At 31.6% G+C, this 69,634-nt stretch overlaps 28 protein-coding genes across 28 annotated transcripts in view; 17 read left to right on the top strand and 11 right to left on the bottom strand.

The window, feature by feature from the left end:
* Positions 1–3,318, top strand: part of tgrB1 (IPT/TIG domain-containing protein) — a gene marked incomplete at both ends in the record, with an annotated part of 4,003 nt that extends 685 nt beyond the window's left edge. The window contains 4 exons of the mRNA XM_020580780.1: positions 32–274; positions 336–1,907; positions 1,977–2,148; positions 3,240–3,318. Of these exons, the coding sequence (XP_020428365.1) occupies positions 32–274; positions 336–1,907; positions 1,977–2,148; positions 3,240–3,318 (2,066 nt within the window). The remainder of the gene's footprint in view (positions 1–31; positions 275–335; positions 1,908–1,976; positions 2,149–3,239) is intronic.
* A 95-nt stretch (positions 3,319–3,413) lies between these two features.
* Positions 3,414–4,913, top strand: psmC3 (26S proteasome ATPase 3 subunit; the record flags this gene model as incomplete). Its single annotated transcript, XM_020580779.1, has 3 exons — positions 3,414–3,767; positions 3,874–3,983; positions 4,094–4,913. The coding sequence occupies 3 exons, from the start codon at positions 3,414–3,416 to the stop codon at positions 4,911–4,913; spliced, it is 1,284 nt and encodes a 427-aa protein (XP_020428364.1).
* A 359-nt stretch (positions 4,914–5,272) lies between these two features.
* On the bottom strand, positions 5,273–7,687 carry PPL_09991 (putative protein serine/threonine kinase; the record flags this gene model as incomplete). Its single annotated transcript, XM_020580778.1, has 5 exons — positions 5,273–5,734; positions 5,800–6,007; positions 6,072–7,126; positions 7,201–7,367; positions 7,660–7,687. The coding sequence occupies 5 exons, from the start codon at positions 7,685–7,687 to the stop codon at positions 5,273–5,275; spliced, it is 1,920 nt and encodes a 639-aa protein (XP_020428363.1).
* An 812-nt stretch (positions 7,688–8,499) lies between these two features.
* On the bottom strand, positions 8,500–9,956 carry gcdh (glutaryl-CoA dehydrogenase; the record flags this gene model as incomplete). The annotated part of the gene is made up of 4 exons (XM_020580777.1): positions 8,500–8,534; positions 8,621–8,845; positions 8,934–9,794; positions 9,911–9,956. The coding sequence occupies 4 exons, from the start codon at positions 9,954–9,956 to the stop codon at positions 8,500–8,502; spliced, it is 1,167 nt and encodes a 388-aa protein (XP_020428362.1).
* Positions 9,957–12,110: 2,154 nt separating this feature from the next.
* Positions 12,111–13,065, bottom strand: yipf5 (Yip1 domain-containing protein; the record flags this gene model as incomplete). Its single annotated transcript, XM_020580776.1, has 4 exons — positions 12,111–12,273; positions 12,361–12,542; positions 12,653–12,798; positions 12,906–13,065. 4 exons carry the CDS (start codon positions 13,063–13,065, stop codon positions 12,111–12,113), a joined length of 651 nt encoding a protein of 216 aa, XP_020428361.1.
* Positions 13,066–14,691: 1,626 nt separating this feature from the next.
* Positions 14,692–15,022, top strand: PPL_09988 (uncharacterized protein; the record flags this gene model as incomplete). The annotated part of the gene is made up of 2 exons (XM_020580775.1): positions 14,692–14,822; positions 14,911–15,022. 2 exons carry the CDS (start codon positions 14,692–14,694, stop codon positions 15,020–15,022), a joined length of 243 nt encoding a protein of 80 aa, XP_020428360.1.
* A 689-nt stretch (positions 15,023–15,711) lies between these two features.
* On the top strand, positions 15,712–16,052 carry PPL_09987 (uncharacterized protein; the record flags this gene model as incomplete). Its single annotated transcript, XM_020580774.1, has 2 exons — positions 15,712–15,793; positions 15,814–16,052. The coding sequence occupies 2 exons, from the start codon at positions 15,712–15,714 to the stop codon at positions 16,050–16,052; spliced, it is 321 nt and encodes a 106-aa protein (XP_020428359.1).
* A 136-nt stretch (positions 16,053–16,188) lies between these two features.
* Positions 16,189–16,716, top strand: PPL_09986 (uncharacterized protein; the record flags this gene model as incomplete). Its single annotated transcript, XM_020580773.1, has 1 exon — positions 16,189–16,716. The coding sequence occupies one exon, from the start codon at positions 16,189–16,191 to the stop codon at positions 16,714–16,716; it is 528 nt and encodes a 175-aa protein (XP_020428358.1).
* A 110-nt stretch (positions 16,717–16,826) lies between these two features.
* Positions 16,827–17,207, top strand: PPL_09985 (uncharacterized protein; the record flags this gene model as incomplete). The annotated part of the gene is made up of 2 exons (XM_020580772.1): positions 16,827–16,919; positions 16,974–17,207. The coding sequence occupies 2 exons, from the start codon at positions 16,827–16,829 to the stop codon at positions 17,205–17,207; spliced, it is 327 nt and encodes a 108-aa protein (XP_020428357.1).
* A 288-nt stretch (positions 17,208–17,495) lies between these two features.
* msh4 (DNA mismatch repair protein) lies at positions 17,496–21,154 on the bottom strand (the record flags this gene model as incomplete). The annotated part of the gene is made up of 12 exons (XM_020580771.1): positions 17,496–17,893; positions 17,966–18,205; positions 18,245–18,268; positions 18,290–18,386; positions 18,457–18,513; positions 18,592–18,710; positions 18,787–19,158; positions 19,252–19,327; positions 19,378–19,563; positions 19,626–19,951; positions 20,025–20,334; positions 20,453–21,154. 12 exons carry the CDS (start codon positions 21,152–21,154, stop codon positions 17,496–17,498), a joined length of 2,907 nt encoding a protein of 968 aa, XP_020428356.1.
* Positions 21,155–22,252: 1,098 nt separating this feature from the next.
* Positions 22,253–23,159, top strand: PPL_09983 (uncharacterized protein; the record flags this gene model as incomplete). Its single annotated transcript, XM_020580770.1, has 2 exons — positions 22,253–22,422; positions 22,508–23,159. 2 exons carry the CDS (start codon positions 22,253–22,255, stop codon positions 23,157–23,159), a joined length of 822 nt encoding a protein of 273 aa, XP_020428355.1.
* An 83-nt stretch (positions 23,160–23,242) lies between these two features.
* PPL_09982 (uncharacterized protein) lies at positions 23,243–23,723 on the top strand (the record flags this gene model as incomplete). The annotated part of the gene is made up of 2 exons (XM_020580769.1): positions 23,243–23,253; positions 23,339–23,723. 2 exons carry the CDS (start codon positions 23,243–23,245, stop codon positions 23,721–23,723), a joined length of 396 nt encoding a protein of 131 aa, XP_020428354.1.
* A 423-nt stretch (positions 23,724–24,146) lies between these two features.
* PPL_09981 (Ras GTPase activation domain-containing protein) lies at positions 24,147–27,565 on the bottom strand (the record flags this gene model as incomplete). Its single annotated transcript, XM_020580768.1, has 5 exons — positions 24,147–24,202; positions 24,280–24,568; positions 24,642–24,877; positions 25,160–25,277; positions 25,361–27,565. The coding sequence occupies 5 exons, from the start codon at positions 27,563–27,565 to the stop codon at positions 24,147–24,149; spliced, it is 2,904 nt and encodes a 967-aa protein (XP_020428353.1).
* Positions 27,566–30,084: 2,519 nt separating this feature from the next.
* On the top strand, positions 30,085–30,535 carry PPL_09980 (uncharacterized protein; the record flags this gene model as incomplete). The annotated part of the gene is made up of 2 exons (XM_020580767.1): positions 30,085–30,157; positions 30,477–30,535. The coding sequence occupies 2 exons, from the start codon at positions 30,085–30,087 to the stop codon at positions 30,533–30,535; spliced, it is 132 nt and encodes a 43-aa protein (XP_020428352.1).
* A 556-nt stretch (positions 30,536–31,091) lies between these two features.
* Positions 31,092–32,855, bottom strand: purF (amidophosphoribosyltransferase; the record flags this gene model as incomplete). The annotated part of the gene is made up of 2 exons (XM_020580766.1): positions 31,092–31,512; positions 31,594–32,855. 2 exons carry the CDS (start codon positions 32,853–32,855, stop codon positions 31,092–31,094), a joined length of 1,683 nt encoding a protein of 560 aa, XP_020428351.1.
* A 1,221-nt stretch (positions 32,856–34,076) lies between these two features.
* Positions 34,077–35,763, bottom strand: PPL_09978 (uncharacterized protein; the record flags this gene model as incomplete). The annotated part of the gene is made up of 2 exons (XM_020580765.1): positions 34,077–34,177; positions 35,748–35,763. The coding sequence occupies 2 exons, from the start codon at positions 35,761–35,763 to the stop codon at positions 34,077–34,079; spliced, it is 117 nt and encodes a 38-aa protein (XP_020428350.1).
* Positions 35,764–37,324: 1,561 nt separating this feature from the next.
* On the top strand, positions 37,325–40,181 carry argB (acetylglutamate kinase; the record flags this gene model as incomplete). The annotated part of the gene is made up of 2 exons (XM_020580764.1): positions 37,325–38,053; positions 38,136–40,181. 2 exons carry the CDS (start codon positions 37,325–37,327, stop codon positions 40,179–40,181), a joined length of 2,775 nt encoding a protein of 924 aa, XP_020428349.1.
* Positions 40,182–41,030: 849 nt separating this feature from the next.
* Positions 41,031–42,092, bottom strand: PPL_09976 (uncharacterized protein; the record flags this gene model as incomplete). The annotated part of the gene is made up of 3 exons (XM_020580763.1): positions 41,031–41,715; positions 41,800–41,900; positions 41,976–42,092. The coding sequence occupies 3 exons, from the start codon at positions 42,090–42,092 to the stop codon at positions 41,031–41,033; spliced, it is 903 nt and encodes a 300-aa protein (XP_020428348.1).
* Positions 42,093–42,422: 330 nt separating this feature from the next.
* On the top strand, positions 42,423–43,310 carry PPL_09975 (uncharacterized protein; the record flags this gene model as incomplete). Its single annotated transcript, XM_020580762.1, has 5 exons — positions 42,423–42,428; positions 42,526–42,560; positions 42,652–42,707; positions 42,831–42,907; positions 43,104–43,310. 5 exons carry the CDS (start codon positions 42,423–42,425, stop codon positions 43,308–43,310), a joined length of 381 nt encoding a protein of 126 aa, XP_020428347.1.
* Positions 43,311–44,278: 968 nt separating this feature from the next.
* Positions 44,279–46,366, bottom strand: PPL_09974 (uncharacterized protein; the record flags this gene model as incomplete). The annotated part of the gene is made up of 2 exons (XM_020580761.1): positions 44,279–44,367; positions 46,333–46,366. 2 exons carry the CDS (start codon positions 46,364–46,366, stop codon positions 44,279–44,281), a joined length of 123 nt encoding a protein of 40 aa, XP_020428346.1.
* A 2,003-nt stretch (positions 46,367–48,369) lies between these two features.
* Positions 48,370–49,750, top strand: PPL_09973 (RWP-RK domain-containing protein; the record flags this gene model as incomplete). The annotated part of the gene is made up of 2 exons (XM_020580760.1): positions 48,370–48,519; positions 48,596–49,750. The coding sequence occupies 2 exons, from the start codon at positions 48,370–48,372 to the stop codon at positions 49,748–49,750; spliced, it is 1,305 nt and encodes a 434-aa protein (XP_020428345.1).
* Positions 49,751–51,878: 2,128 nt separating this feature from the next.
* PPL_09972 (PAQR family membrane homeostasis protein) lies at positions 51,879–53,068 on the top strand (the record flags this gene model as incomplete). Its single annotated transcript, XM_020580759.1, has 3 exons — positions 51,879–52,085; positions 52,343–52,460; positions 52,737–53,068. 3 exons carry the CDS (start codon positions 51,879–51,881, stop codon positions 53,066–53,068), a joined length of 657 nt encoding a protein of 218 aa, XP_020428344.1.
* A 107-nt stretch (positions 53,069–53,175) lies between these two features.
* Positions 53,176–54,865, bottom strand: PPL_09971 (histone acetyltransferase type B catalytic subunit; the record flags this gene model as incomplete). Its single annotated transcript, XM_020580758.1, has 5 exons — positions 53,176–53,650; positions 53,729–53,828; positions 53,900–53,994; positions 54,042–54,376; positions 54,470–54,865. The coding sequence occupies 5 exons, from the start codon at positions 54,863–54,865 to the stop codon at positions 53,176–53,178; spliced, it is 1,401 nt and encodes a 466-aa protein (XP_020428343.1).
* Positions 54,866–55,682: 817 nt separating this feature from the next.
* On the top strand, positions 55,683–57,175 carry PPL_09970 (acetyl-CoA C-acyltransferase; the record flags this gene model as incomplete). The annotated part of the gene is made up of 2 exons (XM_020580757.1): positions 55,683–55,770; positions 56,004–57,175. The coding sequence occupies 2 exons, from the start codon at positions 55,683–55,685 to the stop codon at positions 57,173–57,175; spliced, it is 1,260 nt and encodes a 419-aa protein (XP_020428342.1).
* Positions 57,176–57,365: 190 nt separating this feature from the next.
* Positions 57,366–58,263, bottom strand: med30 (putative mediator complex subunit 30; the record flags this gene model as incomplete). The annotated part of the gene is made up of 2 exons (XM_020580756.1): positions 57,366–57,467; positions 57,553–58,263. The coding sequence occupies 2 exons, from the start codon at positions 58,261–58,263 to the stop codon at positions 57,366–57,368; spliced, it is 813 nt and encodes a 270-aa protein (XP_020428341.1).
* Positions 58,264–58,515: 252 nt separating this feature from the next.
* Positions 58,516–59,217, top strand: PPL_09968 (nuclear transport factor 2 family protein; the record flags this gene model as incomplete). Its single annotated transcript, XM_020580755.1, has 2 exons — positions 58,516–58,815; positions 59,140–59,217. The coding sequence occupies 2 exons, from the start codon at positions 58,516–58,518 to the stop codon at positions 59,215–59,217; spliced, it is 378 nt and encodes a 125-aa protein (XP_020428340.1).
* Positions 59,218–60,094: 877 nt separating this feature from the next.
* Positions 60,095–61,926, top strand: PPL_09967 (uncharacterized protein; the record flags this gene model as incomplete). Its single annotated transcript, XM_020580754.1, has 4 exons — positions 60,095–60,254; positions 60,338–60,396; positions 60,999–61,060; positions 61,884–61,926. 4 exons carry the CDS (start codon positions 60,095–60,097, stop codon positions 61,924–61,926), a joined length of 324 nt encoding a protein of 107 aa, XP_020428339.1.
* Positions 61,927–63,025: 1,099 nt separating this feature from the next.
* gefR (Ras guanine nucleotide exchange factor) lies at positions 63,026–68,260 on the top strand (the record flags this gene model as incomplete). The annotated part of the gene is made up of 4 exons (XM_020580753.1): positions 63,026–63,332; positions 63,662–67,608; positions 67,694–67,908; positions 67,975–68,260. The coding sequence occupies 4 exons, from the start codon at positions 63,026–63,028 to the stop codon at positions 68,258–68,260; spliced, it is 4,755 nt and encodes a 1,584-aa protein (XP_020428338.1).
* Between the last annotated feature and the right edge of the window lie 1,374 nt (positions 68,261–69,634).

The following is a 69,634-nucleotide window of genomic DNA, read 5'->3' as shown; positions in this document are numbered from 1 at the left end:
ATATCTTTTTATTAACCTATAAATTTTTTAGAACCTACTCTTAGCAATGTTACAGTTTCACCAGGTAGTTTTATATTAACAGGAACTGGATTCTGTCCAGTCTATACATACTTGAAAGCCTATGTAGATGGTATTGATACAGCTGTTCTCCCAGATAGATTCACTCAAACCTATGCTCAATTAAGTTTTAATCCAAACATTACTAGTGGTACTCATACAGTAGCAATCAATGCATTGGGTAACATGATTGCTGTTAACAAAACAATTACAATCAGTAAGTTATTAAACAACCAAAAAAAAGTATAACTATATATCTAATAAATATCTCAATATAGCGCCTGTTCTTAGATCAGTTACTTCGGTAAATACACAAGGTGGATTGGTTACTCTTAGTGGTGTATTCTTTTGTTTGACTGCAAACGATGGAACTAAACTACCAGTAAAAGTTATGGTGGCAGATGTAGAATGTACAGGTGCTGTCAATGCAGATAGCGATCCAAACAAGATCGTTTGTAAGTTGCCAGCTGGAGGTGGTTCAAACAAGCCCGTAAAAGTAACAATTTCAGGTCAAACCACACAAGAATCTATCAACTTTGAATATGGTGTTCCAAGTCTGAATAGATACACCATCGCCAGTGGAGTAGCTCAGTTGTTTGGTTACAGTTTCGGTGATACCAGCATCACCACTGTCACCTTCGGTATGACCACTATCAAACCAACGAAAGTTGAAGTTACAGCCGATGGAACGGAAGCAATCACCTTTGATATTCCCAAGAACATTCGTAACGCTTTCCTCTTTGTAACTGTTAACAATTTGAATTCCAATCGTGTTTGGTTCAACTTGGTGCCTGTGCTAAGTAATATTAGTAGTGCTCACACCCAAGGATCAACTATAACCATCAGCGGTGACTACCTCTTCCTCACCGATTTTAACACCACCAAACTCTCCTCGACTATCACCATTGGAAAGTCGGATTGTAAGAACGCCAAGGAGTTGGTAGCATCCAGCTCGCTCTCCTGCGACATGCCACCAGGAATCGGACAGTCTACCGGCGTAGTTACCATCAACAACCAGACATCCAACTCGGTCAGCTTCAAATACTTCTCGCCAAGCATCAGCCAAATCTACCAATCAAACAACATCGGCCACATCATCGGTACCGACTTTGCACCGACGGAACTTGTCAACTCGACAGCCATCTATCTTGCCAACTACACCGTCTCTGACATAACAAACATCACCGTCGCCAACTACTCTCACATCACCTTTAAGATACCCGATAGCATCTCGCTCGGTATGAACAATCTAAACATCTCTGTCGGTAGTCTTTCAAGTCAACCAAATACCAGCATCACAATTACACCAACCGTTAGCAAAGTAACAAACATCGGTGTCGGCGGTGGCGAGATTCACTTCAACGGTCACTTCCTCAACTTTTTCAACCATACCACTGCAGACATCTCCGTTCTACCCTACAACATCACCGTTGGTCCTTATGCATGCGGTAACATCACCTCGCTCAACAGCACCTTGTTTAGCTGTCAGATGCCAAGTGGTGTCGGTGCGCATCATCTAGTGACCATCACCATCAACAACTATACAACCTCTGCCAACGATACACCAACCTACTTCAACTACACCAGTCCAACTATTAGCAGTGTTTCGGTGGTCACCGAGCAAGGTGGAATGGTAACGATCTTTGGAACCAACTTGAACACTCCAATGACCGTAATGTTCTATAACTCTGTCGAATGTCAATCACCATCGGTCATACCCAAGACCAACTACACTCAAGTACAATGTTTACTTCCAAAATGGACCGATGACTCAGATCCACCCGAATCACCACAGCCATTCGTCATTACAGTTGGTAATCAAAAAGCTGATACCCTATATCAATATAATCGTAAGTTATATCAACCTAATATATATATAAATAATAGAAACTAACCTTTGTCGATAAATCATTTAATAGTCGATGCATATCATGCAGCTAAAGATGAAAAAGCAAGAAAAGCTAGATTAAAATGGTTGATTCCAGCTATTGTTGTACCAGTGGTTGTAGGTAGTGCAGCTATTATTGGTATCACTTTAATTTTGGTAAAGAAACACAGAGAAAACAAAGCATTGAAAAAGATGTTTAGAAAGTAAAGAGTGTTATATAAATTATTAGAGAATGTAAATATTGAAACGAGTAAAAAAAAAAACAATATTATTTTAAAAGAGAGTAGATATAAAAAAGTAATAAAACATTTATAAAAAATGATTAAGATAAATAGTTGTTTTTTTTTTTTGTAAATAAAGTATTTTATTAATGTATATATATGTTAAATCAATTGTAATCATATTTTTGGATAGAGCAAGGTAGCAGCAGAGGAGATCAGATATTTTTAACCATTTGATAAACCTATTTAATTGAAATAAAGGATTAGTATTAAGTTTTTTGAGATAAGAATATATAATTTAAAATAATGAAAGATATATAAATAAAAGGTCAGAAACGAGGAATGTTGTAATCAAAATTTCCCATGCAAATTATTATTACAAAATCGATTATCAAAAACTTGTTTGTCATCAGCAAAAAAAATAATATATAGATAGATAATAGTTTTTAAACTTAACACTTACATTAAGAATGTTTGTTGAATGAAAATTAAAAGTCAGTTTTTCGTCTTTTTAAAGATGCTATCTTTTAAAATTTTACGTCAAAAATGAAATTTTTTTTTAAAAAACAATCAAACTTTTTTTTTTTATTACATAGCTATGTAAATCACTCATATAATAAAATTAATTTACATTATATTTTTATATTTGACTATTAATAAAGTTTCGATTTATATACACATAAAGATCAATATAGTGATCAAATATCAAATTAGGTAGATTAAGAAGAAAATGAATATTTAAATTATTAAACCAACTTGTGCTCTCTTAGAGCTATTTAATACAAATAGATCGTGATGTCTTACAATATTGTAGATAATTATATAATTGTTAAGTTTTAAACTTAAACCTTAAACTTACCTTTTTTTTTTTTTTTCACAAAAAAAATAAAAACAAAATAAATATTTTTAAAATTTATTTAATTTAATTTGGGCTTAATGATGTTCAAAAGAGTTTGATTGATCACAATTTTTTAATATTTGTAAAATTTTTTAATATTTGTTTTTTTTATTAATTTTATTTTTAATATTTATTATATATTTGTTTTTTTATATATTCATTATTTTTTGTATAGATTTAGATTAGTTAGTAAAGATTGGTTGTTAAAAGAGATTGATCAATCAAGATTATTATTATTGGTAGAGAAGAAATAAGTTTTTTTTTTTAAAATTTGTTTTATAATATAATATAATATATATATTTGTATAGATAGGAAATAAAAATAATATAATATAGAGTTTAGAAAAGTATGTCAAAGAGATCAAATGCCAATGCAGCGGCTGCAGTTGCAAGTAAAGAGGAGACAATGCAAGCAGAGAAAGAAGCAGTGATACCAGAGGAGATCTTTCAGCTGAGTGCAGAGGATATTATGAAGCGTGCCAAGCTCTTGGAGAATGAAACCAAGTTGCTCAGAGGTGAACACATCACCAAGCATCTCGAAATAGACTCTCTACAAAAGAAGATTAAAGAGAACAACGAGAAACTGCAGGTCAACAGTCAACTTCCACATCTCGTAGGAAACGTTGTCGAAATCATGGAGATGACACTGGATAACGAAACAAAACCAACCAAATGTGTTGTTGTAAAAGCTTCAACTAGACAAGTAAGTAAAAATTATTATAATCGATTAACAAACCCTTTATTTAACTTGTTATTAATTCATATTTATCTCCTTCTTTTTCTTTTCTTTCTTTATCTTTTTTTTTTAGACTATTTTCTTGGCATTCCCAGGTATTGTTGATGTAGATAAATTGAGACCAGGTGACCTTGTCGGTGTAAATAAGGATAGTTATATTATTTTAGATACATTGCCACCAGAGTATGTCATTATATTTAATCATTAGTTAATCAACTTTATTAACATATATAATCTTTCTTTTTTTATTTTCTTTTTTTTTTTTAACTTTTTTTTTTAATAAACAAAAAAAGATATGATTCACGTGTAAAAGCTATGGAGATTGATGAGAAACCAACTGAAGAGTACAGTGATATTGGTGGTCTCGATAAACAGATTCAAGAGTTGGTGGAGGCAGTCGTTTTGCCTATGACACATAAAGAGAGATTCGAATCGATCGGTATCAAACCACCCAAGGGAGTGCTGATGTACGGTCCACCAGGAACCGGAAAGACTTTGTTGGCCAGAGCTTGTGCCGCTCAAACCAATTCCACCTACTTGAAGTTGGCCGGTCCACAGCTCGTTCAGATGTTCATTGGTGACGGTGCCAAGCTGGTTCGTGACGCGTTTGCTCTCGCCAAAGAGAAGGGTCCCACCATTATCTTTATCGACGAGTTGGACGCCATCGGAACCAAGCGTTTCGACAGTGAGTTGTCGGGTGATCGTGAGGTGCAGCGTACTATGTTGGAGTTGTTGAATCAGCTCGATGGTTTCAGCTCCGATGCCAATATCAAGGTGATTGCCGCCACCAATCGTATCGATATTCTGGATCCAGCGTTGTTGCGTTCCGGTCGTCTAGATCGTAAGATTGAATTCCCATTGCCAAACGAAGAGGCTCGTTCTCACATCCTTCGTATTCACTCGCGTAAGATGAACGTAAGTCCCGACGTTAATTTCGAAGAGTTGGCACGTTCCACCGACGATTTCAACGGTGCTCAACTCAAGGCCGTTTGTGTAGAGGCCGGTATGATCGCACTGAGACGTGGTGGTACCGAGTTGGCTCATAACGATTTCACAGAAGGTATTCAAGAAGTTCAAGCCAAGAAGAAGAAGAGTTTAGAATACTATGCTTAAAAAAAAAAAAAAAAAAAAAAAAATACAAAACAAAATAGTAACATAGAAAAAAATGATAAATAAATAAAACCAACCAATTACAACTAATAATAACCAAAATAAAGATAAATAACTAAAATATTCAAAACACATATTATTAACACCTATTGAATTGTTATTTTATGAAATTATACCAACGTATAATCTGATACAATTGAACTACTAATAATATCAAGAGTTCGATGAAATATTTTTTCTTTGGAGAACCCAAAACCGGTTTTATAAACTGTTGGCACAATAAGAACTAAATGATTGCCATATATTCTTTAAATAATTAATTTATAATATAATACAGGTAAATTTTTATTATTATTATTAATTTAGTCCAGATGTTTTGGTTTTGGATTTCTTGTTAATATCCAGACGGCTTCGATGTTCTTTGGTATACCACATTGATCTCTTACTTCTCTGGTGACTTCAAAGCCAAGACGTTGGAGGAATGGGAAATTGTCTCTGCTAAATACCATTGTTTTACATTTGTACTGAGAATGGTCAGCCCACTCCAACACTCCACTCGTTAGATAGGATCCAATTCCACCGTTTCTATGGTCATCGTCAGTACCTGCGTATGCCAAAAACCAATGCTTCTCGTCGTTCTCCTTCACCATTATGTCGTTTATAGCGTGGATCATGTCAGATCCCTTCTTTGCCTTGCTGATACCGACTTTCGTCATAAATGTCAGCCCTCCAATAAAAATATCACCAAATTTAATTTCCTTTTTCTTGTCTGGATTATACCATAGACATACTGATTTTAATTTATTATCTGTACCAAAGTAACCCTAAGAAATAATATTATATTGTTAATAATTAAATAGTAATTAGATGAGAATTATGAAAAACATACCCAAATGGATGCATTATTCTTTGCCATAACTTTAACAGAGAAATAAAATAGATCCTTTAGATGTTTGTGTGAACTTTCTTGATCGGCTGGGAAAAGCTTGACATATCTTGGATCGTTTTTGAATGCTCTCGCTAAAATAGTTGCTGCCTCTTTAAAATCTGTTTTACTTAGTTGTCTTTTAATACCTTTGAAATTCTCTAGTTGTAATCTGGTAAATGTTTAAAATGATTAATATTGATTCAAAAAGTAAAAAGATTGATCGTAATAGTTACTTTGATTTCGATTGAATACTATGTTCATCATCAACTTCCAAAATCTTATCTAAAATGGTCTCAATCGAAGGTCTGTGCGATGGATTCTTGTCCAACATTCTCAAAACCAGTGGACCAAAATAAGAATATCGTTGTGGGAAATCAGCGAGGAATGACAACTTATCAAAGTTGTCGGCAATTATTTCCTCGGCAAAGTATCGCTTGTTCTTTACCAGCAGCTTTAGTGTGATCAATTCGTAAAAGATACAACCCAGTGAAAAGATGTCTGCCGATCGATTGTATGGCTGATTCTCTAGAACTTCTGGTGCACAATACATATAGGTTCCAACTCTACCTTTTCCAGTGCCATTCTTTGTTGCCAGTCCGAAATCACCAATCTTTAGCCGGTCGTCACCGGTAATAAATACATTCTCACACTTGAGATCTCTGTGAATCAAACGTTCTTTGTGGAGTGCCTGCACACCGAGTGCAATCTGTGTTAGCCATTCGAGGAGAACACTCTTTTGGATGAACACCTGTGATCTGTTGATATGCGAGTTGGGTGACGACAGTGAATCCATCGATACATCAGAGAATGTCGTAGATATATTGCTTTCGGTGTGCAGATTACCACTGCTATTCTCTGTGGGAAGACTCACCGAGCTACGACTGGGACGATGTCTCAGTTGGAAGTGTGAGATATCTCTCTCTATGATCTTCTTGATCAACTCCTTTGCAGAACGAATCAAACATACACTTCCAGTCTCGACGACAATCGCTGGACTGGTATCGCCAGGTGAGCGCGGAGGTGTTCCATGTGTAGTCGAAACATGGCCAGCATCACCAGACAACGAACTGACACTGCTAGTATCAGAGACATTCGAGGTAGTAGTGGAGTGTGTTGGAGAGTGATCGGTTGTAGTCACCAGTTCATGAAGAAAGTCCAAAAGGTCACCCTTTGGACAGTACTCCAACATAATACAAAGATAGATCTGTTTATCGCCTGGAATCGATCTGAGAAATACCTCTTCGAATTTAACTATATTTTCGTCTTTAATACTAGCCAAAGTATATGCCTAAACCAAACCATTATTAATATTGAAATTGTTGTTGTGTAATTACAGAATTATTTGAATTGTTTGATGTCTACCTCTTTTAAACCAGCATTGGCTTCGGCCAACGATTCGAATATTCTTTGTTTACAAATGTATTGAACGCCATCTTTTTCCATCAAAATAGCTTTTCCCTCGCCACCACTTCTAATTTCCTTGATAAAAGTATAACTATCGTAAGGATCTGAAGTATCCATTCTTTCTGCTAATATCTAACAAACTAAATTATATATATGTAAATAATAAAATTGATATAAATATATAAATTTGATTGATAAATAAAATATTTTAAATAAGTAGATCGAATAACGCGCGTGTGTGATATTAATAAATTTTTTAATTAAATATTTATAAATTTTATTAATGAGCACACATCACCTATTTGTGTCATGTTCCTTAAAAATAAAATTAAAATTAAAATAAAATAATATATAAAATTTTTTTGACCAAAAATTAGTTTTGCTAATGGAACGAAGAGAAACCCCCATATTCCACACAATCTTTTTTGCAAGTACATGTTGTCATATTGATGAGAATAAGGTTACATGATCTCAAAAACAATTGTTTTTATTTGTTATGATGGGTGTGTGGACCATCATGACTTCAATTCTAATGGTATTAAAACCTCGTATTCATATTCCACCTGGTTTCTCACTTTTAATAGATTTTCATTAGAAATTTTTTATTAAATCAATCATTTTACAGGTAACTTAAACAAAGTAATAAGAAGTTTATTTTTTTTTGTAAATATTATGACATGTATGACAATTCAATAAGATATCTTTGTAAAGAAATTTTTTTTTTTTTTCGGACCAAAATCACTTTGGTAAAATGATTAAATTATAGTCCAATATCTCCAATTGAGATTCTATCTGCAACACAAATAATTTAGGTTCTTTTCAAATCATCTGGAAAAACATTACAGTTTTTGGTTCAAGCCGCCAATGAGTCTACAACCTATACCATAGATGACGATTACAAAATTGTGATTGTCGATAAGGATTCCTGGCTAGTTGAAGCAGGTGATATTTTTAATCTAACAATCAGAGGATACGATTCCCCAGACACAAAATCTGTTAGATTTGAAAGTTAAGTTATTTTTAAACAAAAAAATAACAGATCCACATTTAATAAAGAAATATTCATTGGTGTAAATAACAAATCATTCATTCAGTTGTCAATCTAAACAATATAAATATCCAAACTTCATATGCTTTTCTATTCTTTTTTAATGTTTCTACATTGAATATAAATATTATTTTCTAACAATTAGTTAATAAATAAATTTGATGTGTCTATATTACTCTATTTATTTGTTTGTTCTAAATTATATTATTTTAGAAAGATGGAATACCAGTGATGGCTCTACCCACTAAAAATAATAAATAATAATAAAATTGTATTAGTAAAAAGAAAGTTATGATTGATATGGAAAAAGTATATAATTATAAAACTTACAAATTAAAGCATGAATATCGTGAGTACCTTCATAGGTATTTACGGTTTCAAGATTGGCAGCATGACGGATGACATGATATTCATCGGCAATACCGTTTCCACCCAACATGTCTCTTGCTTGACGTGCAATATCCAATGATTTTCCACATGAATTTCTCTTGATCAATGAGATACGTTCGGAGTGGCCAATTCCAGCGTCAATGAGTGTACCGACTTGGTGGCAAGCTTGCAAACCAATCGAGATTCAGTAGCCATGTCGGCCAACTCTTTTGGAACAATTGGTTGGCAGCCAATGGCTTTCCGAATTGCTTACGATCCAAACCGTATTGACGTGCGGTGGCATAGCAGTATTCAGCTGCACCCAATGCACCCCAACCAATTCCATAACGTGCCTTGTTGAGACATGAGAATGGTCCACGCAGACCCTTGACCTCTGGGAACATGGCAGACTCTGGCACCTCGACGTCCTCCATAACGATCATACCGGTGATCGATGCACGCAACGAAAGTTTACCCTCGAGCTTTGGTGCGGACAATCCCTTCATTCCCTTCTCCAAGACGAAGCCACGAATGTCACCGTTGTCAACTTTTGCCCAGACAACAAAGACGTCGGCGATTGGCGAATTGGTAATCCAAGTCTTGGTACCATTCAAAATGTATTTACCTTGACCGGCTACCTTACGAGCACGAGTTTGCATTCCGGCTGGATCGGAACCGGCGTTTGGCTCGGTCAAACCGAAGCAACCGACCAACTCACCCTTGGACAAACCCTCCAAGTACTTTGACTTTTGAGCGTCGGTACCGAATGTGTAGATTGGATGCATAACCAACGACGATTGCACAGACATCGCAGAACGGTATCCGGAATCGACCTTTTCGACTTCGTTGGCCATCAAACCGTAACCGACGTGAGAGACACCACCAAACTCTGGAATGGTCGAACCCAACATTCCCATACTTCCAAACTCGTTCATGATGGCACGATCAAAGTGCTCCTCTCTATAGGCCATTTGGACACGTGGCATCAACTTGTCCTGACAGAACTTGTTTACTTCATTACGAATCTGTTTGTCTTGATCGGAGAGACAGTGTTCGATGTTCAATGGATCCTCCCAATTGAATTTATCATTTGAATAGACTGCATATGTTCTAACTGTCAATCCAATTGTATTTGCTAGATTATAAACAATATAAATAATTAATCAACATTGTTTTTTTTATGTTAGTTTTTTTAGTTTTTTAAAATATCTATCTATCATCACCACAATATATATTTTGATAGTTAATTACATTTTAATAATGAAGATGAAGTTTTAAAAACACTTTTTAACATCATTCTTTAATCTTTTATATATATATATTAACTATTATAATACTAAAACTAAAAAATAAACTAAAAATATATAAATGACGAATAAAAATTTTAAAAAGGGTGTGGAAATTTAAATTGAATGAACACAGTTATGTTTTATTAAGGTTGGGATTTGGTCAAAAAACTTTGATTAAAATATGATAAAATTTTTGTGCATAAAAAAATCTGCATAAAAAAAAACACATATTTTTTTGTTTGTTGTAATATTATAGATAATTTTATTTTAAAATATTATTTATTTAAAAAATATTATTTAAAAAAGTTGAAATATCTAGAGATGAAAATTGAATTGAAATATATTTAAGAATAAATTTGACTGTTTTTTATTTTTAGTTTTTATTTTATTGATGTAAGGAGATCAGTTCAAAAGAATTTAAGATAAACTGTAAATTCAACACTCAAACCAAAATCCCATGACTTCTGTGCTCCCTTCGACACATTCCAAAGGTTTAACAATGGAATGCAATTTGACTTGGGAAAATATAGAAAGCACTTTTTACCAAATTGTATGAGTATTGATTATCAATTATATCATTTGTTTATATAGATTTCATAATTATGGTTATCGTTCGTTTTTTTTTTTTACAAAAATCACTGCTTTTTATCTTTGGGACGCACAATTTGCACTCGATAGTCAAAATTTTGATACACAAAAAAAAAAAAAATGAAAAACAAAAAAACTAAATACATAATGGTAAATTTTATTGATAACACTAATTAGTAATAGTATTTAAAATTGCACGATAAGAGACAGATTATTATAGTTGTAACACCTGCTATATATATATATATATATATACGACAACTATCAATAAATATTTAAGTGGTTAATCTTACAAATAACGATCATCTTATATTTTATGACAATACCATATATTTTTGTTTGTTAAAATCTTTAAAATTTTCATTAATATTTTGACTGATTAATTCAATTTCAGTCAGGTTATTGGGTACTTTGTGGGTTAAAGTTGATGGTTTGTTTATAAAAATCTGATAAATTTATAAATTAATATTTTAGGTTGTGTGTTGAAAAACTTATTCATCAAAGTTATTTTCTTCATGATCAACAAAAATTAAAATTTTAATTTTTTTAAACCAAAATAATTCTCAAAAGGTTTAATATTTAAAGGTCACAATTGATGAATGATTAATCATTGAAAATCTTATTTATATTAGATAATTCTTATTACATATTTATATATTTATATTTATATTTATATTTATTTTAATTTATTTATATTTATATATTTATTTTAATTTTTTATAAATATTTATATTTTAGTATTTTTATTTATATATTTTTACAATATTACTATAAAAGTAAAAAAAGTATTAAAACTATTAAAAATTTCCTGTATAAAACAAAAGACTGTAAAAATGATATATTAGAAAAATATAAATTGTACTACTATGCAAATAAAGAAACTAAAATAGCCTGGACTGAAAAAAAAAATAAATACGGATACGTAGTTAAAAAAAGGTTTAAAAAAGCTTGATCTGGAGAAAACAATAGAAAAAAAATATTGTAAAATATAAAAATCTAAAAATCAAATATAAGAAATTCTTAAAAAAAAAAAGAATTTTTTCCAAGACTTGGTAATAAAACTTCCATGTCTTTGGCGAAGATGGCAACCAAAGCATATTGTGGTTCTCCGTCTTTCCCAAATATATGGAAGTTGCATTTTAATTCAAACAAATTTATGCTTTTCATTTTAACCATTCTTGACAGTTTATAATATTAATATATTAATTTTTTTTTCCTTAATTCTTATTTTAGTAAAGCATTGGTCAATGTTCGATATATACCAGGTCTTGTCCAAATCAATAAAAAATAAATATTATAAGTTTATAAATGTAATGGTTTTAAAATAATTATCACTCTCATATGTATCGATTTGAATACACATTAAGGTTTTCATTTTGAATCAATCTTTCATTAAAGTTATTATCATGTCTTCTATATATCTATTACTATGATAGGTAGGGTGGGGTAGATAAACAAACGAATGAATGAACAATGTGATTATTTATTATAGTGTGACAACTAGTAGTCAACTACATTACATTTTTGTATTGTTTTTTTAAAAATTTATTTAATTGTTCTACAGATTTCTACATTTAGAAAGCGGTGATCAATGCAAAACCAGTGTATAACAATCCTACTGGGTAGGCAACCAATATTCTTTGATCGATCATAGTCAGCGTTTTCACAAACATTTTAGACGCTGAATAGGTACTCCAAAATATTGCTACAAAAATCAAGATATATCCAAATAGTCCACTGTTTAATTAAAATAGATTGATTGATTAGTTAGTTCTTGTTGTTTAATCACTATTGGTAATCATATAAATGAACGATGATACATACTTTATATTAATTAAAAGTGAAACGAATGAAAGAAATACAATTGGTAATAAACAATAACCGAGTACACTGATGACACGATACATATCTATTCCATTCTCACTCATTAGATTCAGTACGACGTACATCGAAAGACAACCAATGAGACCAAGTCCATAAATATATCCAAATTGTACTTTACCACTCTATAATAGTTACATTTATATTATTATGTTATTGTTATTATCTACTCTTTGTGTTTATATCTATCTGTGTAATCTACAAAGTGTAGATCAATCAATATAGCAATTCTTACCATCAACGATGAAAAACCTAATACTAGATCAAAAAAGATAGGACCTCCTAAATCGGTATCATCCATAATATGTGAATCGATCTTTTTAAATGGGTTCAGCACTGAGAGTGTCTTCTTTTTGATGTGATCGAAATTGATACCCAATTCTACAACGATTACAATTTGATTGATAGTTTGATTGTTATTGTTAGTAAATCATTATCATTCATGTGCATACTATGTCGTATCACAACATGTAATATCATTAACATACCTTCTAATAATGGCAATTCATCATCAAAAGAATCTACACTTGGTGTTCCTCTGTTCATACTTCCACTGATTTGACCACCGTATGGCTGTGACATATCATTGTTCGATGCACTACCATCATAATATGTATTAGGAAAGAATTCCATTCCTTGACTAGTCATTTTTATATTTGTTATATTATTATATATAATTATAATAATCTTATTTTTAAATTTTTAAAGATTCTTAAACTACACCTAAAAAAAAACTCTGGTGACTCAAATTTAATTGAACAAAGAATAATTAAAAAAAAAAAAAAAAAAAAGTGTGGTTAGCTGTTCATAAAAAAAATTTAAAAAAAATGACTCACACCTTGATTTCATTTTGTAAACAAAGATAATAAAACAAACAAATAAATAAATGGTGTAATATAATGCTATTTTTTTAATGATCGTTGATAAGTTCATTAAACAAAGACTCATAAGTAGTAGATAAAATATTATTATTTCTTTTTTTTTATCTTAATCTAAAATATTTTTAATAATTAACTCAATGATTGTTTTATCTCCAAAAATGATTAAATATAATACAATCTTTCAAAAGTTAAATGTTTTGTTTATTCGATTTTGATCAAAAAATTCATAGAATTAATTAAAAAAAAAAAAATTCAAAAAAAAAAAACAAAAATTTTTTTTTAATTTTGAATTCATGACAACGAATGATTACTCTTTGCATAAAAAAGTACAAATTTGGTAAAATGAATCGAGTCTTATTGACAAGAAAACAACGATATTTTTACCAATCAGTGTAACCACAACAAAGACAAGATTCGCATGTGTAATGAAATTGTTTTTGATAAAAGTAAGAAAACATGATTTTCGATTTGGTAATATCGTTGTTTTTTGTGTGGTTTGACAATAAAAGAGACCCACAAATCAGTTGTTAACAATTCAATCACTTTAAACACTCTCAACCTCGATGTAGATTCACAGTTTTGTGGTTGTGTTGTCCAATCCTCAAACCAACAACAACCAACGAGAATTTCTGTTTTTAGAACTACTCATCGAAAATAGTATTGTAACAAAAAACAACAAACATGAATACTGATAACTTTCGTAACCCCCAATCACCACAAAAATACATCGAGAGACAGGACAAGAGAAGAGGTCTCCACATTTTTTTTAAAAGAAAAACCAAAAAACAAAAAACAAACAACAAGAAAAACCACACTATTTTTATAAAATCAAAGAAAATCAATAACAACAATTGTTTTTTTTCAGAGGTTTGGTTTTGGTTTGAATTCAGAACACATCGAAAATGAATATGGCTTGCTATATCAATCAATGATATGGAATCATGAAAAAACGATAGTTTCAGTGATGTGGTTATCTAAATGTGGTGAGTGGGTCAAGGTACAACCAGAGAGAACTGATCATTTTTAGATGTCAATGTTTGCAGTACCAGAGGTTATACCTCTATTAAAAATTTAATTTAAGAAAAATCGAGACTTTTATTTCCTTTCACTATTGTTCACCACTTGGTTAACAGCTTTCGAAATTTTGTTATCGAAAAGATCTTCCAATGGACTAGATTGCTTCAATCAACAAACCACAAATTATGTGGATTGTCCTATTTTAGTAATAAATAACAATAAAATTCTTTTAAAATAGTTTAGTTCATGAAGAAAGAAAAGTATAAATACTAAATCAGTGGCTGATATAAATCATTCAAAAATCAACTAAATAAATATAATAATATAAAATTACAATAGTTTTATAAAACAACAACAATTCTAACAAATATATAAAATGTCTTTCATGAAGAAACTTTACAACTCCTTGCCAGCCGAGTCTCTCATTCTCATTGGAAATTTCGCAGCTGTATCTGTAGTTGGTGTTGCAGTATTTGCTAAAGGTTTAGATACTATGAAGAAAGAAAAGTAAGTTTTTAGAAAATCAACATAATATTTAATATTTAATTATTTTTTATAATTAATTCTAATCAATTTTTTATTAAAAAAATAATAGGAATTTCGAAGAGGTTGGAGAAAATCATGTTTTCTTGGCAAAATCTAAATCATTCGATCCATTCACCAAAGCTACTCTTCGAGAGAAACCAGCTTACCAACAACTATCATAAAAATATAGAGAAGCAAATAATAATATTTAAACATAAAAAAATCAATCCTTGTATAATATAAACTCAATTTTAAAATAAATAAATATATCATTTTTTATTAAACCATAGCTTTAATGTTTATCTACAACTTTGCTAAAATAAGAGTTTTTAAAATTGTTTTGAATTCGTAATTGTTGGGGTGTATATTTAATTATAATAAACTAAAAAAGATACTTTATCTAATTTTCAAATATAAGATATTCTATTAGGAGTATAAAGAACAAATTGAATAAGTCCAATATGATTCTCTACTAAAATTATATTATAAAAACATAATTATGTTTATCTTTTGAAAATTAAATGTAAAATTAAAATATAAAATTATTATTTATATGTTGACAAGTTCACCACAGTTTACAATTTTCATTGTTTTATTTAAAAACACTAAGATTCGTAATTACACATAAACCAAGATATATAAATTAATTAAAGATAGATTATGTATTTAACATTCGAAATAAGTAAATTTACTGTATTATTAAATCATGTTATTGTTGAATGAATAATATATGATATTTGAGTTTAGTTTAATTTATTCATACAATTAATTAATTATCTATGAATATACAGATATAATAAAAATAATAATATATTAATATAATTAAGAAATAATAAATAAAATAATAGATAAATAGAAAAAAAAAATTAAAATGTCGAGTGATAAACTAGTAAATGGTTTTACATGGGTACAACCATCATACCAGAAAGCAGAGAGCAATGCAGATAATAATAGTAATAATGATGATTTCAAGCCAATCGGATTGTCATCGATCATTGTTGGTCCATTCTTTTTGGTGTTGCTGCTGGCCTGTTTCTTGGTTACGAGAAGATTGAAAAACTTGAACCTGGAAAACAGGGTGGTCAATATATTCACATTCGTTGTAGGTCTCAAATTCATACCGTTCCTTCTCTACTTTATCTACTACCTTGTCAATCTACATCAGGAAACCACCAAGAATCTTCCAATATTTGTGGTTGCCGGCTACTTTGATTTGGTGTCACGTGCCGCCATGATTCTACTGCTGTTGTGTCTCTCACAGGGTTTTCTGATATCAAGACACTATCCACACGCCGGACTGACCGGTAATCCGCTGGCACCGGTCGTTATATTCGCTGGCCTGGTTGTTATGAGTTTGGCGTTCTACTTGGTGCCCAGTTTCACCTATTTCAACATCGAGACGACACCATTCCAGTTTACAACGATCACCGGTATCTTCTTGGTGGTGATGTTTGTCATCGCTCTGGCATGGTTCATCTTCCAATTGAATGCATCGATATTAGCCAATAGAGACGACGCCAACAAAGTCAAGTTCTTCTATGTTTTCGGTGCACTGTTCACCGCTTGGCAATTGGTATTCCCAATCATCGTATTCATCGTTAGTTTCATGAGCGAGTCTAAACGTCAACCGATCTGCTCTATAACAACAATGGTTTCCGACATTCTCTTCTATTCCATCTTCCTAATTCTATTCCGTCCATCCATCAGCAATCCAAATGTTCACAGAGTTATCTACGAACAAAAACAACAAGAAAACAATAACAATAACAACAATAACAATAACAACAACAACAACAACAACAACAACAATAACAATAGCAAATCTAATTCAACTTCAATCGAAGTTAAAGAGTCTAAAGATGTCCAAGATGTCTAAAAGTTCATATATCAATCTTTTTTTTATAAAATTATTTAAAAAATAAAAAAAACAATTTAATTATTTATTTATCATTCTTTATAATTATCTCTTATTCAACAAACAAATGAATGAATAATAAAAAGATAGATTGGAGAGATCTCTCAAATGAAGAAAAAGAGAGAATTAAATTACAAAGTAAAAAACATTTAAAAAAGATACAAGTAAGTATTATACTCTCTGCAGTGTTTGCAAATAAAAAATAGATAGCTAATTAGCTATTATTATTAACACCTATATTCATTCGAAAACATATAAAGAAAGAAGTATGTGATAAACTTGTTTGTAATACATGCCCAGATGAAAAGTTTACATCAATTTCAATGTATAGGCTACATTTAGAGTCAAAGAGACATTTGAGAAGATTTAAACGGTCAGCGGTTGCCGATACTTGGGATTGTAAGATATGCAATCTACCATTACCAAATGAATCAGAATGGGTAATAAAATAAATAATAACAACAGGATTTAATATTTAATGTTATATTTATATTAATTAAATTAAATTTATTAAATTTATAGAATAAACATGCTATAGGTAAAAGACATTACAAGTCATTAAAAAAGTATAATCAAAAACATTATCCTACAACAAGACCCTATCTAGAGTCTGATATTCAACAATTGAAGCAATCGGAATTCAAAGAGGAAATGGAAGAAGATGGAGAAGATTTATATTTACCTTTGGTTGGATGATATGGATATAACTGTGATAATAAATGGTAGTGGTTAATTGATGATCATTTTAAAAGTTGACTATTTAAATCGATTGAATATTGTTCTCTGAGATCCGCTATGTAGTCAGTGATTTGTTGATCGTTATAGTTGGAGTGTTCGAGATTCAATAGTTTCTGTACCAGTTGAAATGCTGTTCTTGCTGGGTGCACCGTTTGTTGTTGATCTTTCGATGTTGCATCTTGGTCTTTCTGTTGGAGATCCAACTGATCGCTTACCGATCGAGCAATCTGAATGACCTGTTCATCGATACCAGCAATCATAGCAATGTCGATTCCATATCGATGTACAGTAGATACACTCTCACTCAAACTGTAACCATATTTCAACTGATCATCCTCTCTAGTTACACTGAGATGATAGTTACGAATCATTGGATATATAAAAGACATACCCAACAACTCTATAGATATATAAATAGATATAAGTACTGTTAATCAAACATTTACAAGCCAAACGAACAAACTAAACAAACCTTGATAATGTGTTACAAACAATGTCATACAACCTATATTAGCAATCTTCTCACTGATTGCCCATGCAATGGATGAACCTTCGATGTTTGATGTTCCTCTGCCAAGTTCATCGACAATAACCAACGATCGATCGGTTGCACATTCTAAAACATAGGAGATCTCTGTCATCTCTGTCATAAAAGTGCTAGCATTTGATTGTAAATTATCGGATGTTCCTATTCTAGTGAATATTTTATCAACTATTTTAAATATTAATCAGTATCTTTTTTGAAGATTACATGGTAGAATGCTGTTATTAGTAACTAATAATAAAATATATATACTTATTGGACAAGACATAAATTTAGCAGGAACATAACTACCAATATGTGCTAAAATAGATAATAAAGCAACTTGTTCAATATATGTTGTCTTTCCACTCTTTATTATTATTAGTTAGTATTATTATAATTATTAAACACCTAATAAAACTATACTATACTATACTTACCATGTTTGGTCCATGTAAAATATGAAAGTTGGCTGTTTGAGTAAGCATTGTATCATTCTTAATATTATTATATTATATTAGTATGTTAGATGAGCATTATAAAATTAACAATAATCATCAGTCATCGCTACTTACTGGTACGAAATAATTATGATTGTCATTATCTAAACGATTTTTACTTGATTTGTATAAGTAGAATGGATGATAACCTTGTTTAATTGCCAATGGTCCTTTCTCATAGAATTGTGGACATACTAAATATAATAATAATAATGATTGATTGTTTTGATTATTAAATTAAACTTATAGATATATTATAAGTTGACTTACCTGTATCATTTAAAGTTACATAGGAACCAAGTGAAAATAAAAGATCAAGCAATGAGATGGATTCAGAGACGTTGAAGAGTGAGGATATTCTCTCACGATAGAAATCAATGAGATTGGAAACAGAGATCGATGTAAGCAATACGATCTCATCGAATACCTCATTGACTCTTCTCGATAGAGATACCAGATCGTCAGTTACGAATTCACACTTATTCTTTTTGAATGTCGCTCTTATGAATATCGATGGTAACTGCATCAAAGATCTATTCTTACAATAGATAGACAAATGAAAACCCTTTCCAGTATTATGGTGTAACTTGATTCCTGGCATTTTATATTGATCTTGATAATGTGTAACTAATTTGTTTATATCTAATAATATTATTAAATGTAATGTAACAATTACAAATTTATTAAATGTTAGTTCGTACAATTGTAACAATTACAAATTTATAACTATATTACCATTTAATATCTCATTATATGTTTTCTTACAAACATCTAATAACCCATTGATACCATCTTTAATAGAGTAAACAATCTATAGATAAACATTAATATTTGTTTGTTAGTAATGTTAATAAAACATACATTGTTTGCTAAGGATGATTTGTTTGAAGGTAATCTCTCATTAAAGTATTTAACTGTTTCATCACTGATTGTCTTTATCTCGAGATTGGAGATGTTTTCATAGATTGCTTTAAGTAGTGGTGTCTTCATATTGGATAATGAATCATGTAGCTTTGGTAACAAATCAATGATATTCTTAAATTCAATCTATATATTTAATAGCAAATTAGTATAATTATATATATAGATATTTCAAGATAATAACTTACGATTGACTTTATGAATTTCTGTATCTTTGTAATACTCATTGAATTGAAATCGGTCTTCAATGTAAAGTTTACTAACATCTGATCGAGATCTTTAAACTTTGAGAGAATTGGACCGATTGTAAAGAATGATCTCTCATTGCTCAGTATCTCTTTGATTGACTCTTGTCTCATTCTAATGGTTGCCATATCGTTGGGTGGTTGTACTAGATTCCTAATCAACAATCTTGCACCCTGTGGTGTCTTTGTATGATTCAACGATGAGAACAACGTAGATTCTCTACTTCCATTCAACGAATTACGTACTAATTCCAAATTCTTTATTGATTCTACAACAAAGTTAGTTGATTAACATTGATAAACTAAACAAACTATACTATTAATTTAACTTAGCATACATACCAGCATCAATTTGCATTATTCTCTCAGAACTTGAATAGAATATCGATAAACAGCTATTAGAGAAAGTAATATCGTTTACACCTTCAAGATATTTGATGAGAGCAGAGAACGATGCTTGTGCCAAGTATTTAGAGGTAACGTTCCTCTCGAGAAGTAACAGTTTGTCTGGCGTTGAGTATTGTTTGATCAGAGAAATACCGTTGTTCTCATTGAATATCTTTCTAGGTATGGTTGTTATCTCAACGTTTGGAAATTTATTCATTATCATCTTTAATAACTCTGAATCATCGTTTAATGGTGGTGTAATAATCTATTTGATATATATATATATATATATATATATATATACAAAGAAATGATAGTTATAAATATATATTTATCAATATAAAACAGTTTGGTAGTTGGTCACTAAACAAACTATGACTTACTAATGATACTTGAAGTATAAATAGTTTGGTATATAAATGAACGTAGGTTTGAGAATCACAGAATTGACCGATTTCAAATTGACCACTGTTGGTATGATACGATGCGAATCCGATCTCCTTCGACTTGTTCTCTGTCAATGCGAAGTAGGTGTAGTCTTTGGCTGTCTGCTTCATTGGTGTTTTAGATTTACTAGTAGCAGAGGCAGATACAGCCACCGGTGGTATCACACTGGATGATGTCAATTCATTCTTGCTAGCACTCATCTTTGGAATACATGTATTGGGTGTCTTGAATTTACTACCACTATTTCTATTGCTGTTGCTGTTATTCAATAGTTTAGGTGTTTCAAGTTGATCATTTGTAGAGCTTGCAATAGTTGTTGTAGGTGTTATTGTATTTGGGTTATTTAAAGTTGGTGTTTTAAATAATGATGATTTAATATTAAGTTTATTTCCACTATTGTCATTGTTATTTAATGTTGAGTTTGCTGCTGCTTTATTTGTAGTAGTAGTCGTAGTCGTAGTTGTAGTTATTGTAGCAGGTGTATTTGATAATCTATTACCTTTAAATTTATAGTTACTAATATTATTTATTATATGTTTATCAAATTTATTATTTTCATTTTGAAAATCAAACTCAAGATCATCTAAATCATCAAACGTTATATCACTCCTATATTTATCTTTATAATTCATATTCATATTATTGTTGATTCTTGTAAAAATGTTCTTTGTTATAAAAAGATTAAAAAATTGAAAAGTGAACTTAAAAAAAGAATCAAGAACGATAATTGTGTTTAGAATATTGCACGGGGAATATTGGAGCTAAAAATTAAAGTAAAAACAAATTAATGTTCTGGACCAAGTATTTAAAAAAAATAGATATTCCCCGTGCAATATTCTAAACACAATTATCGTTCAATCAAAATGAATAATTTAGTGATCAAAGTTATTAAAATTCCCTAAAATAAAATAATCTTTTTTTAAATAAAAATTAAATGAATAACCATTAAAATATTATTATGATTCTTGAAGTTCAAATGATTTATTTATAGAAAAAAGAAATATGAAATTATTTTTTTATAAAATATAAATTAAAGATTTTTCTTAATTTATTTAAAATAAACAAATAAAATCAATCTATCAATATTATATATGAGAATTCAAACATTTTTCAAGTGTTTTGATTCATCTTTTTATCAACACACAACATGGAAAATGAGTAGTGTCATTAAACTCATATAGTGTGGACTATTTATATTATTTAAAACAATTTCTTTTTATGATATCTATTAAAAAGGAGTGATTAGAGAATTAAATAAAAATAAAGACAAATTATTAAAAAACGAAAGAATAAAAATGATATCTTTGGTATGACAACAGAGAGAGTGTGTGAGTTTGGTGAAATAAATGTCTGGTTAATTAAACAAGTGTGTGTGGATTAATGAAAAAGCAGTGAATAATCACTATCATTTTTACACACAATGTTGATTTCCAGAGAAACCCCACACACGAACAGATAATATTTTTTTGATATTTGGTATCTAAAGATAAAAAAATTATTAAATTATCAAAATGCTTATAGATATCATATCCTAAATCAATATTAAAATAAATATAATTTAATAAAATATTAATTTTCCTTACTATAAATAACATTGGAATTTAGAACTGAAATCAAATCAAATCATTTCATAATTTAATTTAATCAATTAAAATTATCTATCTTTTTGTTTATTTTTAGAATTTTAATAAATTATTTTTAGATAGATTTTAAATCAACTATATATATAAATAAAAATGTTTAAATATATTTTCTTAACATTGGCAGTACTTGCCATTACCACTCACTTGGTCGAAGCAAATGCTGGTTTTATCACTCCACTACCAAGAATTAAATGTACCGAGAAGGATCATGCAGGTTGTAATATTAAAACTCCATGTGTAACAAGATCTACACCAATGGTTAAGTATGTATAATATAATAATTTGGAATCCATTTAATTTTCTTTCTTCCAAATGCTAATATTTCTGAAATAATTTTTTTTTTTTTAGTGCCGTTTATTTCAAAGAAGCAATTAGTATTGCTATCTACCAAAAGGATTCTCATGCCACTTCCAACTCAACCAATACCTATACTATCCAATTTTTCCCAGATGGTTCCGATACCGGTTACCAATTGACTACTTTCAACCAGAACAAGAATATGACTGATAAGACCAGCTACAAGTTGACCATCGATCCACTCAGCACCTTTGAAGACATGAGAAACGAAGAGATCGTTCCATTCAAGGATGGTATCTCATTGGGTTATCTCCAAATGACATTCGATACTCGTGTCAATGGTGTCAACGTTTCCTACTATTCATGCGCCGACGTTATGATCTCCAAAGAGAAGATCGCTCCATCCAAGGGTTCAATCTACACTGTCAACGGTGTCATCACTGTTGCCGACCCAGAGAATGGTGATCCAATCGGTAACTCCAACATCGATGCCCGTAATCAAACCATCGATCTCCAAGACTTGGTAAATGTTGAAGATCAAGCCAAGAAAGGAAACTCTGCTGAAGTCAATGCTGACCAACAAAGTGAAGCTTCAAATCACAAAGATAAGAACTCTGCCATTGGAACCTACTCCACCTCCAATGTTTTCATCATTGTTACCACTATTACTTCACTCTTTTTATTCTCCAGAGTTTGGAACTAAACACATTTATTTTTTCTCAATTTGAAACAATAAAAATTATTTTCGCTTTGTTGTATCTTAAAATTATTGATTTCGTCTAGACGATGACTTGTGAGTGATTAAAGTTAAATTAAATAAATATATTTTATTATTTTATAATTATTATTATGTGTGTATGTGTTTTGATATTCTATTAGTAGGTACTTTTTTTGGTTGAATGTATCATCTTTTTCATATCAACGTGGTGATTGTCTTGGTGAGTATCTACCAGCATTATTTTGTTCTTCGATGATTGAAATTAATCTACCTATTCTCTCGATTTTGGCTAATACTGGTGCTATCTGTTCGCTGTCCTGTGATCTCTTGATTTGTTCGCCAATCTCTGCGAGTTTCGAGCTAATCAAAGATGCATCGCGCTTCATAATGATCGACTTGTTGGAGTTTGCTGCATTAAAAGTTGGTGAGTTGTTGTCGGAAAGCAACTCTTTGATAATCATTGAGAGATTCTGCTCCTCGAGTGGAGTGGCGCTACCAGGTGCCGCCAACAATGCCGAGGTCTTGGCGGTGGTGGTAGCAGTGAAATAGACGACGGTATGTAGCAACGCTTCTTTGACTGCGTCGAACGATTCCTCGAGCTTGGCGTCTAGCATCTGAGTGGTGAGTTGCTCCGCGACATCGTTGAGAAGCTCACTGATATCGTTGGCCTGTGAGAACGATGCGATATCCATGAAATCCAAAAACTTGTTCATCTCCTTCTCCACTGAGAGTGTGAGTGCATACAACTCCTGGAAAGTTGGAGCGTAGCTCAGTAGGAGTGTCGGTGTCAAACAATACAATTGGTGATTGCTAAACAGCTGGGTTTGCGGTTTGATCGACATCGACGGCTTCTCCTGCTGCGCCGAGCCAACACTGAAACTACTGGATTTCTGCCATTCTTGGAACGACAGTTGCTTGGTGGTGAGTTTCATCACCGAGAGAATCTCGCTGATCAAATGGATGTCAAGCGTCTCAGAGATTCGCTTCACCACTTGATTCAAAACGGTGACGATCTGCTTGATCGATGCCTGTGAATTGGTGCGGAGAGTGTTGATCAGAGAGAGTGCAGTACTGTCTTTCTTGTTGACCGGTGCCAGACGATTACCATGAGTGAGAGACCGAGACTTTCTCCTCAGGACTTTCTCACGTTCACTCATCTTCTTCTCACTGGCTTCCTTCTCTTCGACATCGTCGAAATCAATGAATTTCGTCTTGTAGGTGATTGGATTCCAACTCTCACCTCTGTAGACACACAAATACGATGGTTTCTCAAGAATATCGATCAACTCTGTTCGTTTTGCAGATGTCAAAAATTGGAACAGCCATTTCAACATTTCACCTCTATTCTTTCCGAAATCAGTTCCAAACTGTGAAAATAATTTTGGTAAACTTATCTAATAATAATAATAATAAGAAAAGTTAATAACTATTCTCATGATTTAAAAAACTAACTAACAAGTTACTTACTTCTTTCTTCTTTGTACAAATATCGATTTTAGAACTACAAAATTCTTCACCAGATTTATGAAGATCTTCGTTGATGGTATCGGGTGAGAATATTCTGAGACAAGGCAGTGTGATGTTGACGTTGCACAGCGCGAAATGATATCTTGGATCGAGAGGGATGACAAATTGACGACGAACGTCACCACCACGAATCTGTCGGGTTCTGGTGAGTGAATTCTTTGGGTTCGATCGGAGTACTCCGTTTTGGATGTCGGCCAATGAGTAGGCGTTGCCCGCGATGTTGTACTTGTGAATCGAATAGGATTTACGTCTGGCCTCAGAGTTGGGTGGACCCAGGAGGAAATGCAAATGTAGAATCATCAGATTGAACACGTTGATAAAGAACGATGCCAGGTAATCGGGTTGCATCGATTCGAATGTCACTGTTTGGAGTTCGTGAATGTCACGAGCAAACTGTGTGAATTCCGGTGTCTGCTGAATCAGCGGCCAATTTAAAGGTTGTCCATTCAGCTTTATACTTTGTTGGTCTGTTAATTTATTATTCTTACAAATCGAGACAATCATTCTCAATAGATGTTGTACGACAACATGTGCTGGTCTTGGATTTTCTTTCCATACGAAATCCAAATTAATTAACTAATCACAAAAAAAAAAATACAACTGGAAATTAGAAAAACTAAACATATTTCGTGCCGAAAAGCATAATCTACGATACTTACAACTTCTTCTTCTTTTGCTGTTGGGAAATTATTTGATATTACATTGAGTGTAGGTGTTATTACATTTTGTTTGGCAATTTTAAGATTCTTTGAAAGTGTAGATTGCCATTTGAAAGAGGGTTCCTTATTGTCAGAGTTGGAACGGTTCTTCTTTACTTCGATCTTTGGTGAGTTGGATGATCCAGCGGAATTGGAACGATTCTTGGAGAGCAGTAAGAGTGGACTCGATTGGAGCATCGCTTTCTTTGAGAGATCGATCACCTCCTGGAGTTTCTCGGGCTTGATCAACTCTGGGAATCCGGCTGCCTCTAGATTCTTAAATACACGCTCCTGGTTCTTATCGAGGAATTGTTGGACGTAGACGATTCCGTCGTGGAATGAATCCTCAGAGACTATCATTCCGTCGATGGTCTGATCTTCGGAGGGACGCGCTGCCAGTCGGACAAAGAAGTCGTCGAGTAGCGGTGCGTTCGATTTGATAAAGTCGTTGAGTGACTCCATGTATGGCTGATTGAAAGTCACTTGATTCGAGAGATTCTGCAGACATTTGGCAACGAGAACGAGTGCACGACGCTCACTGATTCCCACACGACCTGGCGAGATGATTCCGGCGTTCTCTGGCGACACACAGGCCGGGCAGAACAAACGGAGAAATATGAATCCACCGACTGCCGCACGCCAATGGTTGGGGAATTTTCTGGAAACGATTTTCTTGAAATAATAACAGATTTCGATGATGGATTTCGGACATTGATCGATCGACTGGACGATACGGTCAAAGAATTTCTGGGAGACAACCTTGAGTTTCTCGATATTCTCGTTGACGTCTTCGTCTGGCTGCAGGCGATCGGGATCCACTTCCAGAGAGAGTGGCGAACTGCACAGTTCGACAACGAGTGGTGTGAGAGTTTGCGCTACGTAGTGTTGTGCTGTTTTGTGTCCGTAGGCGACCACCATTTTCATGGCAACAGAGTTGGAACGGAATAGAGTTCCTGGATCGTGACATGCTGCCACCTCTTTCTTCATGAACGCCTTCAGGAGATGCAGCAATTTGTGATGGCAATGGAAAATGTCTACCAGCGACTTGGCCATCGCAGCCGCCGCGGTGATGTCGACTGCATCGCACGAAGCATGCACCAGCTGTAACTTTGGAGTTACCACCACGTCCAGTAGATCGCGATGCAACGATTTCAAACGAACCAATCCAGGAAGATTGGTATTCTCATAGGATATCTGTAGCTGTACTTCTACTTCATCGTTGGAGTAGGTTGACTCGCTCTCACTATAACCAGTATTGAAAGAGGAATGTGAAATTGTATGATGTAGATGTGGTTGTTGTCCATTGCTAGAGTTGGACAACGGATTATTATTATTATTACTACTACTGACAATGGAATTGGAATTACCAACGCCAAGTACATAAAGTTTATACCATTTCAAACTGGAATCGATTCTGTATTCTTCATTTTCGTTTGGTGCCGGTGTTGCCAAAGATGGCGACGACACTGAGTTCGATCCACGAATGGGTGTAGGTGATTTCTGGTGAATACTATTTCCATTGTAAGTCATCATCGATGGTGATCCAGACAATCCATATTCATTCGGTGTGTTGGAAGCTGGCGAACCACTAAGTGAGTATTGTGGTGGTGTGTTGATGTTGATTGGCGACGATCCCGACATGCTCAGTGGCGACGGACTGGTGTTGCTGGCGGGTGCGCCACTGCCCTGAATGGAAATTGGCGCGGATGTTGGCGAACCTGCTGGACTGCCTCCCATTGAATTATAAAGGTGTAGAGGTTGCTGTGGGGAGTGGCGTGGCGATGCTGTCGGTGAACCGGTGTTGGGTGACAGTGAGTTATAGCTGGAACGACGTGGTAGCGATGTGAAAGGCATCGATGAATATTGCAGCTGGATATTGGCGCGTGCCACTACCACGGTTGGCTGGACTGACTCGTCCTTGTGATATTTCTTCTTGAAAGCGACTTCAAAGCGTGAAACAATACCTGGCAGTTGGAAAACCAGTGAGTTCTTCTGCAGGCCGTGGTCAGACTTGGGTCTGCGAAGAACCACGTCGATCGGGTGGTAGTCGACACCCTCGACATTAACAACACAAACCAAAGCACCATCCGTGCCATTCAGTGCCTTTGTATTACGTACATTATTAATCTTTATACACAACAAAGGAGATTGACCTCCTTCGTTCATTTCTTGATTATATATATCTAGAAATCAAAAAAAAAAAAAAAAAAAAACAATAAATATCCAAATTCCCTACTTATTAACAAATTATTACTATTGATTGATTGATTGATTGATTGATTTGATCTAATTAATTATAATACACTAAATTTGAATTGATTTGATTAATTTGGTTTGAGTTGATTTGATTTGTGTTGAATTGTATTGAGTTGAGTTAATTAAGTTAAAGACTATTAAAAGAAAAAATAAGGAGTGGTCTATGGTCTAAAAAATAAAAATCTATCTTTAAAAAAAAAATAAGGAGAAGAGAGTTAATAACAATGATTTCCAATTATAAATAAAATGAAATATTTGAATTTTTTGTCATGTAAACAATATATATATATATGAAAGCGTATGATTTAATTTGAATGAGACGAATATGTCGAGATCTCTCTCTTTGACACTCTATATGGAAATAAAACAGCAAAAAAAAACCTGTAGTTGCTGTTTAAATATGATTGATTGTTTGTAATCTTAATTGACATATGTGGAAATGTCAAAGATGATATGGCTAAGCTCCAATCCATCCAATTAAATTTCTGCGAAAGCTCTACTTTACGTCGCACAAACATCACCCCCCACATCTTAACCTAATAATTGTAATTACAATTATTAAATATTTGTTACCTGGTGACTAAAATACAAAATAGGTGGTGCTGACAAGTGATATCACTAAGATTGAACTTTTTGATTGTTGTTTATTTTGAAAGAGCGTTTGTTATAAATAGATCTCTCTCTCTCTACACTCTATAGAATATTTCTTCGTTTAATACTGTTTACTATATAGTTTCTGTTGTTGTTGTTGTTTTTGTTGTTTTCGTTCTAATATGTTTTGTATGTGTATGATAATATGAGCTAAAAAGTGGTATGAATAGGTGTGTGAGGTATTGGTGTGATAGATTGAAAAATATGGACTCATTTTAACTGTTTTTGTTTTTACACACTCAAAGAGATGGTGTTTTCAATGAACTATTTATGTGTGTGTTTTGATTGATTGAATGAATTAACTGAAAATAAGGCAAAATTCGACAAATTAAAGATAGCTACCCATCTATAAGCCAGATGGGTGTATCTTTATATGATAAGGTAATCCGTTTAAAAATACTTACAAAATGGACTGATGACAAACTAAATAAATACTACTGCACTACTATTACTATATATTGAGTTTTTTTTTATTTTTGCTAAAATAAAATAAGATAAATATATATTTATCTATCTGTATATCTGCTTTATCTTTGGTTTTTTTTTTGGTTTTTTTTTACAATTTTAGCGATAAGTTGAGGTGTGTTTTTGTGATTTATTTTTTTTTTTAAACAATACCAAGTTTAATTGAAAAAAAAAAGATTAAGGCAAAAAAATCATCAATCCTCTTTTTGATGGACCGTATCCACAGAGTTTTAGCCAAAACAAACACAAAAAAACAAAAAATCTTTTTTTAATAATTTTTTAAAAATAGGTTTTTTTTTTTTTTTTTTTTTATCGAATTTTTTGACACCATCAAGTTTTAATCGAGCCTTTTTTCACTGTACTGTTCACACAACTACCAATGTCGCTTTGAATTTTTTTTAAAAGAATGAAGTTAAATCGCTTTTTTTTTGTTTTTAACATTTTAAAGATAATGATGGGTTATTTCAAATCAAGTTTCGATGATGGTATAATTCATTTTATAAAGTATACTTTTTTATTATTATTTTTTTATTTTTTTTGTAAACGTTTAATGAAGAGAAAAGCAATAACAATAAAAAAGTTACAAAGATAAAAATTCTTCAATTAAAATTGTTAATACCTTCAAGTTTTATGTGGATTACACAAACTTTGCAAAGTGGGGAGTTATCAATAAGAAATGACAGTTCGAGAACAATTAACATGGCTGTAACATCAAAACAATAAATATTTAAAATTGCAATTCAAAAAATAAAATTTATATAGCAAACTATATAAATTTCTTTGGTTTGTGGTAACCATATCTTTTTTTTTTTTTAAAAAAACAATTTAAATCATAGTTAATTATATGATGAATCAATCTTTACCTAACAAAATCAAAAGAGTTTGCTCAATCTAAAAAATGAAAAATCAGATATTCTATTGAAAAAAACAACATAAGTCTTGTTTTTTTATTGGTAATTAACTTTCCACAGTAACCAAACTGAATACACCTAGTTTTTTAACAATTGTTAAAATTTTTTTTGTGAATCCAGAGGCTAGATTTGATTTATTGGGTTTTATCAAAGAGTATCACCAAAAAATATTTATTTTAATTTATTTTTTGTTTTTTTTCTCATCTAGAACCGATTTAAATAATGAACATCAACCCTTTGAATTCCATTTTTCTTTATTGCCAACAATTAATAATTCATCAATATTTATAAATATAAACTTAAATTGTAAGTTGTTCCACAAATATATATAATTATAATAAAAAAAGACATATTTTGTTTTAGTCAATACTAACTTTTTAATTCCTCTCTAGAAAATCAAAAATGGGTTGCTCAGTGTGTGGTTTAAATGGACACAATGCCACTACATGTCCAAGAAATGGTACTGTTCAATGTAGTAACTGTCAGAACTATGGACATAATCGTTCTACATGTCCATCTATGGTATTTCCAACAAAATAATCAGCGCTCAATTTAGTGACTGTCTTATCTATTGCAAGGAATAATAGATAATTTATTATTCCTTTTAATTCCCTTCTTTCTATTCTTAGTCAACAAATCTTTTAATAAAAAATGATTAATATAATTAATTATTTTCACCATTGATTTTATTAATTGAATTAAACTTAATTTAATTTAGAAAAAATCAAAAAAATTAATTAAATTCTTTGATATTCATCAGTCAATAAAGTTGATTTATTTACTATTTATTTAAGAAGAGCTATACCTTTCTCATGTCGTTCAATATGAGTTTGCAGATCATAATACAGTCTGAAACAAAGGTGATTTCTTTTCAAATTCTTCATATTCGAGCCTCAAAGTATGAATCCCTTGGTGTTAAGTGAAGCACTGAAGTCAAACACGGTGCCTTCTTCGTAATTCCACTTGAAGTTTTCCAACCAAGCCTTTGTCTCACTGATACTCCACTCTTTGGGATCTATTAAAATGATTATTGGTTTGAGCTTATTAAAACTAAAAAACAATAATGTAATAGTTACCTTTATCTTTGAAGTTTGACATATTCACGATCTTTTGTATATTTATTTACTTTTTTTATATTCAAAATATAAATATTTATTTTTTCAATATTTAGATAATTCAAACATATTAATAGTTAATTAAGATAGGAGTCCACAAATAATTTTTGATTTATTCTATATTCGGATATCAATAATGGTTTCAATTTAGTTATTTGAATAGAAATATTTAATATTTTTGAATACAAAGGAGTTATCACTTAAATTTATTAATTTTTAAAGTATACTTTCATTTTAATTAGTCAATAAAGTTGATTTATTTATTTGTTAAAGTTAATAATCAGTTTATTTCATTTAAAAGTCGACGGCCAATGGATAGTCGGCAGTGAAACAGGCGGAACAATAACCGTCTGTGGACTTTTTGATGGTACCATTCAGACATGTTTGCATTGATTGATTAGTGTCGGCGGAAAGTGTTGGTGATGTGATTGGTTGTGAGGGTTCTGATGGTTGTTCGGTTTGGATGGTGATTGGTGCTGATTGTGTCTTTTTCTTTCCGGCTTGGACAGCCTTCATCATACCTTCGTATGTCAAATACTGCAGTGATTCAGCACCTATATAATCACAAACCTCCTTCAATGATTTATTATATCCAATGAGTTGTTCGTGTGTAGCCATATCGATACCCATATAACATGGATGTAAAACTGGTGGTGAAGAAATTCTAACATGAATTTCAACTGCACCTGCACTTCTTATCAATTTAATCAATGCCCTAAGATAAATAAATAATAATGATGATAATTGATATGATTAGTTAACAATTGTTAATGTAACCAAATAATTATTAACTTACTTTATAGTATTTCCACGAACGATTGAATCGTCAATCAATACGATACGCTTTCCTTTGATATTTTCTGTGAGTGGGTTGAATTTAAGTTTGATACCTTGCTGACGAAGATGGTCAGTTGGCTGAATGAATGTACGGTGGATATAACGATTCTTGGTTAGACCCTCGCTGTATGCCAGTCCCGATTGTTTTGCGTAACCAATGGCCGCTGGAAGTGAGGAGTCTGGCACACCGATGACGATGGTTTCAATGTCTTGTGGTGAGTTGGGAGTTGGTGGTGGTGATTCACGTGCCAATTGCTCTCCCATTCTCTGACGAACGGAGTGGATCAATTGATCTTCCAACAGTGAATCTGGACGTGCGAAATACACATATTCGAATACACAGTGTGCTGAGACGTCAGCTGGCTTACGACCCATGAAGGAATCCATACCGTTCTCGTCGATCTTGATGATTTCTCCTGGACGCACCTCACGGATGTATCTACCACCGATGGTGTTGATGGCGCACGACTCTGACGCGATCACATAACGTGGAATGGTGACGTTGGGGTCGTCCTTGCTTGGCACGTCGATGGCACCAATACAAAGTGGACGCAATCCCAAGTAGTCACGAACACCGTAGAGCGCGTTCGGTGTCATCAAACAGAGCGAATAGGCACCCTCTGCCTTGCTCATGAAATAGCTGATTCTACTCTCCCAATTTGCTTTGTTAGCACCGCTGCCATTTCCAGAGTCTGGCTGTTGAACGCCTGGTGGATTGGCGGCGAGCAGCTGTGTGATGATCTCGACGTCGGAATCCTTGAAGAATCCGACACCGGCTTGCAACAACTCGTTACGCAGTGAACGAGCGGTAGTCAAGTTTCCGTTCTGTACGATACCGACCTGTCCGTGCAATGTCTGGACGATGACGGGCTGTGCGTTGTTGATTGTCGATTTTCCGGCGGTCGAGTAACGGGTGTGACCGACGGCCATACGTCCCTTGAGTGGCTTCAAGTTGGTCTCTGTGAACACCTGGTTGACCAAACCCATTCCAGTCTCGACGTGCACTGAGTAGTTAGAGTCATATGTAGCAATACCACAACTCTCTTGACCACGATGTTGCAGAGCAACCATAGCAAAGAATGTTATACGCGAAACGTCCAACTCTGGTGCGAAAATACCAAAAACACCACATTTTTCTTTTGGCTCGTCCATTTCGTCTTCGTCAAAACAAACATTTTCGTTTTCACCATTCAAATATAATTCCATATCATCTTTTGCCATTTTTATAATTCTGTCTGTATAAGTATATATATTAAAAAAAAAAAAACTATAATTATAATATTAATATCTTATTACTAATAATAAATAAACAAATAATATTATAACAATAGATAGATATAAAAGTAAACTAAAAAGTTTGTTAAATAGAAATAGATTGAGTATATATATATAATTTTGGTGTTGACTCGCTTGCGAGTATTATTAGGGGTTAAAAAATGTAGTTGATATCATTTGTGTTCAAAAAAAAAAAACGAAGGGTTATTAAAAAAAAAAAAAAAAAAACCGACAACAGAAAAGAAGATTGAAAACCTATTTATTTACTTACTAATCTATCTATCTATCTGATTGAATAAGATAAAGAAACCGTTATATTATATTGTTATAAAAAATGTATTGTTATATATTTATAGATATTATTTATTTGATCAAAAACAATAATATAGAGAAAAAAAGAAAAAGAAAAAGAAAAAATGAAAACTTACATATGACTGTTTTTTATTTGGGTTGTTGGTTTGTTGTTTTTATTTTTTGTTTGTTGGTTTGTTTGTCTTGTTTCTGGTTTCGACGATTTGATTCGAAATTATATTGTTGTATACAACAGGATGGTTATTATTATTATTTGGGTCCGAAGCCGCGAATTGTTTTGAATTTTTTCATTTTATTTTTTTTTTTTCAATTTAAAAAAAGCCGACTTAAATCGGAAATAGGTCTTGGTGTCATTTTGTTTTTTTTTGTTTTGATTAACCGATTGTTTTTTATGTTTCTCTCTAACACATTAATTAAATTCTTTAAAACGGGATTTCAAAATTCATTACTTATGTAGAGTTGATTTTAAATCTATTCGAATCGGTATGATAACATAATCGAAGAATGAACTCAACATAGTTTTAAAGTCGACTAGTATGTTATATCCAACTCTTCTATTAAAGCATTCGTTTATTTGCTATACTTAAGTTTATAATTTAATGTTAAGAATAACAAAACAAAAAAATTATAATAACTATCAAATTAAAATACAATTATACATATATTACATTAAAATCAACTTTATATAATATGTATTTAAGTCAAACAGAAAGATCTCTTCAGCTTATTATAAATCTGTCAGCTCATTCCATATCAACAAATGTTCAATTCGAATGTTCAATATGAGCGGAGAAGTATGTCATGACCTAGTGATTAAGAATCACTAATTTGAGAATATCGTCATCTAAACATTATTTAAATCTTTAAGTGTAATAGACGAAAGATTGGTATAAAAGAGCATTGTGAAACTTTTGAAAATACTACAACACCTACACTTGATTCAATAGAATCCGAGTCTTTTTAAATTAATTCAAAAGCTACTGATTCTTAAAAGAATAGAGGCTAACTTTGAAAACATTGTCACAAGGTATTTATCTTAACAAATCTTTCAAGCAGCACACCTACACTTGATTCAATAGAATAAACTCCAAATATAAAATTAATAAATACCAATCTTTCTTTTTCTGTTTATTTGTATATTTTTTTTCTTTAGCAAAATTATTATTATTATTTTTAATGTTAGTATTACATAGTTTAATTTGTTTATGTATAACTGCGCAATGTAATCACAAATATAGTAAAAAAAAATGATTCATTTTTGTGGTAATCATTCTATCATATGATCTTCATTGTATCCCACCACGATAAAAACAAATAACACCCACCAACAAATATATTTATTCAGGTTACTAATGCCAATAGTATGTTGTTCATGATAAAGTGTAAAATACCACTGTTTTTTTTTTGATAGCCATTAAAATTTATTATTTTTATTTTAAAAGAAAGTAATAGATTTATTCATAAAATGAAATGATAAAGAGAGATTCATTAATAAAATAAATAAATGAGATCAAGAAACAACTTTAACTAAACTATAAATTACAATTATATAAATATTTACAAGTTTAATATATAGTAATAATATTTATAATAAAAATACAATGAACACATAATTATAGTATTTGTTTAGATAAATAGATAACAAACTTATTATTAGAAACAATTCCCTCCAAATTTAATCGATTCGATGTTTTCAAACGAAATGAAGTCAAAAAGTGAGAGGTATGCTGTGAAAACAATCAAACTAAAAACCTTTCGCTTGGTCTCACCAAAGGGTGTGCATAAAAACCATTAAATTTCTTTTTTTATAATTTTTATTCGTTTTATTTTGATTTTTTTTTTATTTTTTAAATAATTTTTTTTTTTTTCACCTATTCTCGCGAACAAAATCAGTGAAGAATTCATGTTACAATCAATTATTAAAATTGATATTGTATCATTGTGTGCGTTTTATAACCAGGTAAATATCTGTTTTTTTTTCACACTTCTTTGAACCATTTCAATTCAGTTCAATTTAATTCAATTCACAAGAAATAAAAAAAAAAAGGCAGTGACGCCCCAATCATCTCGAATTGGTGAATTGTGGTTAATAATAACTTGCACAAATATAAATATTTAATTAAATAATAACTGAGACCATTCATTTAAGACAAAAGAGATGGTTCTCACAATAATCAAAACTTAATTGGAAATAATAATAGTTTTAGTTTAGTTATTTTTTTATTATTGTTTGTTTATTTTGTATATAGATATAGTTAAGCTAGTTTTTTTTAGAATTAAGACAATAATACTTTAGTAGTAGTTTAATTTTTAAAATCAGAAAAAGAAAAAAGACAGAACAACAGAATTTTATTTAATTGTCGGAATATATATATATATATAACTCAGTACAAAGTATAAAAAGTAAAGAACAATTATCGATATTCTTTTAAAAAGTATATTTATAGCAAAAGATCAAACAACATAACAACAATAAGCAATAGAGTTGTGAGAAGACAGTCATATGAATCAGACAATCAAACAAACAACAAACTATTGTCATTTTAATCACAGTTACAAACATCTCAAAGTCTTATTTTCACTTTGACAAGAAATACATCAATATAAATACAACAACAATAACAATAACAATAACAATCATACCTTACAAAGATTGTATAAGTGTATTTATTAGATCGATAAAATTATAATAAGTAGATTGACAGTAAAAGTGGTGGTGCTGGTGGTAAAAAAGATACATTTACACAAGCAATGTTATTATCTTAATTATTATTTTATTATTTTTTAATTTTTTGTTTTATTATTATTGTATTGTGTGGTGAACAATTGTTAACATCTATCTATTCACCCTCTTCGTCGGAAATGTGTGAATTTTAAACGAAATTGAAAAAAAAATAATAATTTATTTTTATCGTGTTATCTTTTTTTACTTTTAAAGGTAATTGCACCTTGTTGTTATTGTTAGTGGTGGTGAGAGATCTCATTCATTAGCAAAACAAAAAAAAAAAAAACGAAAGTACTACTTTACTCACAAAATCACTTAATATTGCCTCACCTTCTATCGACTCAGCAATACACAGCTATATACAATAACATAGTCTTTATATCTCGAAAACTAAATACCTAAAAACAAAACAAAAAAAACAACAAAACACAAACAACAACAAAATAATAATAATAACAAAAAAAAAAAAAACAAAAAAATTAATATTATCTTAATAGTATTGCATTATTGTTATTTTGTTATTGTTTTTTTTTTTTGTTTTGTTGTTTAAAACAATAACATGAAATATCATCAACATCTATAAGATTCGAGTATCAAAACAACCAAATCCAAACAAACTAAAGTTTCGGAAAATTATTATTATTAAACAGATTAAAGTAGGTCGAAATTACTATTAAAATTTAAAACAAAAAAAAAAAAAATAACAATAACAACAAAACAATAAGAAGAAAAAACAACAAACTAAAAAACTAAAAACTAAATTTGAAATTCCCTATGATTCGTTTATGGAAATAACAACAATATACATTTTTAAATTTTACTATAAACCTATATCAAAATCTTAGATATTCGACTTCATCTTAATTTGTAGTCCACAAAATACAACGTTTCATTTTTGAAAATCCTATGCATCTCATCGAAGTTTTTCGTTTTGTCTGTTCTCCTTCAATTTACAAATTGATTTGACAAGATTCAATAATATTATTCGCACACACCTTGCAAGATTAAGTTTAATATCTATCCTGTCGATTTCATTCGAAATCACATTATCTTCAACAACCAATAGCAATAATCCATCTCTTCTCATCTCATTTTTCATCTCGTTCGTTCTCCAATACCAAAAAGATTTAAATACCACACGCATCACCATCAGCCTAAAAATTATTATATTACAATCATCTCAATAATAATAATAATGCTGTTTAGTACTGAATATTTATTTAATTCAAAGAGTTTTTATCGTTTATTATGCTATTATTGTTGTTATTATTATAGTTGTTTAAACAACCTGATATCTTCCTCTACACTTTAAAATAATAATAAAAAACAATATTCTTTCTTTATTTTCACTTAAAAAATATACAAATTTAATATTAACATGTTATTTAATAATAATCATAATAATAAAAATAGAAGGAAAGTAAACTTTAACTTTCAGTTACACTCTTGTACATTGTTTCATAGTGTCCAGAGTGGTGGATACTTGACTGCTGCAAGATATACCAGCGTTTGCTATAATAGTAGTATTAAAGGAACTAATAGTAGTAATAGTAGAAAACACTTTGAAAAAGATTATCCGATTGGATCATCGAGTGGACTAACCGACAGCCTCCTCCTAAACTTGTTACTTTACATGATGACCACTGTTTTTCATTCTCCTAAACAACCAAATAGTAGCAATCACAGCAACCACAACCCAAACAATCACAACACGAACCATAACAATAACAATAGTAGTAGTAGCAATAATAGTAACATTAATAATCATTCACCACACAACGGTGGAAAGAATCATCACTACCCTCAAATCTCTCAATTCAAAGCTGGTCAACATATTCTCCAGTCCGCACGTCACAAACAACTACATCCAAACTCTTCGACACACTCTGTCTCCTCACACCATCCGAACCAAGTCGAACCTGATGACGACGCTATAAATATTCTCACATTCTCTGGTATCTTTTACAAGTTTCTCATTTTTATCATCTCCTTCCTTCCATTTTTCTTGATTGAAAAACTCTTGACTCTTTTCGCCTGGATTCAACTTGAACTCCTCAAAGCTAAAGGAAGAAGTATCAATCCTGAACAAACCTATTCAAAATTAAAAGTAAGTAAAGAGCAACACTTTTCAACTAACAACAACAATAATAATAATAACTAAATATCTTTATTATTTAATTTTTTTGTAGAAGAAAAGAAAATTAAAAAAGAAGAAACACTCTAAATCTTTAAGTATCAACGGAGTTTCATCCAAAAACAACTCACCATCATTACCATCGATTAAATCATCTTCAACTGAAGATCTAACACAATTACAAAAGAAAGAAGAAAACAAAAACAACAATAATAATGATGGAGCTTCTTCCTCCTCTTCACTCACCCAGCTTGAAGAGGAGTTTGACAAAATCAAAGAAGAAAAAGACGATGGACAAGGAACACTTCCTTCTCCTAGCTCAATGCCAATTCTTCAGCTTACACCTTCTTCTCCTACACCAGACACTTTTGCCTCTGGAGAAGCTCATCTTCATAATACATCAACACCAGATACTGACATGAAGCTTGCCGTGCCAAAGGCTCTCAACCGTGTCCACACTAGCTCTGAGAATCTTGTAGATAATCCTGAACAACTCCTCAAACACCACCATCTCGCTAAATGGGAACAACAGAACCACTCATTGGCTCTCAGTGCCGGCAATCTTCTCACCGTCCCATCATCTGGTCAACTCAACCGTCCTCGCTCCGACTCGGTCTGTGGATTCACATCGGATCCATGTCAGGCACAACGTTCCATCTCTGAGATTCGTCGTGTCAACTCTGAGGCTGCTCTCTACCAAACCTCGGAAGACCAAATGCTCTTTGAAGCCAACCTCCAGAGCCGTCGTGAGTTTGAAGACTTCCTTCGTTCCGTCAAAGACATCAAAGACGTTCGCAACTGGCTACAAAACTTTAGTGGTAGTGCGCCAAGAAAGATTGCTATCGTCAAGATCAGTCGTAGAATCCTGGAAACCCAGTACGGTATCGACCAAGCCGCTGCTTCCCTCTGTTTCATGTACAAGTTTGGTCTGCTCCCCATCGTCATTCACGGTGGACTCAACGACATTGCCCGTCTCCCATGCACTCAGGTCATTGAAGAGCGTAGAGACCGTTCCGCCAAGCTGAAAGAAGCTATCAAGAAGAACGGTGTCGGCAGTTCTGTTCTCACTCCGGATATCTGTGAGATCGAGCCAATCATTGAGCAAACCGACAACGACACCCTCTCTGAAGAGGAACTCGAGTTTGGAAAGACCGGCACCGTTCCAAACGGTGGTCTCACCATGAAGATCGACAGCTTCGACTACGACCTTCTCACCCAGGCACTCGAGAAGGGTAAGATTCCAATCTGGGACTCTGTCGCCGAAACTACTGACGGTCTTGAGATTCCAATCAACTCTGACGTCACCACTTTCGAGCTTGCCAAGCGTATCCAGCCCTACAAGATTATCTTTGCTTGTAACGACGGTGGTATTCTCGACTTTGACCACAAGGCAATCCCAACTGTCTATCTCGACGAAGACTACCATCGTTTGATGGAAGCCGAGCACACTACCGACCGTCGTAGAGTACAACTCAAGCAGATGAAGAGAATCGTAGATAACCTGCCTGCTTCCACCACGCTCGTCGTAACATCGATCGAGAATATCACTCATCAATTGCTGTTCCCACGTCTCGCCAATGGTACCGTCATAAAGAAGTGCCAAGACAACAAGGTGTTGGTGTTTGACGCCAAAACCTTGAACCAAGTCGATATGCCAAGACTGAGAATCCTCATCGAGGACAGCTTTGGTCGTGCACTCTCTGAAGACTACTTTGACTACCTCAACGAGAATCTCTACAAGTTGTATCTCTGTGTCTCGGCTGACGGTCAGTACAACGGTTGTGCCATTGTCACCTTCAAAAAGCCAGACTACATCCCATATCTCTGTAAGTTCTGCGTACAGAAATCGGCACAAGGTTTGGGTTTGGGTGACTTGATCTGGAGAATCCTTCAGAGAGACATCGACAAGTTGTACTGGCGTTCCAGAAACAACAACCCACTTAACCCATGGTACTTCCAACGTTGCCAAGGTTCATTCAGAGCCGACGAGCATTTCACTGTCTTTTGGTATGGTGACGATAAATTCGAAGATGGAAGTATGATGATTGAAGAAGCCTTACGTAAACCCATCACAGTTTTGCCGATTGCATCGAAATCTTGACATCCAACAACTCATCATCATTTAATTAATTAAAACAAATATAATAATAATAACTTAACAATAATATATAGTAAACCTTTTTTAAAACAAAGAGAAGTTCAAAATTTTAAAAATAAATTAAAATTTATAAAGAATATAAAATCAAACACATAATTATCTAAATACAAGTATACAATAATACATAATATAATATTGAGTCAAGCTAAGTAAGAATACCTTTGGAAGATGGGATAAAAAATGATGTTAGATTTAAACATCATCACTATTTAACCGTCAAACAGACGTTTATTTAAGTATAATTACAATAATGATGTATTATTGCGAAGTAATATTTGGTGTTGAAAGATATATTGTTGTTTTTGTTGTATTGGATAGATAAAACAATCATTCATTCACATGATTATATAATGACCTATTACATATTCATCAATTCATTTGACTAATCTCGAAATATCTATTTTGAATTGCGTCCATTCTTGCCAATTTGTTTGATATTTCTATAGATAATGTGACAGCTACAAGTATATGAAGTAAAAAAAAAAAAAAAGTAATCGGAATTAGTAATCAGTAATTATCATAGCATTAACAATTGTGGATATAATCTCGATAATAATGCTTTGCTGGAATGGGATTGGATTGTGTTGATAGTTGGCATATTTTTGTGAAATAGATATTATTATGTTTTTTTTAAAAGTGAGTCATTAAAAAAAATGACACCTGGTAAAAAAAAATCTTTTAGCGGGGTGTGAGCGCGTGTGTGTGTGTTGTGGAAACTTCTTTTTTGATTCTTCGGTTATTTGTTTGTTTGTTTGTTGTTTAATGCATGAATGCATGAGTTACATTATGAATTTAATTCTTCTTCTTCTTCTTACCTTGGTTGAATTGTGATTGTGATTGTTTGAGTGTGGTGGGTGTGAGGAATCCGAACCAGTAGATTGGATTGGCTTTGAGTGATTTCTTCTTTTGTCGCTTGACACGATTGGTGAGTGAAACCATCTTCTGGCTGACTCTGTCCTTGTCGTCGTCGCTGTAGTCGTCACTACTGAAGTCGTCGTACTCGTCGTCCGATGTGGTGTGATCGGCAGTATCGATGTGTTTTCTTCCGTTGTTTCCGTTGCTAGTGAAACTCTCTGTCAGTGTTGCAGAATCCAGTAGTTGTTCGATTCTATTCATCGAGGTTGATTTCATCATTCCACCATTACTCTTATTACCATTGCTGCTATTATTATTATTGTCGGACTTTTCTGTTGTTGCTGTTGCTCTCTTTCTTGTTTGAGAGTCTTCTTCTATTTTTTTGGCGGTGGTGGCAGTCTTTGACGATGCAGTTGTATTCGATGAAGTTCCATTGTACTGACTGAAAGGCGACACATTGTCTTCTTCGTCGTCGTCCTGCAGAACTTGAGGTGTCTGTTGTTGTTGTTGTTTGTGATGTTGGCTATGATTATTATTATTATGATTCTGTTGTATCTCTTCTTTAGTTTGAACTGTATAACAATCTTTGGTTAAATCTATATAACAATCTGAATCTATTGGTCTAAGATTATTGTTTAAAAAACAGTTAGCTAAATGAATGATGTTTGTGTGTTTTGTATCTATATACAGATTGAAATACACTTACTTTTTAATTAATACAGATGATTTCATATTCTCTGGATATTGAAGTTGTCCCAATGATTTCAAACCCATTGACATTCTTGATTTACTCATTAAGAAATATCCCTAAATGAATATCATACATATCCCATTATTAATAAAACAAATGATTAAGAAAATATAAGTAATTGATATACTTACAGTTTTTAATGCTTCATTCAATTGACTTCTTAACAATTGTAATGATTGATATTCATCGAAATATTTAGCCATTAACCTTTCAAGGTCTTGCTTTTTCTTATTTGGATTGATAGACATTATTGGTTGGTTGGTTGGTTGGTTGGCTTTAATATCAATAATATTTAAGATATCTAATAATAAAATAATAGATAATAATATTTATAAATATAAATAATATGTATGTATACAATAATAAAAGAATAATAATAATTGATTTTTGCAAACTATCAAATAGTTTTATTTTTATTCACTTCCTCCTTATTTTTCATTCACCAGGTCAAACCTAAAAAAAAAAAAAAAAAAAAAAGTAATTTTACTAAAAATTTTTAATTGTCGATTATTGATTGTTAACAACTTTATTATTCATTATAAATATCAATATATATTAGTTAGTTAGTTTAATATAAAATGAGTGTAAGCATTATATTGTCATTAAATAAGGAATATATTGTTAATTTTAATGTTAAAACAATCTCTAATCTTATCTTATCTCATCATAAATAAACTTTAGGACTTAAATGCTTTTTGTTCAAAACTTATTAATAGGTAAGCAGCAGTAGTAGTAGTAATAGCAATTCTAAAGATAAAAAAGAATAAACAGTTTGTTAATATATGTATATACCCATTAATTTAATAGATTCCCAGGTACTTCCGTTATAGTTGCAGATAGAGATGGTTTTGTTTTAGCCAAAGGTATTGAAATTCAGTAGATCTATTACAAAAATATGATTGTGATGATCGATCATCACATCAATATAGTTTAGTTTATTGACAACAACAACAATATTTGTTCATAATTTCTATTATTAAATTTAGCAATCGACACAAATACTATGGAAGAAAAAGCAATTGAAAATTCACTTTTATCAACTTTCTCATTGGCAACCGATCAAGTATGTAATATTACTTTTACTATACATTAATTTATTTATCATCTATATCAACTATTATTAGATCAGATCAGATTAGATTGTTTTATTTGTTTATTTGTTTATTTATTTATATATTATTATTATTAAGCTATTTCAAAGAATTTGATTACTAATTAAATAATATTATCGTAATCTTTTATGTTCATTATATATATAGGCAAGCAAATTAAGAGCAGGTAAAAATAAGAGTATTGTTAGTTATTTCGATGATAAAGTAGTATTCCATCTCAATGTTAATAATGTAATCGTTTCGATTTTGGGTGACTCTGACTTGAATGTCGGTGTTTTATTGGGTGCACAAGATGAGATCGTACGTTCTTTGACTGCTCTATCAAATTCAATTCAAGATGTCCACGATATCTAATTGAATAAATATTGTAGACTATTTTTAAACATAACAAAAAAAAATGAAAAATTAAAAATATATATATTCTTAACTTATATTACATACAAGTTTTTTTATGTATTACCATTTAAAATGTACAACTTATGAAATAATTCAAATCAATATATTCAAATAATAATAATAATAATGTCATCCTAAAGGTTCAACAGAATAACAAGATAGATCTTGAAAAAAAATCTTATTTTTTATTTTATCTATTTTTTTTTTCTTTAAAAATTAGTAATTAATCTTTTAAGATAACATTTTTGGTTTTTTTTTTTTGAATAGAATAGGAATGTTATTATTTTAGTTATTAGAAGAACCAAATCGTGAAAAATCAGATTCATTCCCGATAATCATATATATTTAAGGATTGTCTTTTCAATTTTATGTTCATTCTAGAATATTTTTTTTATCATTTAAAGTAATAGGTTTGTTTAAGAACATCTAATCAATGTTGAAAATCATCATCTGTTAAATCAGGTGTTAATAGAAGGAATCTTTTTTATTATTAAAAATAACAAAAAAAACAAAAAAAAAAAAAAATTCTTTAAAATAGGAAATAAAATATTTAAATTAATTTAGATCTATCTTTTATATAAATTAATTAATTATTATTAAAAAATATTATTAAAAAAAAACAACCTAAAAAACTAAGATAAGAATTGTAAACTTTTAAAACTGAAAGGACAAAAGTCCAAAGAAAATCGTTGGGGATCTGTAGATCATCTCCTGATTTGAATTATGATGAAGATGAGTTGGCCAGTAAGCAAACTCTTCAATATTGGAAAACAATGAGGATGTAGATCTGCGTATTTAGGAATGAATGATTTTCTAAAGGTCACTCTATTGAGAATACGATACTTTCAAAGTTTTTGAATTGTTTCCTTTAGAGTGTTGTTATCCTGAGAAATCAATTCGTTGTGACCTTCTATCAATATTCTTATTTAGGAATTTATATCGTTGACGGATCCGTCCCATGGGAAATGCAATGATTTAAAATCTTGGTATGGATATGGGCACTTGAATTCAGATGCTAATAAAAAAATTATTAAACTGTCGATCCCAAATCTGATCTCTCAAACGATAATGAATATGAGAAACATGACATTCTTCAACGTTGATGAAGAGTTTTAAAAAAAATTGTTTACTTTGTAAAAAAACACATAATTTTGTAGGTGGTTACAAATTTAGTTTTCAATTTATCAAGGGTACTCAAAAGCCGATTACCACCCTTTGAATCCTAGGACTTTTTGTTGTGTTAGTCTTGGAAAGTCAAATTTTATTATTATTAATATTTTATTTTTTCGAAAAGGTAACAGTTATTTTCAGACCTTGGAGTCAATCATGCATTCAAACGATTGCTTCAAATAAATGATAGTCGGGTCGTTTTGGTTACCCATCCAATTTTGGCGTGTTTTTGCAAGATTGGGGTTGTTTTTTATTCATTCCCCAGATCGTTTTCCTCAAATGGTATATGGGGTCAAAAAATTCTTGAATTCAGTGTTTTCTACAAAACTCGATATAAAATGTGAAGTCTGTATCCCTGCCATCTTGGAGAATAGGTTGAGATTTTTGAAAAAAAAATAAAAATTGAAAAAACCCATTTTTTCTGTTGTCTGACACTTTGCTGATTGGTGTGGGGAAAAAAGCAACACACACAAATAACTAATTTTATTTTATTATTATTTAATTTTTTAAAACTATTTAATTTTATTTTATTTTTTAGAGATTTGTCACCTGACACTTGTCCAATAAAATTCTTTTTTGAAGCAACACCAATTTAAAAAGTCATTCAATCATAATTTCTATTTCAATCATCAATCGCCTCCTCCGCCACCCTCTTACTTCATTCGACACCCTCTTTTTCTTTCCAATATTCCAACAACATCAATCATACTTTCATTGTTGTTATTTAATAAAAAAAATATATTAACATTAAATATTTGTATAAATAATTAAAACAAAAAAAAAACAAAAACAATTAATAATACAATCAAATCAGTCAATCAATCAATCATTAATCTACAACTCTAATTTCCAATTTTGTTATAATTACATATTGAACTATTACAACAACTCCCTATTCAATTATCTTCAATTAAATCAACTGAATCATTAATTATTATTTTTATATTTGACAAAATCTGTCAAGACCCATTTTATGTTGCAATTCTTTTCATACATTAATTATATCAAATCAACACCTTCACCCTTAAAAGCCTTAATACATATCCCAGATTAAATAAAAAAAGTAAGTAAATACTTATTAAATATTCGAAAGCTCCTTATCTATTCTATCATCTTTATTCTTTATAAATATTTCTTTCTATCATCATTGTTCTGTTATTTTTTTTTTTATTTTTTTTTTGTTAATGGTCAAAAGATAATTCTGCTGATCACCATCATTGTCGACAACAATCAATCTTCAAACATTTTGCATTTGTCAACTACTGAATGCAGGATCATTCCTTTTCAAGTTCTTTTTTTTTCACATAAACAAGAAGTATCTATTTTCGCATTTTTTGATATTTTTTTGCAGTTTTCTGGTCCCACGCCAGATAATATCTTTGCTTTGTTGTCCAACCACGATTTAACAAAATCATTGCAATATGTCATTTTTAATTATTATAATGACATCAAAAAATTATAAATAATGTTTTAATCTTATTTATTTTTATTTTAACTATACCAATCATCATCATTTTTCTCAGTAACTAAAAAGGATACAACAATTATTAGTTTGTTGGTTAGTATCTTATTAATCCCAACACACCATCACACTTTTTTGTGATTATTCTTTATGTTGTCATAACTTCAATATTTTTTTGGTTATTGATAATCCAAAAGTTTTGGATTTCATTATCCCATTTGCCCGGATAACTTTTTTTAAAAAAATATTGCCAATCTTAGTTTGCCAATAATAATCTAAAACCCCACATCGTTTTCTCAATGTTGGGAACAAGATTGAGAGATTTGGCAAGTTCTTGGTACCTCATACTATCAACAATCATGAGTGACCTTTTTGGTATCATGTTTTATCACACCTTTTGTTTTACCATAATAATTCAAATGCTTCACAAAATCAATTTCTCTGGTATTTTATTTTATTTTCAATTTTTTTTTTTTTTCTGACCCCCAACCACCTTGGACTTTGACAAGTCAAAGCAACCACAATTTTTGAAAAAATCAAAAAATCAAAAAATCAAATTTTATTTTTGTAAAAATCACTTTTTTTTTTGTTTATATTTTGTCATGGACCTTTAACTGTCAAAAAAAATGACACTTTAAACAAAAAAATCTTTTTATCATAAAATGGTTGTGCGTTGACGTGCATTGCGAGTTTGGGATTATATATAAAACAACACCCCCATGCCAGATCGCATGAACACTTTCAGTCATGCAGACCATCCCAAAGAATTCTGGTGTTATTTTTGTAACATTCTTTTGTATTTTTTTCTACTATTTTTTTTGTTTTTTTTGTTTTTTTTACTTTTTCTGTTTGTGACTGTTTTATTTTTTGGTTGATTTTAGTTTAGAAGGTTGTGTGGTGTGGTTGTGGGTTGTTTATTTTCATTCCTTCTTTTCATCTATGATTAAGAATCAGCTCATCAAAAAAATGAAAAAGTAGGTGGTTAGAGTTCATACAACTCTTTATGAATAGCCGTTCACAGCCTACCGTCATCAATTAAAATAATTTTGTCAAGTCAAAAAATAAACAAAAAAACTAAACAAGAATGAACCATCACAATACTCCATCTCTGGCTTATAGGATGCATCTCTGTCTTACTCACTCAAAACAGCCTCATTTTTTGTTTTTTTTTTAATAATGTACCAACAAACAGCTATCGAAACATCTTTTGTTCATCATTTTTTAATTATTTTAAATATTATTTTTTTTATTTTTGACTTTTTCTTTTTTTTTTAATTTTTAAAATAAATGTGATGTGTGGTTGTTGAGTGACCTGACACACCCCCACCCCCAGACACTTCTGCACGCACATCCATTTTTATATTTGTCTTTTCACAAAAAACCAGCCAAAAGCGTGAAAAAAATGATCGAATTTAAAAATTTCATCATGAGCTGTGCCATCACTATTCTACTAGCAATTTCTCTGCCACTCATATCTTCACCCCACTTGATTCATTTAATTTAGCAATTTTTCAATAATAGTATTTTTTGTTTTATTTTATTAAATTTGTTATTTTTTTCCTTCCTGGGTTGTTGCTATGGTTACTTGTGTAGTGATCAATTTGGATTGTTTGTTTTTTCTAGTCAAGACATCATTGTACATTTGTTATCCAAACAACAAAACAGTTCGCTTTTCATTTTTAGTAGTTAGTTTAGTTTTATTCCAACAACATCTCCTAATCACCTTCAAACAAAGAAATATTAAGCAAACAAATAATAGTTATACCTATACAAATAAAATAAAATAAATAAATAATAAATAAATAATATATATATAAAAATAGATATCAATAGTTAATCAATCAATCAATCAATCAGTTAAATAATATCATAAATGCATTTACATTTCTAGCATTAATTCACTTCACTCCCAAACTACTATAATTAAATAATAATAATATCTTTTTTTCCAACAACAATTATCAAACATCAATCCTTTTGTTGTACAATAATTAATTACTAAACCAATAATAATTAATAATTTTTGTAAATTTAATAAAATCAATTCATTGCTCATTCTCCAATTTTGTATATAAAATAATAATAATAATAACAATCATAAATCAATCAAATATTAATCGATAGTAATATATTTTTTTTCCAATTTCGATATTTTTTTCACAACGCAATATATATTATATATTTTTTTAAACAATAATATATACAATTTCATTGTTACTTTATTCCAATACCTCTTGTCCATAGTTATAATTTTTTTTTCCTATTTCCATCCTCTTCCATATTTTTTTTCTTTCTTTATCCAAATCGATTTTTTATATATACATTATTCGAGATAAAAATCTAAGTACATTTAGATTCTAATTTTTAAATTACTTCCAATTAAAGATGCCTCTTTCACAAGAAATTGATTTACAATTCCTTTCCAAGTATTTTCACCTTCCAATAAACGATGTCGCCAAAGAAATCGGAGTTTGTGCCACAGTATTAAAGAAAATATGTCGTAAAAATGGTATTCCAAGATGGCCACATAGAAAGGTAAATATTTTATTAATTAATTTTTTAAGTAAGAATATATTTATTAATTTCATAAATAAAATTTTCTATATTATAGATCAAATCCATTGATAAAATGATTTCCAACCTTGAAAATTCAACTCCAAAGAACTCTGATGAGGAGAATAGAATCAAGGAAGAGATTAACAGTTTGAAAAAGAAGAAGGCCTACTTGATCAAGCATCCAAATATTTTGGCGATCAAATCTTCCATCAAACAAAAAGAAGCAGAGTTGCTCAACCAAAAGATCAACGAAAATCAATTCGAACTTGAGAGTATTTCTTCTCCCATGATCACACAACCAATCGTTACACCAAATTTCAGCTTTTTGGCTGCCGCTGCAACCGCTGCTTCTCAACAACATCACCAACAACCAGTACAAATCATCCAACATCATCACCACCAACAACCATCGATTTCAATCTCTACAGTACCATCGACATCTCCGGTATTCGAATCAGTGAGAGTTTCACCATCTCATCATCACCATCATCTTCAACAACAACAAATTCCACAATCATTGTCCGCATCGTCATCTCCGCTCTCTGTATCCAATGAAATAATGGCACCATTCTGTTTCAGTCCAGTTCCATCCCAATCGAATTCATTGAACTCTTCGAATAGCGACCTCTGGAAAAATCATGTCGAATCATCGCCACTGCAAACTCTTCAGAATGCTGCTGCCGACTTGACTCGTCGTTCCTCCTCTCCATCCCCACTGAGCCAATCGAACAACAATGAAGCATCGTTCATCCAACTGCCAAAATTGAATATTCCCGAATTCGAATCGATGGGAAATACATTGAAAACATTGGAACCAGTCGTTTGGAACGCACTCAAAGACTCAAACGGAGCCGACCGTCTCTCGCCACTCCAGACTTCGTCATCATCGCTCTTTAGCAGCGCCGGTGGACAACAAGTTGTTCCACTGCCATCATGGTTCAAGGCCGAACACGATTCAATCTTCAACAATAACAGCAACAACAACACCATCAGTCAATTCAATAATAGTGGAGAATTCACATTCTCCAAATCACTTCCACTGCCCTCCCCAAGTAGTTCTCACTTCAACAGTGGCAAGGGTAGCCACTCTCCACTTGCCAAACGCGGAGAAATCCGCTCCGTTACAAGAGTGGATCAACTGATCACCGAAGAAGACATCCACGTCCCCTATGGATCTCCATCATCTCCCATCAACGAATATGAATATTAATATTTTATCGCCCCAACATTATATTTTTTTTCGTTCTCCATAAAAAAAAAAAAACTAAAAAAAAAACCACAAAAATATTACTCCCCACATCCATCCCCGCATCAATCAAACAAAAAAAGTAGAAATAAACTGCTTATATCGAAATTATTGTTAGAAATATAATTATTAATTTGTAATTATTACAAATATTTATTTTTTTATTTGAATTTTGATCTTAATTCTGTTTTTTTATTAATATTTTCTTCAATACTTGTGATCATGACAATAGATATTTTCAAATGTAACCAGCTTTCATTTTTTTTTGAAATTTCCTTGTCATTTTTTTTTAGTTTAGAGGTCGTCTTTACAAACTAAGACAGAGAAGGAAGGACCAATTACCAGAGTTGATAAAAAAAAAATCAAAATTTTACTTCGTTTTTTTTTTTTTTGATCCTACCCGACCCGACAACAAACAAAAACTTCCACACTAATGTTTTTTTTTGTTTCGATTTCTTTTTTTCGCAACATGGTAATGAGAATGATACCGCCATTTCTCAATTAAAAAATTATTAATGCGAAAGTTGAAAAAAAAATTCCTAACCACCCTCCTACACCCACCCCCACAACAAACACCAATTTTTGTTCATAATCATTTGATATGACAAACTTTTATTAAATATTTTTATTGTCTATCTTTTTTTTTATCTATCTGTTTACTTTTTTTTATTTATTTTTATATGTGTAAAAGTATAATAACAACAAATAAAACAAAAATAAAAAAATAATATAACACTACTATTTATTAATAATAATAATACAAAAATATAATAAACAACATATTAATAATATATATTATTATAATAATATTTTCTTTTTTATCTCACTACCACCACTCTACCAATTGGAAATATTCATTTATAAAATAACAATAATAACAATATTTGCTTTTAAATTTGTTTGATTTCGTGAAGATTTATATAACAAGTCGAGACACAGTTGAACAGAGAACATAGAAACGAGAACATAGAAACAAGAACATACACAAAACAAATCTTGACAAGAAAAGTACCGACAGATCAACAAACAACAAACCAATAACATCACACACCCACCACACAGTTTAACAAGAACAAGAAAGAGAAATAACAATAATATAGTTTTTAATCTACAATATTTATTATATATTTATTTATTTTCTTTTAAATATTTATATAATTTATTTAAATTCACAAACTTGTATCATCAATTATAATCCTCTTCCTTTAGGAATTTAATTTATAAATTGTAAGTTATAAAAATAAACAAAAACCCAACACGAAAAAAACAAAAACAAAATATATATCAATCAGTCAATCAGCAGTATATCGGTGTGTGGGGGGTGCTGTACACCGCCGCATTGTAATTACAACAACTACTTTAATAATAATGAATAATTTAAAAAAACAAATGGCGAACAACAACAACTTTACTTTAGCAAACACATATCTCACAAACTCTGGGGGTTTCACCTTTTTTTTTTTTGTTTTTACTTGCACTTTTGGATATTTAAATCGAAAAGAAAAATCAGGTTAAGTTCCCATGAAATCGATTAGTTATATTTTCATGATTTTATTTTGATTTACTTATTTTTTGTTTTTTTTTTCTTTAACTTTTTACTTTTTGTTTTTTTTATTTTTATTTTTTTATTTTGTTTTATTTTGTTTTATTTTATTTGCCAAAGTCATCATTTATAATTGGGCTTGTGGGTTCCTTCGTCAACAAAACAATAACAACTCAACTCAGTCAATCAATATCAACAAACTCAACTTATCGAAATAATAACCTTATACTATAATAACATTATTTAGTTTTTCACAACTTTTTCTTTTTTTTTTTTATTCTTTATTTTTCTTTTTGTTTTATTTTCAATACCAATAATAATATCAAATATCACAATAATATCAAATATCAATATCACAATAATATCAAATATCAATATTTATATTAATTAATTTATTTATTTTCTAAATAAGCAAGTTTTGATCGCCGATAACAATAAATCAATCAATCAATCAATCAGTTAATCAAATTAAATCAAAACTTTGTTAAATCATTATAGTAGCAGTACAACAACAGCAACACACACACACACACACACACAAGTAGAAACATGACTAGTCAAATCAACGATACCATGGTTCTACCAGAGGAGATTGATCCAGAGATTCAGTCATTCTCTGAGGAGATCATGAATACACTTTCACACACCATTGGATTGTTCCTTTGTATACCCGCCGTTTTCTTTTTGATTTCAGTTGCCAGAATGCGTGGAACTCGTTGGCATGTCATTTCTTGTTCAATATATGGTATCTCTTTGGTATGTATTATTAATAATACTCATACATTATTGACAAAGAGCGCACATACAAAACAGACAGGTGTCAAAAACGCATGTCTTTTTGTATGGTGGCAGTCAGGCAGGTCAAATGTAACCCCAAAAAATTGTGTTTTACTAATCGAAAAAAAAACAAAAATATCTTTTTTTATTTTTTTGTTTTTATTTTTTTTGATCGATCGATCGATCGATTGGTTGATTAATTTCGATATTTTTATAAATTATATAACTATTTTTAGATGACAATGTATTTCTGTTCATCATTATATCACTCTGTTGGAGTATTTATACATTTAGAAAAATATAGATTGTTTTTTAAGGATCTCGACCACTGCGCCATCTACTTGCTCATCGCAGGTACATACACGCCACTGACTCTGATCAATTTGATTCACAATAACACCACCAAAGAGCAACAACATCAAGCACCAACCAAGAAGGTTCCCAAAGTCGTAAAGATCGGATGGATCCTCTTCTCGGTGGTCTGGTTGATGTGTTTCATCGGTGTGATGAGCAAGATGATTCTCGGAGCCAACAGCATTCCCGACTTTTTTTCGAACGGATTCTATCTGCTGATGGGATGGGTTTCACTGGTGGGATTGCGTGACCTGATAACCCACTTGCCAAGAAAAGGACTAAAGTTGTTGGTGTCCGGTGGACTCGCCTACACCAGTGGCGTTGGATTCCTCGTCTGGGAGACCACACCTTTCAACCATGCCATCTGGCATCTCTTTGTTGGTGCAGGATCGATCCTCCACTACTTTTGTATTTTAGAATGTATCATTCCTTCACGCAAAGACGGACCACCCTCTGTTATCATCGACAATATCGAATTCGCTGAGAAACAAATCAGCATGGCTTTCTTTGGAAGTCGTGGACGTCGTCAAAAGTTCATTGTTAAATATATGCATACTTTATATCGTGTTTTAATTGGTTGGGCTTTTAAGACTACAAAAGTACAATAATAATAATATAATATAATAGTAATAATAATAATAAATAGGTTATTTTTTTATAATAATAATAATATGTGTAAAGTTTCTTTATTTTTTTTTAACAAATGTTGTTTTGATTATTTGTTTCCAGCGGTAACAGTGGAAGCAGCAGCAGCAGCAGCAGTCGATAATAAAGGATTAGCATTAATGGTTTGCGTGTAATCATTTTCCAATTGTTCATAGAAATCGATGATCACTTTCTTCTTACCATCTTCCATCTCTTTCTTTCGCTCCGGTGTGTCAGCTGCCTCCTTGTCGGTGTTTCCAGCGGCAGCAGCTTCTTCCTCGGATCCAAAGAATTGTTTGTACAGTCTCTTTTTGATAAAGATTCTGTATCGCTTGTAGAGTGGATCGTTGGCAGGTCTATTCATCAACTTGCTCAGCAAATAGATCTCTAGCACCGTCTTTGATTGTACTGGTGTAATCAACAACTCCTTTCTTATCTTTTCAAACAATGCCTTGTGATTCTGTGATAAATCAAACTCTGCACTAATCTCCTTTAACAATCCAGATTTTACAACATTTTCAAGATCAACTGAATTTCTTAAAAGTCTAGACATTAATTATTATAAGAATTAATTAATTAATATTAATATTCCAAGTTTGTTCTCAGTCAAATAAACTATTTACATGAAGTATTCTCCTGGATCTTCAACAGTAATATCATAAACAGGTCCATATACACTTGAATGTGATTTATAATAATCATATAATGAATTTAATAATCGTTCTATTATTATTTTTTGAAGTTTAACATGTTAATAAAGTTAAAGGATATTTCCAATAATATGAAAAACTTACTTCCAAGTCCCATTCTTTGATATGGCGGTAAAACTAAGAATTGACTGAGAGTTTGCAATTTAGAAATAATAAAAAATGAATCAGTATGAAATTGACTAAATATATACATAGCTAGATGGTCACTGAGTGATTTTGTCATTACCTAATTCTAGATCTATTTGTAGATGGATGATGATAGAAATTATAGATGGTTGTATATCCAACGATTCCATATCGTTTGGTGCTGTCAATCATCTTTTTCTCAAACATCATGAATATATCCCAATTGGAGTCCTCTGTGAAAATGTAGGATCCACCTTCGATGTACCAAAGTACGAACAACTGTAGTTTCTCGTGATATCTGAGAATGTTTGGATCGATAATCTTTCCAAAGTATATCTCAAAGTGTCTTTCCTCTCCGGTCTCTCTATCGACTCTACTAAATTCATAAATAAGTTCACCTGGTGGTTTAAATGAAATCTCTTTCTCTTCGATATACTATTTTAGAAATTGTGGTGATTGTAATGTTAATTAAACATTCAATCGATCGACCAACCATTATTAATAATGAATAGATAGCTAGATAGTTACATCTTTAAATGAATCAAGAGTTGATTTTGGTGGATCTGATTTCGACATGACTTTGAGTAGTTGTCGCTCTACGTTGGTGATATTCTTTGATTGTATGGTGTAGTTGGTATCGATGTAGGTTGTGAGTGAACCTGCACCCATATAGATATTGAGAGTGAGTGGTTCATAACCCATGATCTGTTCTTCCTTGAAGATCTTATGAGAGAACTCTGGATTGAATGTTACAACTCCACCTGAATTCTCATCATTTCCATCATTCTCATTAATATTATTATCACCATTATTATTATTGTTGTTGTTTTTACATTTTTCGATATCCTCTAGTAGATCATTTGATGACCACACTAACTTTATATTTGTTACTTCATTTGCATCGAATCTATATACTCTATTCATATTTATTATTGTATATTATAATTATTATTACTACTATATTGATATTATTATTATTATAACAACTAAACAATTTGATGATCAAATAAAAAGCATAAATTTATAATTAAAACCTTTAAAATAAACTTACTAATACTAATTTATCACAAAAACTTCAAAAAAATTGAAAAAAAGAGGGGTTTTGTTTTTTTTTTTAAATTCAAATTTTAAAATGAAAATCAACAGCTAAAAAAACTTTTTGCAGACTCTGTTCGCTCTACCTTTTTTTTTTTATTAATAAATTCTTTAATACTTAGAAAATAATGAATCATTTCATTACTCTTTGCTAAATAGATATTCTTAATTAAAAGAATATATCTATATAAGTCTGTTGTTATACAATATCTAATTTGATAGACTTTTAAATGTTTAAAATATTATTATTATTATTATATGATAAACATTTAAAAGTTGAAGTTAATGTTACCAACAAGTTAAAAAAAATAAATAAGTGTCTTATCTGGACAAAAAAAGTGGAACGGAAGCATTTAAATTTTAATATCTCATCATGTGAGAAAAATCGAAATTTCATGATAATTGATTACCCTTTTTAGAGTAAGATGATGTGAAAAACGTTTGTTTTTTTTTTTGTGTTGAATTGAAAATTAATGAATGATTTTTTAATTATTTTTCTACAAGTTTGTTTTTGTTTTTATTAGTTAATTTTGTCAGGATCATTGTAATTTATTTAATACTATTATATTATTATTATTTATTAAAACTAAATTTATTATTTATTTCAATATTTTTATTATTAAACTCATATATATAAAATTTAAATATGTCTTATAATTCAAGAATTGAAACATTAAGCCGTCATTTGAGCAACGCTAATGAAACCGACTATGTTTTATCTTCACAACCAACTGGTATGTATAATAAATATAATTATTAATTATTCATTCTCTCTCCCTCTTTCTCAAGAGATAGAGATAATAAATAAAAATAAAAATATAATTCAAAGTTTGAGTGTATTGTATTATTATTATTATTACACTTTTAATTATAATTATAGTTATAGTTTAAGTAAAAGTAGTTAGTTACTGACTCTTTGTTTTTTTTATTATCAAATTGATGAATATGAATGATAATGATAATATAGGAGCATCAGTAAACTCAGGAGATGATGTTGTTATTGTTGCACCATTCCGTACTGCTATTGGTAAGGCAAAGAGAGGTGGATTCAAGGAGACTTCACCAGATGATATGTTGGCACCAGTCATTCAACACATTCTAAAGACAACCGGTATCAACCCAGCTTTGATCGGTGATGTAGTTATGGGTAGCGTTCTTCCAAGATCATCACAGGGTGCCACTGAGATTCGTGTTGCCAGTTTGATCGGTGGTGTTCCAAAGGAAGTTCCATGTATGACCGTCAACAGACAATGTTCATCCGGTTTGCAAGCTATTGCCAACTGTGCTGCCGCCGTCAAGGCCGGTATGTACGAAGTCGGTTTGGCCGGTGGTGTCGAATCGATGAGTTTGAATCCAATGGCCTGGGAAGGTCAATTCAACGAGGTCGCCATGAACGATCCAGTTGCCAGCGGTTGCTACAACACTATGGGACAGACATCGGAGAATGTCGCCGAGCGTTTCAACATCTCGAGAAAGGAACAAGACGAATTCGCTGTTGCCTCTCACAAGAAGGCCGGTGCTGCCCAGAAAGCCGGTAAGTTTGTCGACGAGATCGTCCCAGTCACCGTGAAGACCGAGGACGGAAAGACCGTTGTCATCTCAAAGGACGAAGGTATCCGTGAGCAAACCACCCTTGCCGATCTCACCAAGTTGAAGCCAGCTTTCAAGCCAGAGGGATCTACCACCGCCGGTAATGCCTCGCAACTCAGTGACGGTGCCGCCGCTTGTCTCGTCATGAAGCGTTCAACCGCCCAACGTTTGGGATTGAAGCCCGCCTTGGTTCTCCGTTCATTCGCCGCTGTCGGTGTCGAGCCAGCCATCATGGGTATTGGTCCCGCCGCTGCCATTCCAGCCGCCATCAAGATGGCCGGTCTCCAAATCAGCGACATCGACGTCTTTGAAATCAATGAGGCATTCGCTTCACAAGCATTCTACAGCATCAAGCACTTGAACATCCCAATGGAGAAGGTCAATCCAAACGGTGGTGGTATCGCTCTCGGTCATCCACTCGGTTGCACCGGTGCTCGTATGACTGCTACCCTCTACAATGAACTCAAGCGTCGTAACGCCAAGTACGGTATCGTCTCTATGTGTATCGGTACTGGTATGGGTGCTGCAGCTGTCTATGAACTTGCTTAAGTAAATAATAATAATTTTAATAATAATAATAATAATATCATCATCTTTCTCAAAAGTATAAGGTTGAATTAAATAATAAATAATATTTATGTATAATAAGCTTTTTTTAAAAAAAAACAACAAACAAAAAAACAACAAGATTTTGTTTATCTTTTCTTCTTTTTATCTTTTTATTTAATAACTTTATAACTTATTGATCTAAAGATGTCCTATTCAATGTATTTATACTAAGTTGTAAAAGTCTCATGTTATCTATCAATTTTTTAATTATACAATTCTTTTTATATGCAATCTAAGTAAGATGATTAATGATGAATGTTAGTGTTAATGATTATATATGATCATATATAGGAATGTTCATTGTATTTAATACATACAAGTTTCAATTCTTCTAACTTTTGTTTTGAAGATGCTGTTGATGATGAAGAGGTTGATGATATATCTTTCATTTCTTCATCTTGAGTATTTGTAGTGGTTGTTGCTGTAGATTCTTCTACATTATCATTATCTGATGTTTTTGTAGTTGATGATGATGATGTTGTGGTTTGTTCTAATTTCGATTCAATATTTACAATCTCTACAATGATGTTTTGTAGTTTCTCTATATATTCTAAACATTGTGTGTTCAGAAGTTTCATCTTCTCGTTGTCTTTGTGGAATATCGATGTATCCATGTTCATTACTAGTTGTTGATCGTCTACACCTTGAAGACCACCACTACTGCTATCGAGACCACCATTACCATTGATCATACCACCACCACTGCCACTCAATGATCCATTAGCAGCATTACCAGCAGCACCGCCACCACTGATCATCGATGGTGTAGATGATATAATTGAATGTAAGAAAATAGGATCCCATTGCAATGAGTGTAGATGTTTCGTTATCGAATGTACTGTAATCAACAAGAATTGTATGAGGTTTTCACCTTTTTCCGCCAACGAGCATAATATCTCTTCATCTGACAAAACATTACTATTGCTATTAATATTAGCAGTTGTTGTTGTATTGATATTAGTGGTAGTTGTAGTTGTACTACTAATAGTAGTATTAGTCGTTGAGCTACCACTATTACTTGATTCCATATCTTTATACAAAAAAATATATCTATATTTTTAACTAAAATAGATTACTTAATCAGATTTGATTTATAAAAATTTATTTTTGTATCCATAGTAATTTTTGACTTGAACAAATTTTTTTATGCATTTCTCACACTAATTCCACGTTTGAGTTCATATGATTATTTAATTGTTAATATTTTATTTTTATCTTTGATATTTAGAAAAGAAAGATAGAAAAGTTAAGATAGGTTAAGAAGATAAGATAAGATAAACATGTTTACAGAAATAGAAGCAAAGCAATTCGCTGCAGATTGGGTGGAGTCTTGGAATTTGCATGATTTGGGAAGAGTATTGAATCATTATACAGATGATTTTCAGTTTACTTCGATTTTGATTAGTAGCATTGCTGGTGATCCATCGGGTACACTCAAAGGTAAAGATAAAATAGCAGACTATTGGCAGAAGGCATTGATTAAATACCCACAACTTCACTTCAAACTATTGTACACACTGGTCGGTGTTGACTCTATCACATTGGTGTATACCTCTGTCAACGATAGAATTGCATCAGAGGTATTCTATCCCAACAAAGATGGAAAGATTTATAAATCATTCTCTTCCTACTCTATATAAAACAACAATAACAAGATAATCCTGAATGACATAATAATAATGACAAAAACACAATAAATAAATTAAATAATATAGCTTAAAACAATTATTTATCATGATATATATTTAGATGCACACATATTATTTTTATTTATACCCAATCATTTACATTTATCAACAATAAAGTAATATATAATATCCAATTTTAGAGCAGAATTTTAGCAAAAATTAATTCTTTTCACTAGTCCTTCCTTCCCCTTCACTCTATCTCTTTTTCAATATCAGTCAGATACAAAAATAACAATTTCAAAGACTTTATCTTATATGGGATATTATAATCAATTTGATATTGGAGATGAATAGTTCATGGATCTAGAAATTTACCTACCATACACTTCATTTAACAAACGACTATTCAGTAAATAGTCTAAATTTAGTATGAAACTTCAGACTGTTATAAACCTTTTTAGTTAAATAATATTTTTATTTATTACCACCATTAATTATATAAATATGGTAAAACTCAAATTGATGAGTTGTGAGGTGTGTTTACTTGTTTTGTCTCTATGTTATGAAGTGGCAGGAGGGGTATGATCATGGAATTGATTGTGATGTTAAGAAAATAGAGGTGGGTAAATAAAATAGTGTAGTGAGAGATTATGATTGATTGATCAAATTCAAAACCAACAAACCATATGTCTTTTGTGTTTAATAAACTTCATACTGTGTGTATGTGTTGGACGTGGGTGTTTAGTGGTGTGATGTTTCACAGTAGTGGTTGGTGGTGGTGGTTTTGGTAATTTTGTAAATTTCAAACAAATCTTGTCAATGATATCATTGTGTAGATATAGAGAATATACTGTTGTATTAGTGATTTATTGATTGATTGATTTCTTTATTTTTAATGGTTTCCATTTTCAGTGATATTGTCATCTAGTGATGTGAATTCACTCGACGGAATGAATAGGATTTCCTCCGATACTGTGATATCAAGTTGAATGGGTTTGATTGATGTTTCAAACGACTAGATATTATATTATTATTATTATTATTAATTAGATTGATTTTTAATGTTGTTTAATTACAATTATACAGCTACTACTCAATTAATAAATCATAAATAGATAAAAGTTATAGAGAATAGAAAATTAAAGTGTTTTTTTATGTTTTTAATTTTAATTTATTACAATAATAATAAAGAATCGAATAAATAAAAACAACAATATTTCAATTATAATAAATGATAAAAGAACTAAATAGTGTAGATCCTAATCTTTCTGAAGTTATATCGGAGCTTGGCGGTGATCCAAACATTTCATCATTATTATATATTAAAGAGTCTGACAGTCTATTGAGAAGGAAACAAATGAATAGAAATATTTCCTTAACTAAAATCGTAAGTATTTATTATTCGATTCATTCCATTTCGGATTTTGCAATTTTATTGTTCAGTGTTTTTAGTTTGTTGAAATCTAGATTTAAGTTTCATTTTGTAATCATAATGACCCAAATAAACAAAGATGTAATCAAAGATCAGTCAATGTATTTTTTTTACTTTTTTTTTTTGATTTAAAATAGCATCAATCAAAAAAAAAAAAAAACCCACAACCATATCGTTTTTAATCCACTGACAAGGTGACCTCCCCTTTTAATAATAGGTCACTAGTGTGTTTCTTGCCAATTTTCAAAACCAATGTTGTTTGCAGTTGTGCGATAAAAATAATTTTTAAAAAAACTTTGTGCAAAATTTTGTTTCATCTAAAAATTTTGGAGGACTCTTTCATTTTTGTATTGAAACATTTCGACGATTTACCCAAAAAACACCTTTTTGTACCCATCCAAAAACTGTTTGGAGTATTAAAAATTTTAATCAAAATTTGTTTTTTTTTTTTAAATAACTTGTGATTTTTTTTTTTGATAGAATTATTTGAATTTATAAAGTGTACCAATATTCTATTCTTCCGTAAATCATACAAATCAAAACTTTTCCAACTACTTATTTAGATTTACTATTTCATTGTTGTTATTTTATATTTTTAAATTTATTTTTTTAAAAAAAAAATAATCAACAAAAGTCTTAGTCGATATAAATTACAAAAAAGAAAGAAGGTCAACAATAATAATAGTTTAGTTAATTATTAAAGCCAACTTTTGAATTCAAAAACCAGATAGATCAATGGTGTTTTACAACTTCTGAAAGTCGTTAGTAATAAACACACAATAAACAAAAAGAGTAGTTATCGAATAAAGTTATAAAAACAAGTAAAAAAAAAGAGGGAACAGCAACAACAAGTTTAAATACAATAATATCATCAAACCAAATCCAATTGTTTACTATCATCATCAACCAAATCCAAATTTCAAACCAATAGACCACATATCATTAAATTAAACACAACATACATTACATTTGTGGATCTAATTTGTAGCAAATAATATCCAGCTCATTCCAACATCATTATCATCTTCATCCAAAAGTTATAATAATTTGATTTTATTAAAAATCCAGTTAATAGTTAATATAACTACTTCACACCTTAGCTTTTAAAATTTGATTGGACAAACCAACAACAACAACAATCTACAACATGTTTGAAGTTGAAGAGCAGTATAGAGTCATGGGTATGGATGAAGTGAAATGATTGATTTAGAGATAGTTTAGATAATACATAGATACATATTTCATTTTTCATTCTAAAACCACCATTTTTAATGATATAGTTATAAAGTTTGTTGTGTTTTTTTTGTTTGTTTGTACTTGTATCATGATGTTAATACAACGATCAAAAACAACAGCAACATAAAACAACACTTTTAAAAATATTCTTAAACACACAACTATCGATTGATGTATTAATATTGGTAATAACAAAGTTTATAAATCCAACAACAACAACAACAACCAACAAAGTGGTAACCAATCAATATTTTTGTTCAACTTTTCAAAAAAAAAAAACACAAATAACAATAGCACACACATTTAACAGTATTTTGTCACTGAAAACACTATTATTTGATTTTAATAATAGTAGAAGTGTAACTGGGGCGGGTAACAATAATTGTACCTCTTGATTTTTAAATTTCAATAATATCAAATAATATTGGTAATATTCATACCAATTTTACAATTTTATTTATTTTCTTTCACAATTCTAAAGAAAATTAATTACTCTTTCCTTTCTTCTCAACATCAATTCATATATTATTTTATTTTTATTTTTTATATCTATCTAAAGAAAAATAGAAAACAATCAATTTTTATAAAATTTATGTAAAATCGTTCAATTTTAAATTTAAAAACCAACACATTTATATAATATATTATTTGGGTCAAGACTTTTGAAAAAGATATCGACTGATAACCTCTGTCGTAAATTATTTTTATACTTTTATAGAGTAATATGGAAGAGCATACATACAGTACTGAATATGATCAATAATAAATAGTTAAACAAAAACAAAAAACTACACTGTTTTTCAGATTTATCGATCAAAAACACAACAACTTAAGCTGTAGCAGGTGGTCAACAATATGACTTGCAAATCTCACTCATCGACCACACTACCACACCACACCACACACACACACCAACACTCTAGAGTCTAACTTAGCTTTGCTTTCTTACATTACACTACACACCACAACACACAATTTAATGTACACAAACAAAACAAACAAATAAATAACCACAAACATTCTATATAAATCCAAACTAAATCTAATCAATAGAATGCGCATCATCATACATCAACATCTTCATCATCATCATCAAATTATCAATCAACATTTAGGATTTTTAACGTCCAATTTTAGTTTATATTAAACAGCCAATCCAATCCCAAAAACAAACTTGCAAACAAACAAACAAACAAGCAAACAAACAATTTTATTATAAATACTATTCTATATATGATTGATTGTTATAAAATAATAATAACAATATAATAATAGTTAATAACAACAATAATAATATTTAATTTATCATCATCATCATATCTTCAATCGATTGAGTTTGTCATTTTTCTATAAATATATATAATTGTTTAAGATTAGAAATTAGTTTAAAGTACAACAAAGATAGAGAATATTAATTTTATTTTTGATTAACAGAAAAGGAGAAATATTAGAATTAGTTCACTTTTTAAGACTATTGGTAGTCTTTGTGTAGAAATGAGTGCAACAAGCGATCAGGATATGCATCCTCAAGACTATTTTGAATATGTCTTGGAGATTATAAAACAGGTAATTGTGGAGACAAAAACTTTGTCTGCCATCAATTCAAACGATAAGGATCAAGCTGATAAAATTTTGAATGATGCAGCTTGCTCCGTTGTAAAGAATATCTCAATTTTAATTAAACTTATGGAGCAATTTCCATATCCATATCAACATGTCGAACATCATTTATCACACTTTATGGAATCGATAAAGAATCTATCATCTCTGGTTTTAGAATTGATTGCTGCTGCACGTGTAAGTAAAAAAAAAAATAACAAGTTAAAAATATTCATCATCATCATATTGTTATCAACATCAACATCAACAATAACAAAACAACAACAATTATAATAACAACAAAACACAACAAACTAAATATATGTCAAACATTTCATTTTTACATCAATGTAAAAAAAACAACAACAACAACAAAATTTAACACATTTCAAACTCAAACCAATCTAATTTTCAACTTTTATTATTCAAATGAACTTAACTAATATATATACTAATCTTGTTTCGAACATTTTGTTTAGGCAATCATTTTGAATCCATTTGATTTTCTTACAGGAAATAATTTTAAAACAGCGAAATCATCATCGATTGAATGTGTAAAGGCAGTAGTCATGTCCTATCACAACTTCAAGACAAACTTTTTCCAGTTTGAAGATCAACAACAGAGTCAACAACAACAGCAGGTGCAAGATGAGCATGTCGTCCAGTTCCAGCCAGTCGAAGAGCAGGATGAGGAGGAGCTGATTCAACCCGAGGAGATTCCAGTTGCTCAAGTCAAAGTGTTGCATGAAACATCACCACCACACCGTGGTAGCAACTCTGCTACACCAACCAAAACAGCTGCATCAACAGCATCAAGCAATCATTCCACACCAAACAAACCAGCAACCTCTGGAAATCCAAACATTCCAAGCATCAATACCAACAATAATGAGTCATTCGGTGACCTCTCAAATCTGGCGGCTCCACATTCACCAAAAGCAGTGGACATGGATGAAATTGCCAAAATCGAAAAGGGAGCAGTCAATTTGATTCTCAATGTTAATAGAATTACTGAAGCCAGTATCGAAGGTGACTACGATGCACTACTCGCTGCGGCCAAAGGTATTTCCAACGAGGTGATGCAAATCGCCAAGTTGTTGCCACTGAAGAATCTTGGAAACAGCTTGAGAGAGTCCGCTGTCAATGTTATATCGCTATCAAAGTTGGTGTTGAAGAACAAGAACGATCAATACTATGTGGATCAGTTGGAGTTGGCAGTTGGTAAACTCAACGACATCCTCAAGAATACTATTTTCCATGTTAAGCATTCATCACAGATCAATTTGTCACAGGCATTCGGACTGGATAGCAGTTCCATCGGTGAGTCGCCAAGAGACGAGAGTTCAACTCCACCCATTTCTGCGCGTGCCACCAGAGTTATCAAAGAGGAGCAGTTGATCGAAGTGGAAAGAGAACGTCAGGAGAAAGAAAGACAAGACCGACTTGAGCAGGAGCGTCTCGACAAGGAAAGAGAACGTCAAGAGAAGCTGGAACAGGAACGTCAGGAAAAGGAAAGACTGGAACGATACAATCAGGAGAAGGAGAGAATAGAACGCGAGCGTGCCGAAGAAGAAAGAAAGGAAGCACTACGATTGGAACAAGAGCGAATTGACAATGAGCGATTGGAATTGGAGCTTGCAAGAATGACTCTAGAGAAGAAAGAGTTGGAGCGCAAACAAAAGTTGATCGACGAGGAGAAAGCCAAGTTGGAGTTGGCAGAGAAGGAGCGATTGGCTTCCGAGAAGAAAGAACGCGATAGATTGGCAAAAGAGAAATTCGAAAAGATTGAAAAGGAGAAACTTGATAAATTATATGTGAATGCAGGTGCCGCTGGAACTTCATCGTCGGGAAGCACCTCCTCACAATCGACATCGCAACCAAGTTCCACTTCAAGTTCACCCAATGCAAGTCTACCAGCTACTCCAGTGATACATTCAGTCAACAACCACTCTGGCGAAGACTATCTCAGACCACCAACAGCAACCGGCGGTCACAAAGAAAAAGATCTTTCCAGTGAGGATAAAGATAAATCGAGAGGTGGAAAAGGTGAGAAAGACAAAGATAAAGACAAGGAGGGCAATAAAACCATTGGTAAATTCCTTAGTAAATTCGTCCACAAAGGTGGAAGTAAGAAGAGACAGCCGATTCCATTCGAACAATCGCCATCGAGTGGAAGTGCCAGTCCATCACCAAATTCCATCACACCGCCACTCGGAGATTCGCGAGTATCACCTTTGGCAACCTCTTCAGTTTCGTCACTTGAGACATCGGCAGCAATGTCCAGTTCACCTTTGCGTTTGACAGCGTCCGTTCCATTGAATCCAGCATCAAACATGTTTGATATCAAGGAGGAGTTGACTCCACCTGCTGCCACCAGTCCAGAGCGTATCACCTCATTCTCTGTTTCCATTCCAGTTGTATCGCTTTCGGAATCTCAACAACAACAACATCCGATCAATCCATCTCTCAACACATCGGCTGGTGGTCTGCCACTTGCAGAGTCGCCATCGCGTATCTATCTCCGAAAGAAAACCGAACGTTCACTCAACATTGGTATGGTCAATGGAAAGCATTCCAACCCTTCACTCCACACCAGTGGCGAACATCACCACCACCTCCATTCACACCACAACAACAACTCACCATCCAAACGTCCAATCAATAAGCGATCGGATCCTTCACTGCAATTCGACCACGCCAGCACTTCAAATTTGATTATCAACATGCTGCTCAACGAGTATCCAGAGTTTGCCAAAGAGTGGAAACAAAAGAATGCCGACGACACTGGAAAGAGCACAGAGAAGATCAACTCTATCATAAAACAACACGTTGAGGATTGCATTCAATCGGTAACTCAACAGACTCGTTCTGGTAATTCAACTTCGATCGTCAATCAAATCAACAATAGCATCGTGTTGAATCAATTGATCAATGAAGCACACAACGACAATCAATATCAAACTCTTAGTTTGCGATACAAGATGACCAAGAAGCTGTCGACCATCAAAAAGAAGAGTGCACCAGCCAAAGCATCGATTTTGCCAGGCGCAAACGGTGCCAACAGTGCAGCGAACGATTCCTCCAACTCTGCTCTCACCAACGTTGACGAAGCTTCACAGAAATTGGTTGTCACTGCCAGTGAATTCGTTGAGAAATCAATTGAGCTTGTCAACCAAGCCTACGAATTCTCGGTGAAACAACATCATAGCGATAGTGATACCTCTCACTTGGCGGAGCCAACTGAAGAGGTTTACGATACAGTTTCGAAGCTATTGAATTTGGCAATCACTGTTGGACGTATTGATGACAAACCATTGTTTTCCAGTCAGATCAAGAACACTCAAAAGTTGGTGTCGAACTCCAAGAATTTGGGTCCAGGTAAAGTCGATGCCACTCTTGTCACTTGTGCTTCGATGTATCGCCAATTCGTAGAGCGTTCACTGGAGAAGTCGATCATCTCACAATGCATTGCTGTTCGTGCCATCTCCATTCAGATGACCACAATCATCATCGGTATCTCCTCAAAGCCATGGGACAGCAATGTCCAACTGCAGCTATTTGCCACTGCCAATACTTTCTGTGAGTGTCTAGTGAAGCTGTTGTCGAGTGTCGCCAACAAAGTCTACCTCAAGAGTTTGCCATTGAAGGATGTCGACGAAGAGTTGGACGCTCTCTCCGAACCCGAGGAGGATATCAACATTTGGTTGGAAGGAAACTCGCCAGCCAATGTCAAACTCGATTGGATTTCCGACGAGGGTTCAAAGACTGGAAGATACGTACCGAAAGCCGGTACCCTCAACAAACTCATCGAGTCACTCACCTCTGAGAAACCATACGATATCTCAAAATTCACAAAGACATTCCTTCTCACTTATCTCTCATTTACATCGGCACGCAAACTCCTGGAGAAGTTGATCCAGCGTTACACTGTGCCCGACGACAAGGACCAGAGCTTCAAAATCAAGGTTCAGGTGCGTGTCGCTTCTTTCATGAAGACATGGGTCGAAAGAAACTATGCCGATTTCGACCCGGCATTGCTGGACGATGTCAAACAATTTGCCAACAGCCGTTTGCTCGCCGACGACCATGGTGATTTGGCTAGATTGTTGGTCTCCACTATTATGCAGCGTGAGGCTGACAATACCGAGCGTTTGAAGCAGTTGGCCAATCCATCGTTCCCAGAACTGATGATTCCAGAGGGACAAAAGTCACCGGCAACTCTCTTCAACCTTCTCAACGACAGTGAAATTGCTCGTCAACTCACATTGATCGAGGCATCAATCTTTGGAAGAATTGAAGCCAACGAATTCCAAGAGCAAAGCTGGAGCAAAGAGCATTTGAAACATCGTTCACCCAACATCATGGATCTCATCAACCGTGCCAACAAATTCTCATTCTGGGTGGCATCTCAAATCCTATGGCAAGAGGAAATCGCAGATCGTGTTAAAGTCATTGAGAAATTTATAAATATTGCCAAGGTAATAATTTTTTAATTAACAATTATACAAAATATTTAATCATTTAACTAATCAAAATATTGATATTAATTAACAAACTATATAGCATCTAAGAGATATGAATAACTTTAATTCATTAATGAATATTTATGCTGGTTTGAATCAATCCAGTATCATTCGTTTGAAAAAGACTTTTGCACAATTGTCTCCAGCTGCAACTACCACCTATGCTGCTATCGAGAAGTTAATGAATACAAGTGGATCATATAAAGCATACCGTCAAGCACTTAAAGTTGCAACACCACCTTGTTTACCTTATTTGTATGTATTGGTTTTGTTTTTGTTTAGAAATAATTTAAATATTAATTTATAATTATAATTTTATAGACCTGTAATTTTATCAGATTTAACATTTATGGAAGATGGTAACCCAGATAAGATTGGACACATGATCAATTTCCAAAAACGAGAACTTATCTGTCGTGTCATCACTGAAGTACAGACTTTCCAACAAACCAAATATGACTACCCAATTGTTGAACCTATCCACACACTTCTTTTGGAGCTACCATCTTCATCAGACAACGAACTCTACCAACTTTCACTTCTACGTGAGCCAAGAGAGACAAATGGAACCATTAAAGAAAGCTCTGTAATGTCACCAAAGAAATAAATATTAAAATACAAAAATTTATAAAATCAAATATTTCCAACCTAGATATTGTAAGAACATAATGATAGGCATCTGAAATCTCATTGATTTTTGGACATGTGTGTCCAAATCAAAAACTTAAGTTGTAAATTTTTATTTTTCCATTTACTGGCAATTTAAACACAATATTATAAGGTGATCTGAGTATCCAAGAATATTCAACCAATCAAAGACTATACACTTTATTGAGCAATTTTGTGATTCCAGTAGAAATAACACCATCGAGGACAATATTAATTGTTTAGTATTTATAAAACTATTGGTATATCTGAAGAGTTTTCTTATAAACTATGAAAACCAAAGTCTTATAACCAAATTGTTAGACATCTTTCTATACCAATCTTGATCGATTAAATTCAAGAGATTTATTAAGATAATAGATAGAGTAAATCACAAAATAGTGAATTGAAATAGATTTGTTAAATATTGATTATTATTTGAAAGCAGATAACATAGATCATGATTCAATTTAAAAACGATTTTGAATAATATATCTATAGTTTGATTTATTTTTAGTATTAGTTTTTATAAAAGTTGATATTATTTTGTTAATAAATCCATTCTTTAGCTATGTGATCTCTTTCTTTGATATTATATTAAACATCTATGGTAAACAAATTATAAACTTTTATTGATGTCAAAAATCAAATTATTAATGTAAAATCAAATAAATCTTTTATGTGTGGTATTAATTTAATGATACCACAAAAATACCAACTAAATATAATATTAACAATATGGAAATTCAATCAGAATATAGTTGCATACATACTAATCAAAAGAAACAAGTAATGTCATAACACCATCATATGATTAGTACTAATTAAAAGTGTCTTTACAGATCCTTTGGAGAACTAGACAATAGAGATAAACACATTTGATTGTGTAGTAGCGGTTGCTTTTGATCATTGATCATCCAATTCAATCAACAACAATACACACCCATTCACACATAGAAATTAATCAAACTTAAGTTGATTTATTAATAATAACACACTCACTCGAGTTATTGTTTTTGAAAGTAAAAATAAAATACATACAATTTTTATTTGTTTTATTATTTATTTTTTTTCACATCAACTTCACACTAACACAACCACAAAACACACACTCACACAATCAATCTTAACAACATCATCAAATAGAAAAAAATATAAATAACTTATATATGTTATAATTATATGAATCTCATCATGGGAGGTTGCTATCATATTATTGTTAAATGTAGATATATATATTTATTTTATTTGGTCATTGTGTGTAGTAGCACTATTGTAGTATAATTATTAGTTCTTTATTGCCCCAAGTACATCAAATACCACTGTTTTTGTTGTT

This window comes from Heterostelium album (genome assembly GCF_000004825.1).
Source record: "Heterostelium album PN500 unplaced genomic scaffold PPL_scaffold12, whole genome shotgun sequence".
Taxonomy (NCBI): Eukaryota; Evosea; class Eumycetozoa; order Acytosteliales; family Acytosteliaceae; genus Heterostelium; species Heterostelium album.
This window is presented reverse-complemented; position numbering and strand designations above follow the sequence as displayed.